This window comes from Miscanthus floridulus, chromosome 19, assembly GCF_019320115.1.
Source record: "Miscanthus floridulus cultivar M001 chromosome 19, ASM1932011v1, whole genome shotgun sequence".
Classification (NCBI taxonomy): Eukaryota; Viridiplantae; Streptophyta; class Magnoliopsida; order Poales; family Poaceae; genus Miscanthus; species Miscanthus floridulus.
Window position 1 is genome coordinate 45,426,758 of NC_089598.1, and position 72,089 is coordinate 45,498,846.

Here is a 72,089-nt window from a genome sequence, read left to right on the forward strand (position 1 = left end):
TGAAATTCTAGTATTAGTGACATGATAAACATTGTCACTAACACGTAGATCTCATTGTAAGGAATCTAGCACAACTTGAACGGGTTAATTCGGAGCTAAAACATAGAAGATATAAAATAAACATGATTTCCTTTACTCACGAATTTTAAAAGTTGAAAACATACTTAACAATAGTATGAATATGTAGATCACATCGATACGAATCTAACACAATTAGAATGACTCGAAATGGACTTAAAATGAATATATGACGATGATATTATGAACTGGTGGTAATTTCGTAATTACCTTGTCTTCATCCTTTGGCCTCCCACACAACCACCACATGGCCATGGCAACAGCAGCTGCATAGGGGTGGGCTTGACTTGTTGTACGAAGGAGAGGATGGCCGGGTTGGGTAGCGCGGCGGCGACGGCGACAACGACGGCGAGAGGAGGAGAAAAATCTAATTTACTACGCAAGGGATTTCCCAAACTAGGGGCTCCCCTTATGGTAGTTTTGGTGTGCTTTGCCCAAGGGGTTGGTACAAATATATAGGGAGAAAAACTCCCCACATCTACATCAACTAGCAATATGGTACTAATTGATGTTACACACTCCACATTTACTAATGGACATAAATAATCATTAAAGCCCATTAGTAAATAAATGCATAGGCCTTTAGGATTTATTAGGATTATTGCACATGGGCTTTGAGCATTGCAAAAAATGAGAGATTTATTATTTTCCAAATTAATTAATTTCATGGATAAAATAATTCCAGAAAAGTCGAGAATTATTATTTAAGCCGTGAAAAATACTCCGAAGCTCTGAAAATTCGGGGAAAATTCCCAGAGACATGATGGAACATGAGGAACCTAAATAAAGTATTTGGAGCCCATGATAACATAATTTGGAGTATCTAAAAATTAAATTATGCTCACAGACAAGTAGGAACAAGTTCAAGAAAAAGCTAGAAAAATTCCCGAGAAGTTTGTAGAGATTGATTGACGGACGAGGAACTGAAAGGAGTGATTTGCGTTACAAAGAAAAGATTTTAGGAAGCTCCCAATGAAAACTTGAGCTGAGAAACAAAGAATTTGATTATAAAAAAAGATAAAGGCATACCGGAGAAGGAAAATCAACCTACTAACGCATTTTAAAGACTTTGCTCACTCTCAACACACAAAGAAGCAACAAGCAAACATCATATCATTCAAACGCCCATCAAAATTAGAAAACTTTGAAAATTCACATTTTTCCTATAACTAAATTTGCGCTAGCTCAAACTAAATTTGGTAAATTTTATCCAAATATTAAAACAATTCATTTTATTTAGTGTTTTCTATGCACACCCAAAATCAGAAATTTTGGGGTGTGATACTCTTAAAATGGAAATGATAAATAGTTGCTCTATTGTAATTTCTTTCAAGTAACTAGTTTTCAGCCTTGAATTCTTCTGAGTATTGGATATACTTGATTTGATATGAGAACTTACTTTGAACTTGATACTCGTAAGTAGCGAATGCTTGATCTAAGTCTAGGTAATTGATAGATATGATATGAGATGGTTTGAGCTGCTATTTATCTAGTTCCAAAGTGAAACTGAGTTTTAGAGTATTTTCTTTTGAAAAATGAAAAATCAATCATGATGAGTTTCTGTATGACAAAGCTAAAATTCCTACCAATGCCATATATATTTAGATTAGGAAAACCTTCCACTTATATGTTGCTTGTATATGTGTTGAATTTTGTCAAACTTTGTTGACCCTTATGAGAAGTCTGTCATGCTTTCAAAATCAAGATCATGTACACTCCACCCACATATGCACTACTCCTACACTGGGAGTAGGCGCAAAAACATGCCTTCCATTTAGATCCATCCAAAAATGTTCTACTCCTACACTAGGGGTGAACATAAAAGCATGCTTGTTAGGGTTTCCACTCCAAATAAATGCTCCAAGTTTTTGTTGATTCTCTCTCAAAGTTTTGTTGCAGAAAAGAGACATGGGGCTATGCAAAAGTTTGAAAAAAGAGAAAAAAATGGACTTAAAGATGTTCGAAGTATTTAAAATAATGGGTACTTAGATGGCCGCCTAAAAAAAGAATATAGATAGCCCCTGTTCTCTTGCAAAAATATTTCCAAATTTCAATAGAGAGATGTTTTCAAGGAGCATAGTAGAATTAGGATTAGCCACCATATATATCCACCATATATTCCACACACATGCACATCTTGATTTGATTGTATGACATTTTTCTCTTTGGATCCATTGCTTGACTTTACAATATATGCATTAGAAGTATGCTCTCTAGTTTTATCCCTACCTATGAACTCCACAAAGGCTTTAGGAAGAAAAGGCAACAACAAGATATGCCTTGGAGAGGATCCACAAATACCATATATAAATAGAGTTTAGAGAGTGAGGATCCAAAAATACTACATATAGAGGGATCTGAGAGTGTCATACAAAGGAATCTCTGAGTTTTATTTGAAAAAAATTATAAAAACTCTGAAACAATGGTGAAACAAAGAACTTGAGACATAGTGCTTGACTTGATCATTCTATCTTTCAATTGCTCAAGACCCAAGTGAAGGCTGAGAAGCCCCATGGTTGAAGGTAATATAGGTAAGTTTGAAAGTCAGATCAGTTTATTCTAATCTGGTGGAGAATTTTTGAATGAACATATGTGTACTTTTGAGGCGTGAAGCATTATAGCAACTCCTAATCCATTGTTAAAGTTTAACTTTGCCCAGGGACTGGCAAAGGGTAAGCTTGGGGGAACTTGTTGATGGTTATTAATGTCAATCATAAACCATCAACATATCCTACATACATATTTAATTCCATCACCAAACATAGGTTTAGGGGTTTAAACTAATGAATTCCATGAGCTTTGGTGAATATGTGAATGCAGGAGCATTTATCTAGAAAACCATCCCTGGGACCACCGTCATACTCTCCAAACAAGCAAACCGACATCAACAAGAGATTCGACTCACAAAACCTACAGAAAACAACTCAAGACAGGGGTCTAGAAGCTTCCACCGGAGGGTGGGGCCCACCTATCATAGGGATAGGATGGCCAGTCCCACCTGTAGGCCGACCAACCTATGGGGTCCACATGTCACCCTCTCCTTTCTACATCGATTTTCCATCGCCTTTGAGAGTCCATCTCCGCCGCTACTCAAGGTCGGTTCTTCCAACGGTGATTAAGGGAGTTGACATGGATTGATGACATGGCAATGCCTTGCCCCCTACTCTATCTTTCCTATATAAGGCACCCCCTACCCCCTCCTAGGAGGGCATCATCTCTCATTGAGATCAAGATGCAGCACAAGAGAGAAATCTCCACAAAGCTTTCAAAATGTAGAAGTAGAATAGCTCTAGTTGAGAGTTAGGGAGAGTTGAGCCATGCTCAGGTTCTGGAGAAATCTTCAAAGGTCGAGGTATATCTTTGTATCTTACCTTTGCAAGACTTATGCTTTAATATAGGTATCTTCTCTATTTACTTTTATGCCTTTCATGTGTATGGTTAGTATAGTTATCATATCTTAGCATGGGATCTCCAGCTCGCATCGAGTGCTTTAGTTATCATATGTGACTAGAGTAGTAATCCATAGTATAGACATGGTGTCTAGACTATAGGTTACCTAAGATTGCACTTAATCGTACGATTAGTTGTGGTAGCCCTAGGGGTGACAGCTCTGTCAGTCTGTTGTAATCCACCACATTAGGATTGATGTTCATAGAGCTTTAGGCAGCCTTCCCCCAACTATGCTTTCTCATCCCCCTCTAGAGATGGAAAGGTACTATTGCTCCAAAGTGTTAATGTGTGTGATCGCTATATCTACCCATGAGTTAGTTATACCCTATAGAATCAAAGTAATAGAGAAGTATTTAGGAACCTTGAACTCACCCGTTGTCATCTCAACTTAGCTAGACTGCTCATTTATTTTACCATGGAATTCTCTTATGTGTGTGTTATTATTCACAACTCCTATCATTATCAACACTTACCCCCCACTTTAGTTTAGTTGGTATACAAGTTAGTAGATACATGATGGTGAACTATCAACTTCTTTAACCATTGTTTCCCTATGGATAAATATGATACTCTAGAATACTCCCGAGTGAAAGCTACAATGGTAACCATGTGCTTGCAGATTTATCTATGTGCGTTTAAAATATACCAATAGTTTGGATGGTTTTGGGGGTCACCGCATTATCCAATGTCCAACCCTTAGGGGCAATAGAGAATGCACTCAGTGCCCCCTGCCTAGGTTCTAACTTTGGTCTATGGACCACCAGATAAGTCTAGTGTAGCTTTGGACCAAGCACTAGAGCATGCAACTAAAAGCCCTAAGTTTGGCTTTGGTAATTGAATGACAACTAGTGGACTAATGCTTTCAATGAGTTGTGATTGAGTTAGGGTCCATATCAAGATGGTGAGCAAGTCTAGGAGATGGTTGTGAGGTTGACCATGCCATATGGAGCAAGCTCACACTTGGAGGTAAAAACAAGCCCAAATGCAAAGGTATATGTTAGGGGTTTCCATTTCACCGATCGAGATGCAATAGAGTGTGTGGTCAGGTTTATGATAGATAGTTGTACTATTAAGAGGAGAAATCTAAAGAAAAGCATGGTTATCTAGTGCCACTAGGTTTTGATTTACTTGCATATGCATTAGACCTAGTGATGTGGCAAGATGCATGAAAAAATGTTTTGAAAGAGACTTTGAAAAATGCTAACTCGGTGCTTCATTATTTGGCAAAACAATTTGGAGTTAGCATACTTGTGAAGTTGGGCTCAAACTACACTTGGTGGCACCGAAGTGCTCTAGCAGTGAACTAACTTAAGGATATTTTTAGCTCATGCACTATGACTTTCGATGTGCACAAAAGGTGGCACCGGAGTGCACACTTTGTTGTCCAGTGCACCACTGGAGGGTGCGCCTAAAGAGTGCAAAAATCTGCACCTTGAGTGCTAACACTCATCGGAGATGTTCGATGCTCTACCAGAGGTGGTGTAACAACCCAAGCTTTTTCCAAGAACCAAAAATCACAACCTAAAAATTTCTCTAACAAAACGCATGTATGGTGAGTGAGCATACTAGGAAACCACAATCATAGCTACACGAGTAGAACCCAAGGTAGAAGATTTAAGCATATGCATTTGACTAACCAACTTGTGAGTTGCTTCTTCTTGATTTTATGTGATGTAATAAAACCAATTAACCTTTAATGAACACGCTTGAGTGTGAGTTGCCAACCATTGGTCTGGATCCTAAAACCCTAGATGACCCCTAGTGGACCCCATAGGGATGTATATGTGTTTGGCAACACATGTATACATGCATAGGAGCTCAAGGTGTAAATAGAATAGGAAATATGAAATAGAAAAGGTTTTAGAATTAAGGATAAAAGGGAAAGGGCCAAAGCGGCCCAATGCCACTAGTCGGCCTAGCCGTGCAACCGTAGTGACCCACTCCGTAGCCCCGCTCCCATGCGCGCCCACGAAGCCACAACGGCCCAGCACCGTGGCCTAGCTACCCGTGCCCATGCCCTCGCATCATGACACGGCCACCGTCGCCTTCCCCACAGCCACTGATGGGTGGACCCCACCTGTCATCCACAACCCCTCACCCTTCCTCTACTTTTGGAAAAGTAGAGCAACCAGCACTAGGGAATCTCATGCTCCCCACGCTGCTAGCAGTCCGCACCCCTAGCCATTGTGCGCCAATGCATAGATGGCCTTCGTGTCCGTAGCTCGACGTGCCCTGCCTTCCCTAGCTCATGCCATGATGAGCATGACATCACACATGGACCCACACCCTTTACATCGCCCATCCTTACCTTGACTGCTGGGCAATTCAAAATTAGGAGTGCCCGGACACTCGCAACCTCGCACCAAGTCCCGAACCCTAAGCCTAGGTGCCGTGATCACCCTACACATGTCCCCTAAGCACCTACTGCCGTCTACCGCCCTACCATGGAACCAGATGCCCTAGCACCCTATTCCACCCCAACACCACCTAGCGACACCGCTATGCCCATGCTAAGCCAGAGAAGAGGAGGAGAGGGAAGGAGAAGGAAGGAGGGGAGCCGAAGCCACCAGAGCACCGCCCATGGTCACCAAAGCAGAGGATGATGCCATTCGTCGTCATCACCATCACGGGTTGGCACTACACTGCTACCTCTTGATACGGCCTTGACTCGCTACCACACCACCATCCTACCTACCCTGCCACAACGGTGAGCCCATACGCTAGTCCCCCATGCTTGCCATCGCGTCGTGCCATGGCTGCCGCCATGTTCTTCCAACTTGGAAGAGACAAAGGCGCCACCTTTCACCACCACTTAGCACCACACACACATGCACGCATGCTAAATGGCTGCAATGTAGTGATCCTGAGCCACCTTGGCTCAAGAATGCCTACGCTGGTGTACCCGCATGCACTCACGCTCGCTGCAGCCATACCCCACCATAGTGAGGCTCTGCACCGACGGTTCTGGGATGGTAGCCATAAAACCACTGCCGCAATGAGCTTTGCTATGCCATGAAATGTGTGTAGCCTAGCCACACTCACCTAGGAAGCCTTAGAGGCGCTGGTCACCTTGCGACGCTGGCGTGGCTGTGTGCTCATGCCGCCGCTATGCTGAGGCCTTCCTGACCGACTCCGACCACCTTATGCAACGAGAACTGGCCGTCGAGCTTCCCCTTGAGCCCACGCACCTTGTTGTGTAGATGGTTGAGCGCAAAGCCCTTGCTTCATCCTAGTTTGCCTGAGTCACAAGCTCACCGGAGCTCCACCACGCACCTTGCCATAGTGCAGACTTCGCCATGTCTTTTGGTCACCACTGTCGAGTCGTTTGCCTTCCCCATGGCCATGAGTGAAGGAAAGGAGCCACCTTTAGATCTAATCGAGGCCATAACCACCTCGCCACAGCCTACCATCATCATCGAGCCACTGCCACTGTGGCTAGCCTTGCTGGAGCCCTTAGAGTCATGCCTAGCACCCTTGCCGCATTCGTCGATCCACAACGAAGTTGTAGGAGTCCCACTGGAGCTATGCCGATGTCTGAAATGCCTTTGTCATCGACCCTGCACCGCCATGAGCCATCAAGTCACCATCACCGGCCACCCAGAGTCCCAAGTCACCTATATTTAGCCCTTCAGTGGAGTTAGACATGACCCCATGGTTCTGTAGACCCCTTGGCTACCAATCGAGCCACCATAGCGTGCTGGCTGCGTGAGCTCGCCGTCGGTGAGAGCTGCCACTACGAGAGGAGAAGGAGCCACCACGCCCCTTGCCTGAACCCATCGTACGCCCGATTCACCGATGAGCCGACGAGAGAAGAGGGAGAGATGAACTGTGGTCCACCATGAGCCTATGCAAGCCATCCACCGACCCAAGCCTAGCTAATCCACCAGTGAACCGCTCCCGTAGGCCATAGCCCAGCTGCATAGCCCAAGTGCAGCCACATGGCCAACCCCAGGCATGCGACATGTGTCTGGCCTAGGTCGACCCAACTCGGCCTAAAATCCTACCCAATCCGAGCCTAGTCAATGTTGACCGATGCCACCTGTCAATGACCAGCAGCCGCCTCACCCAATTGTAGCAGTCCACATGTCCACCCCTGATTTATCCTATCCTTTTTCCTTTTTCAAAATATGATTTAAACTTAGAAAATTCATAGTAAATTCATCCAACCTCAGAAAATATGAAATCAGTGTCCAAATTTTTCTAAAAATGAGCTCTACATCATAGGCTTATGTTTGAGTGCATTTGGACCTTTCAATTTGCCATTGCTTCTTTGTGATTATCAATAGAAGTCGCTTATCAGCGACTATATGTCTCATTTGGTAGAACCAGAGGAGCCACAAACTGAGGAGTATGACCCCGACTACACCGAGGAGCTTGGAGATGACTTGCCCATAGGTGCCACATCCCACCCAACCTCGTAGAATCCTATTAGACATGCTAAAATGTAGATGCTAGTGCTTTACTTTTATGCAAATGATCTATGATAGGTTGCATAGTAGAATTGCTTGTAAGCCATTACCTTAACGCATTCTACACCCTTGCACACCCACTGTTAGGCTAGATGCTTGCTTACTTACTTGCTACTGCTTCTACTATGAATTATATCGGTGATGTGATGCTTGGTGGAAGATTGTTTGAGAGTGGTTAAGGCACTTGGTGCCAATAATGTGGTAACAACCGGGGAGATCTTGGCGTACGTCTTGGGTGTGTGGTGAGGGTTGAGTCGATCAGGCAGGATCTTAGTGATGAGTCATTGGATGAGTCTTCCTAGGGGAGTGCGACCTAGGCTTCCCCACTGAGAGGTACATATGGCGGGTGCATGTGAGATGAGGAGATCCTAGGGTGGAGTGTCTTCAGGGGATGAAGCCCTAGGATGGAGGTGCCATCGACGGCATGGGGTCTTAGTTATCCACGTGTGAAGATATCCTATCTAGGTCCTCCTAAGGACTGGTATGTCTAGAGAACTGGATCATAGGACCCTTCGTACACACCACTCATCCTTGTATGGGTGGGGGATGGATGTTCACCTGCTAGGGCAGTGCCACTACTGTTGGGTTGTTAGTGGATAGTTTAGGGAGGTACGAACATGTGACCCACACCCTCCTATGACAATGTAGTGACCTTTGGGGGCCCAGTACTATGTCTCATAGTCTCATCAGTGCCAGTAGGACTTTGGGTGGCCCAGGGCTGAGTGACTAGGGTGGTATCGCACTAGTTTGGAAGGTAGCCCGGTATCAGCCTAGGCGGTGCACGCTGCCAATGATGGTGATCTTGTGGCATTTCCTAGGTGTACATACTCTATAGAGTTGATCGATCTATATGTATAGCCAGTGTTTGCGGATTATGGACATTCCTATGACCTAAGCTTCCCTTCATTAGTGAGTGGAGTCCTTTCTTCTCTCCCCCCTAGGTTTGGTGTTGGTTTCTTGCTTTGGACGATGAGGTAAGGCATGAGAGGGAGTCATCCTTGTCACCTAGAGAGTGCGAGTGTGGTGAGATGTGTGTGATGGGATGGGTGAACGTGTGGATGAGATTGGTTGAAATTTATTAAAACTTGACATACTCGCATAGGAAAGTATAGGCCATAAATAAATCTTTTGCTCTACCCTTGCATTCTGCTTCCACAAAGCAAATGCAAAGCATAGGGTGGGAGCCAATGGCTAGCACAAATCATATTGATAATTGTTTGGTAGGTTCCGAGTCTGAGTACGACTTCCAAGGGAGATGGTTGGGAGGATTAGAGGTCTTGTTCTATGCTCGAGTTCGGTTCATGAAGTTGATGTGTGCTTTGAGTGATTCTACCAAGTGGCTATGTAATAATGAGTAAACCTTGCTATTGTACTCTCTTTAAGATAGATATTCGATGTATGACTGTGATATCGACTAGTGAATTGATAATGTGATGGAATGATCATCTAGGACTATCATGTTATACTTTGAATATGTGGATTTCCCTTCATGGAAATCAGAATCATTTCAGTTGGTATTAGAGCCATACTTGACCCTAGGATGAGACACATAGGTTTGGACGATAGAATTAGGAGTGGAACTCATTTTATTCGATTATATGTACCGACCTTGCATCTTTTCATGCATGGCTTACCTCTTTTCTAATCTACTGATCCCATTGGATGGACCGATTTGTAGATGGCACCCACAGTTGAGCTTCCCGTTGATAGTTTGAGCTACAGAGGTTTCGCTCAGATACTCTATGACATCCTTGAGGAGCTTGGTGTCCCTACCGAGCGAATTGTTTATGTCTATCATGATGAGCTAGGACCCGATAGACTACATGGCCACATCGTCATCTACCTCAGGATTCCTGCAAGTGAGACCTTGTCGGAGCTGCATGCCTTCCAAGAGATCGAGGAGGAGACCTCCATCAAGGCTTGTGTCTAGTCCATGTCACGTTCAACCCTTCACCATGGTGATGTGTGACACCCTATGAGCACCTCAAGAGAGGACCAGTACCACTTGCTTCCCTAAGCCCTGGACCTCACCTAGATTACCAGGAGGTAGGTGATGGCCATTGAGCAGATTGTCTACACTGAGGAAGGCCCTTGCCTTTAGGTGTCAGGACAATACATCCTCTGCTAGGACAGGTACATCATGGAGGACGAGTCGCAAAACCATTGTTACCGAGGCATGCTGTTCTAGGCCGACGAGGCCTTCCTATAGGAAGAGAAGAAGAAGCAGGTGCTCAAGGAGACCATCCACGTGGAGCGCCAGGACTACTACTACAGGGAGGACCCACCACAAGGAGAAGGTGGACAAGCTGATGGTAGAGATTACAGATCTAAGGGACTTTGGGCTTCGCAACAACTACCTTGACTGTAAGGTGTATGAGCTTGAGGATGCCCTCAAGTGCAAGAAGGTGTCCCTAAGGAGTCACATCAAGAAGGAGAAGATGTATAGCTTCTAGAAACTGATGCTCGAAGAACCACTGCAACATGTTGGAGAGCGACCTAGTACAGATGAGTGTCAACGCTACTCACAACCTGCGTCACCTCATCAAGTACATGAAGTACATGGAATATCAGAAGGACAAGGCCGAAAGGATAAGCCAGGCATGGATAGACTCTGACATTAGGCGTGTCAAGAAGTTCAAGGAGGTGCAGAAGCTCTTACCACCTGAGTCGCATAAGAGGCCACACATGAAGACCTCCTATGTCGAGTCCACCAAGCTCAACCTGAAGGCTTGCCCATTGGAGACCTACTTCAAGGCCCCGAAGACCGAGGAGTTGGAGGAGGCCCTAGCGTATAATCTCGAGGATGCACCGTACCGATGCAGAGCTTTGGGAGATGGATGGTCGTACTTCCCCACCACCTAGTCAGGGTTAGCTTTCTAGATATGCTCTAATAATGTAGTGTTGATGATGAGCCCTGTGTGGCTATGAGACATGACTCACTTTCACTTGTAGAGTAGAATGTCCATCTTTTGGAACCTACCTGCATGTAGTGCGTTTCTCACAAGTCCTCTAGTGTAGCTGCTGGAGACATCGCCGTATAATAAACTAATGTAATGAGTGCTTCGATCTTAATGCTTCTTATGGTTGTTCTTGCTTCTTTGTTTGAGTGTATGGCTAGAATTAAAAACTACTGTAAATCACTTAACCACTTAATAACTTATGACCCAATGTTTGTAGCAAGATATCATGTCGCCGTTCTGAACATCTGAACTGCCGCTCCCCTTCCCCTGTCCTAGTTGCCCATGGCTATGGTCGTGGCCGTGGACATCATGGAGGACGTGTTGCCTCCCCCACCTCCTTCAACCTTGAGGAGGGGGCATTGCCCATGGAGTAGTAGCACCTGGAGGACTCGCCCATCCTAGAGGAGCCAGGCGTAGCCTAGCCTAGGAATGAGGACACTCAACTTGCTGAGGGGAATGCTCTGCCACCACCGCCACTCCTATTGGAGGTGATGGACTGCCAGATGCATCTCATGGAGACACTGGCTGAGGGGCTACTATGCCGCAATGGAGGCCCGCCCAATGACTTCTAGCAAAAGCTAGAGGGTTTCCTCTAGCTAAGGCCCCCTACCTTTGATAGTTTCGACGACGACCCCATCGTCGCCGAGGACTGGCTATGTGAGATGGAAGGAAGTTGGACCTAACCACTTGCTTCGACAAGGAGTGTGTTGGAGTCGCAGCCCACCAGCTCACTGGCTGCCGCACATGCATGGTGGGATAGCTACTGTGACACCCATGCTGACCCTACGCATATCTCATGGGAAGAGTTCGCCGAAAGCATTCTATGACCATCACATGCTTGAGGGCATGATGGATGCCAAGGTAGATGAGTTCCGCAACATTTCCCAAGGGTCCTAGAAGATTCAGGAGTATGCCAACCGCTTCACCAACATGATGCGGTACGCACCTGATGAGACAGACTCCAAGAAAAAGAAAATATACTTCAAGAAGGGTCTGAACACCCGCATCAAGGTGGCCCTCTTGGGTCATACCTACTACACCCTGAGGGGGATGATCAACAAGGCCATGGAGATGGAGAGGGATCGTTTGGAGGTTGACACCCTCTACAAGGAGAAGAAGCGCCGGTCTAAGAGCACGTCTCGTGCCCTGGCTCCTCAGAGGCCACGTGCTCACGTGCCTTTTCTTCCTTGCCCACGTGCTGTCCAGGGAGCCATACCTGCTCTAAGCCATCGAGGTGGTACCTACACTGCCAACTTCCACCACCCCACTCAGAGCCGCTCTACTCATAGCCCTAGCACATGCAAGACCATTGTGCCGACCTCTATAGGTAGTGTGCCTTTCACTTGCTTTGGCTATGGCAAGCCAGGCCACAAGGTCGCTAATTGCCCTATGAAGAATGCTGCACCACCTACTCCTGACCCTAGTGAGATAGGCTTCTATTTAGGGTACACCACACAAGCCCACCATGGGATCCACCCATGGTCAGTCTCACCCACTCGAACCGCTGAGGACATCCTAGGATGCCCCCAACGTGGTGTACGGTATGTTTTTAGTGCATGGATCTAAGGCTTCAGTACTATTTGATTCTGGTGCTACATGTTTATACATATCCACCAAATTTGCATGAGAGCACAACCTACCTATAACTCCACTGAAGAGTGCCCATAGACACTAGTTCACCCTTAGGCAACATCAGATGTAGCAAGAGATGTTAGGGAGTGAGCATCACCATTGAGGGTCACCCTTTTCTTGCCGATCTTACCTTGCTTCCCTCTGATGGACTGGATGTCATACTAGGGATGGATTGGCTAACTCAATACAAGGGAGTCATATCTTGCTCACCAAGATATGTGGAGATAACACACCTAAGTGGGCACATAATCCAATGTGAGCCTAATCACGAGAAGATGGTTTCCATGTTGTGTGCCTTGGAAGCCAAGTCAGTGGAGGAGGTACCCATAGTATGCGAGTATCCTGATGTGTTTGCTGAAGAACTGCTAGGGATGCCACCTGATCAGGATGTGGAGTTCATGATTGACCTTTTGCCTGATACGGGGCCTATTGCTAAGAGGCCCTACATGCATGTCAGTTGATGAGCTAGAGGAGCTCAAGAAGCAGCTTAAGGAGTTGTCTGATAAGGGGTACATTAGGCCTAGTGCTTCACCTTGGGGTTCCCCTGTACTATTTGTGAAGAAGAAGGATGGTTCCATGAGGATTGCATTGACTATCAGAACTTGAATGCCATGACTGTCAAGAACAAGTACCCACTACCAAGGATAGATGACCTACTAGACTAGCTGAGGAATGCCAATTTCTTTTCCAAGATCGATCTCCGATTTGGATACCATCAGATGAAGATCAGAACCGAGGACATCCCCAAGACAACCTTTGTCACTAGGTATGGGCAGCATGAGTTCACCGTTGTGTCCTTTGGACTCACCAATGCCCTAGCCTACTTCATGAACATGATAAACAATGTATTCATGGAAGAGCTGGATAAGTTCATGGTGGTATTCATTGATGATATTCTTGTCTATTCGGCCACCACAGAAGAGCATGAGTAGCATTTGAGAGTGGTGCTAGAGAAGCTGAGGCAGAATCAGCTATATGCCAAGTTCAGCAAGTGCGAGTTCTAGCTTGAAGAAGTAACCTTTCTAGGTCACATTCTCACCACTGCGGGAGTAGCTGTCGATCCCACCAAGATTGAAGCCATGAAAGAATGGGAGTGTTGATGGTCACTAACACCAATTATAAACCATCAACATAACCTACATTTATATTTAATTGCATCACCAAACATAGGTATAGGGGTTTAAACTAATAAATTCTATGAGTTTTGGTGAATCTGTGTTTTCAGTAGGGTTTATCTAGAAACCATCAAGGGGGACCTATTCGTCAAAGCAAATTATGGAATTTCGCTGCATAAACAGTGTGGGAAGATTCTAGAAGACTCCAAGAGGCTCTCCACCAAAGTAGACTCTGAGGGGCTGCCATGTGGGGCCGGCTAGCCCCACCTATAGGCTGCCTGGCCCCTAGGCCCACCTACCAGCCTCTACATCACAATGTTAGTTCTCCATCGCCTCCTAGGTTGCACTATGCCTTTTAAGTTAGTTTGATTCAAGGGCTCATGTTGAACGCTTCGGTCTATATATACCAGCCCCTGCCACCCTCTCTGAGCAGATCCTGAAACCCTAATTCATATCATGAGGATCAGAGCCAGCTATCAAGAGAAGATTAGTCCTCCATAGGATCTAGTCTTATAAATAATAGTGAGATAGAGAGTGAGGGAAGAATTTGGAAGAGGTGCCAGCCCGTCGGTGCTCTCTCTATGGCTTGTACCTTAGTGGATTCAAGTTCTATCTGAGCTTGCGTCTGATATTTCTCTGGTAATCAACTTTTGAATCAAGTAAGCACCTTGTTTATATTGTTCTTCAGGTTCACAACTCTCTTTTGAGTGCTTTATTCTCTTCCTAGGGGCAGTAGAGTATTAATCATAGTGTACGCGTGGTGCTTAGACTTAGGTTAATCGTAGATGCACCCTGCATTCCGGAAGGTGGTAGATCGCGTGAGTGACATAAGTTCAATATAGCCTGCACTATATAGCTTCATTGATCCTTTGTAGTCCACCTCCCATCTATAGGCGCGCGTAGGATGCAGTTGCGAAGGAAAGCATCCTCTACTGGTGTCTTTCCCTAGTAATGTCCCTAGTTGAATAGTAGAAGACATAAGCTTACCCAACTCAGAACTAGAGAACTTTAATTATCCTCTCTACGCTCCTATTTATCCTAACCTTGTTGCTACCTTTAGTTAAGTTAGATGGTAGTTAGTCTCACATGTTTCCCTATGGATACGATACTTTGAATACCTCCTGGTGAAAGCTACAACGGTATCTATGCGCTTGCGGATCTATCTGTGTGCGTTAATAAATACCAACAGGGAGCAACCCTGCAATGCGACTGACATTTAGAGTTTTATTGAGTTGGCAGGATACTATCGCCGTTTCATTGAGAACTTTTCCAAGATAGCCAAGGCAATGACCAACCTTCTGAAGAAGACCAATGAGTTCAAGTGGACGCCTGAGTGCGAGCAAAGCTTCTAGACCTTGAAAAAGAAGCTAACTACCACTCTTGTGCTAGCATTGCCTGACATTTAGCAAGACTTCGTGGTCTATTGTGATGCATCCAGATAGGGACTTGGCTGTGTTCTAATGCAGAATGGGAGAGTCATAGCTTATGCATCCCAATAGTTGAAGGACCATGAACAATGCTACCCTACCCATGACCTTGAGCTTGCAGCTATTGTACATGCCTTGAAGATCCAGAGACACTATCTGATCAGGAACAAATGTGACATCTACACAAATCACAAGAGCCTGAAGTACTTCTTTACCTAGGAGGACCTAAACATGAGACAGTGCCAATGGCTAGAGCTAATTAAGGACTACAACCTAGAGATACATTATCATATGGGGAAAGCTAACATAGTCGTAGATGCCCTAAGCCGCAAGAGCTATTGCCATAGCCTGATGACAGACATGATACCGCTAGAGCTCAGTCAGGAGATGGAGAGGCTACAACTAGAAGTGATACAAAAGGGTCAGCTCAACGAACTATGAGTGCAAAATAACCTCAAAGAGCAGATTCGAAAAGCTCAGCAAGGATGCCCCGAGATCCATCTAATTTGAGAGCTCATGGAGCAAGTCAAGTGTCTTAAATTCAGGGAAGATGAACCTGGAGTGTGCTAGTACAAGGATAGAATCTGTGTGCCCTCTGATGTAGCCCTACAAGAAGAGATCCTAGCTAAAGGACATGACTCCAAGTATTGCATCCACCTAAGAAGTACCAAGATGTATGCAGATCTGAAGAAGCTATTCTGGTGGAAGAACATGAAGAAGGATATTGTAGGACATGTCGCGCATAGCAACATCTATAATAGGATCAAGGACGAGCACCAGAGACCGGTAGGACTGTTGAAGCCCTTGGATGTTTCGATGTGGAAGTGGGAAAGGGTATTAATGGACTTTATAGTGGGTCTACCTCGGACCCCAAAAGGTCATGACTCGATTTGGGTGATTGTTGACAAATTGACCAAAGTAGCTCACTTTATGGCAGTTAGGACTGACTATCGGGTTGAGAAGCTATCCGATCTATATGTGGACAATATTCTCAGACTCCATGGAGCTCCTGTTAGTATAGTGTCCGATCGAGGGACACAATGGGTGTCAAATTCTAGAAGAGTCTACATAAGGCTATCGGGACTCGACTAGATTATAGCACCGCTTACCACCCTCAGATAGATGGACAGACTGAGGAGTGAACTAGATCTTGGAGGACATGCTCAGAGCCTATGTGCAAAAGTATGGATTAGATTGGGAGAAGAGTTTGACTCACACTGAGTTCTCTTACAAGAATAGCCACTAGGTTGTCTCAAGATGTCACCATTCAAGGCCTTGTATGGGAGAAACTGTAGGACCCCACTAATGTGGTCAAAGGTGGGAGAAAGATTGTTCTTTGGCCCCGCAAAGATCAAAGATGCCAAAGGAGTCACCCAAGTGTGAGAGAATCTAAGGATTGCCTAGAGACGACAAAAGAGTTACGCAGATAACAGGTGAAGAGACCTTGAGTTCGAAGTTGGAGACTATGTCTACCTCAAAGTCTCCCCACTCTGACGCACCATCAGATTCCATGTGAAAGTGAAGTTGGCTCCAAGGTACGTAGGACCTTATTGGATTTGCTAGAGGATCACTAAGCTGGCATACAAGTTGGAGCTGCCTGAGGAATTGACCAGAGTGCACCCAGTGTTCCACATGTCACAGCTACGCAAGTGCTTGAAGCTACCAGATGAGCAGGTACCGACAGAGGCATTAAACCTATAGGACACAATAGCGTACAAGGAACACCCAATATAGATACTCGACATAGCTAATAAGGAGACTAGAAGCACCACGATACCCATGTGCAAGGTCTAGTGGAGCAACCAAACTGAATGAGAAGCCACTTGGGAGAAGGAGTTAGAGCTTCGGATGCTTTCCCCCTACCTTTTGGAAAGGTATGTCAGACCTTAAATCTTAGGATGAGATTCTTGTGAGGGGGGAGGACTATAACAACCCAAGCTATTTCCAAGAACCAAAAATCACAACCTAAAAATTTTTCTAACAAAATCCATGTATGATGAGTGAGCATACTAGGAAACCACCATCATAGCTGCACAAGTAGAACCAAAGGTAGAAGATTTGAGCATATGCATTTGACTAACCAACTTGTGAGTTGCTTCTTCTTGATTTTATGTGATGTAATAAAACCAATTAACCTTTAATGAATAAGCTTGAGTGTGAATTGCCAACCATTGGTGTGGATCCTAAAACCCTAGATGACCCCTAGTGGACCCATAGGGATGTATATGTGTTTGGCAACACATGTATACATGCATAGGAGCTCAAGGTGTAAATAGAATAGGAAATAGGAAATAAAAAGGTTTTAGAATTAAGGATAAAAGTGAAGGGCCAAAGCGGCCTAGCACCACCAACTGACCTAGCCGCGCAACCAAAGCGGCCCACACTATAGCCCCGCTCCCGCGTGCGCCCGCGAAGCCACAGCGACCTAGCATCATGGCCTAGCTACCCGTACCCATGCCCTCACGTCGTGACACAGCCATGGTCACCTTCCCCGCAGCAACTGACAGGCGGACCCCACGTATCATCCCCAACCCCTCACCCTTCCTCTGCTTTTGGAAAAGCAAAGCAACTATTGCCAGGGAATCTTGCGATTCCCCACGCCGCTAGCCGTCCACACCCCTGGCCGTTGCATGCCAACACACAGATGGGCACCACATCCGTAGCCCGACACGCCCCGCCTTCCCTAGCTCACGCCGTGATGAGCGTGATGTCACTGTTGGTATTTATTAACTTGTCACTTGTTTAGTAGCCACCTATTATAAACCTATATCTCCTAAGATTACTTTACTAGGTTGTCATCCCTAGTGATGATGCTAGAGATGCTTGTTGGTACTACATAGCATTACTACTAGAATAATACTAAGTAGTTCTTGATTAATTTATGTGACTAGGAAGAATATATAAATATATGAATGAAAAGGATCTACAAGTGCACATATAATTATACCATTGTAGCACTTCACTCGGTTGTATTCCAGCTATCGTTATTTATATTTTTGCCACAGGGAAGGTCTAGCATGGACATGTATTGATAACTTATACTATTGATGGAGAGGTAAACCATAACCAATATTCAACTCATAACAGGGGTAAATCATAGGATAAGGTATATATATGATAAGTATTGATCATCAATAATGATAAATCACTCAAAGTACTCCTTTCTATGGCATTAGCATGGTTAGGTAGAATATTAGAGGAATAATTCCTAAGTCATTCTTAATTACAAGTCAAAGCATACATTGATTAGTGCAATTACACCTAGTAGTCATGGCTAAGGTTATCTTTATTTCTATACATAAGGGATATTACTAAGGAAGATTAAGAACATAGCTTGTTCTTCCTTCATAACCGGACCCTACTTGGACCTATATTCGGGGAGTGGACTACAAAGGACTCAACATGACTATCACATCCGCATCTATCACATGACCCAGAATATAGGGTGTATCCACTGGTAAACAATGTAGAAGCACCATGCTTACACAATGTCGACCACCCACCCCGTGTACTTTAGAGTGAGCGCTATACGAACTTATGCATAAACATAATGATAAACTAGCTATACTAAGTATATAATCAAAGTATACATTGAACATTATAACAAAGAACATGAATAAGATGAATACTAATATTATCATAACAATTGTAACTAGCATATAAAAATAATGGAGGTACAAAAGAGAGGGGGTACAAAGATTATACCAAACCATGCTCTTGACACGATCAGGAATCCAAGCAAAGCCTGCTTGCCTCCCTCTAGACCTAGCCTAACTAGCTATGCCCTAGAATATGGTGGAGCTCTGAGGATGATTAGGGTTTCTATCTTCTCAAATAAATTATGCAATATGCCTTAGGGGGGTGGCAAGGGCTAGTATATATAGGGCAGAGCGTGCAATGTGAGCCCTTGGATCAAACCGACTTAAAGGATGGTATAGTTGCAACCTAGGAGGCGGTGGAGAACCGACATAACAAAGTGGGGCTGCCATGTGGGCCCTAGGGGCTGGCTGGCCTATAGGTGGGGCTGGCCCCACCTGGCGGCATCTCACCCTCTGCTTTGGTGTGGAGTCCTCTCAAGTCTTCTAGAACCTTCTGGTCTCCATTTTGCAGTGCATAAGCGCAATTAAATCTGACATCTTGGTCCACCTTGTCGGTTTTCTGGATAAACCCTACAGAAAATATAGATTCACCAAAACTTGTGGAATTTGTTAGTTTAAACCCCTAGACCTTCATTGGTGATTATATTTATGCCCTTATGCATGTTATATTGATGGTTTATAATGGTTGTTAACTACCATCAATAGTCATGTATGGACCCGCACCCCTGACACCGCCCGTCCTTACCTTGACCGCTGGGGAATTCGAAATCCGAGCGCCCGAATGCCCGCGACCTTGCACCGAGCCCCAAACCCTAGCCTAGGTGTCGTGATCACCCTACACGTGTCCCCTGAGCACCTACCACGGTCTACCACCCTGCCATGGCTGCGCCTGGCTATAAAACCCTAGCCCCCAATGCCCTAGCGCCCTATTCCACCCCACTGCCACCCAGTGGCACCGCTACACCCACGCCATGCTAGAGAAGAGGAGGGGAGGGAAGGAGAAGGAAGAAGGAAGAAGGAGGGGAGCTATTGGTATAAATTAATGCACATAGAATAATCCGCAAGCACACAGATATTATACCGATGTAGCACTTCACTGGGAGTACCCAATTTTATATCAAACTCAAGAAAACATGTGTGAGAATAACCAAATCTAACTTATCCCAACTTCACAATCAAGGCTAGATAATAGGACCGTAGATGAGACTGCTAAGGTCTTCTAGTTCTAACTTTAGTAAGCTTTGTCTTCTATTGTTCAATTCTAGGATATTACTAGACAAAACATAGGCATAGTATGTTTCCAATAGCAACAATGTCCTGCTAGGTCTACTAACGGGAGGTGGACTACAGAGGATTCAACAAGGCTATAAGAGTCACCCTCGCGAGCTATGACCGATCTGGAAAATAGGGTACATCCACGAGTGATCGAGTCTAAGCACCATGCTTACACTATGAATACTACTTTAACCCAAAAGCTACAAGGATTAAAGTACTTAAAAGAGAGTCACCAACTTGAAGAATAATATGAACAAGATGCTTACTTTAATTAGAAGTCGATTACTAGAGAAATCTTAGAAGCAAACTCGAGAAGAACTTGATTCCGCCAGGGTACAAGCCATAGAGAGAGCATCGATAGGCTGGGACTCCTTCAAACTCTTCCCTCTCACTCTATCTCACTATCTCTAATACAAGACTAGATCCTATTGAGGACTAATCTTCTCTTCATTGCTAGCTCTGATCCTATTGGACATATGAATTAGGGTTTCTGGCTTCTTAGCTCTTAGGATCAAATGAGGCATCTACCCTAGAGGGGGGGTGCAGTTAGATATATATAGGCCAGAGCGTCAATCCTAAGCCCTCGGATCAAACCGACTTGAATAAACGGCGGAGATGCAATCCTTAAGGCGGTGGAGAACCGACATAGCAATGGGAGGCTGATGTGGGGGGGGGCACATGTCAGGGGCATGGGCTCCACTTCAGTGATTCACCTTCTAGAGTCTTCCCACGTTGATTACGTGGCACAATTCTATAATTTCCTCTAACGAACAGGTCCTCCTTGGTAGTTTTCTGATTAAATCCTACTGAAAACACAGATTCACCAAAACTCATGTAATTTATCAGTTTAAACCCCTAAGTCTATATTGGTGGTCCATTTTAGCCATTTATACAAGTTATATTGATGGTTTGTGATGAATGTTAACTACCGTCAACAAGCTTCCCCACACTTAGGCTTTTACTCGTACTCGATAAAAGGATGGATTACTTAAGACATAACCTTAGGACGGGGCATCAACATAAAACCATTCCTAGTCATGCATGCACTGCAGGATTCAAAGTGTCTATCATGAAACTTTGGGCCGTTGAAAATGGAACAGCTAAAATAGATCACCATCTTCCTTCAATCAAGTCAATTGGAGAAACATTTTAAGATTTTTTTTAAAACAAAACATAGCTTACCTTCTCCTTTAGTAGTACTCTCAAATCACTCTATATATTTGGTATTTTTTGGATCCTTACCAAGGCATTAATGACTTTTGTCTTCTTTTTGCCTACTTCTAAAAGCTTATGTGGAGCTCAGGTTCGGATGAATATGAGAACATACTTGCATTGCATATATTGTAAAGTCAAAACAAGGATCCGAGAAAAATATCATACTCTTAGATCAAGATGTGCATGTGTGTGGATATATTTGGTGGCTAACCTAATTCTACTATGATCCTTGAAACATATCTTTCTTGTTTGAAACTTGAAAAACTTTTGAAAGAAAACATGGGCTATCTTATTCATCTCTCTCTTTTTTTTGGGTGGGCATCAGAGTACCCATTGTTTTCAATATCTTGGGCGCTTGTCCATTTTTTCAAATCTCTATTTTTTTCTGAATAACTTTTGCATAGCCCATGCCTCTCTTTTTCTGCAATTGAAACCTTTCAAGAGAGACATTTACAAGAACTTGGAGCATTTATCCTATCAAGCATATTTTTGTGTCTATTCCAGTGTAGGAGTAGAACATTTTTAGGTGGATGGAAAACATATTGTTGCGTACTCCTAGTGTAGGAGCAGCAGATATATGTGGAGTGTATGTGATCTTGATCTTGAGAGCATGATAAGTTTCTCAACAAGGGTCACAAGGTTTGACCAAACTCAATACAATGACTAGTATAACACCCTAGTGTTAAGGTTGCACTTTACACTTGCATTTGCATGAGCACAAACATCATCCATTCATTCAGGAGCATGAGCATATGAAATTTCATTTCATTCCTCTTATGTTATCACATGTGATGCTTAATTATACATGTATATGCTTGTGATCAAGGGTAGTTAATGTGAGAAATTGTTGTTTGGTCACTAAAACACCTTAGACACACTTAGGATGGAAAATTAAACTATGTTTGTATTCATGATCTAGCCCAATTGTGCTTCTATGTGTTGGTTTACTTTGAAATGCCTTTTTCATGATGCTAGTTTGACCAAAGTTGAACGATAGCTTAGAGAGCTTTCATGGATATGGGACCTTAATAAAAGTTGTAGCTTATCTTATGTGGAACAAACTTTGTTTAAGGACCAAGAGCTAATTTAGTGCCTAACATGGTCAAATAGGGCTTCCAAAATTCAATTTGATGCTGTTTTGTAACGTCAAAAATTTTCTAAGTGTTAAGCTGGTTTTTGGTTTCAATGAACACTACTTGGAGTATTGCCATTTGCAAACCATTGGGAATTCGACCAAACTTTCTTAAGCAAAGCTGTAGATCTCATATAGCTTTACACTTTGTATTTGAAAGTGCAATCAAGCCCTAATTGTGGGTTTTGGTGATAATGACCACGCAATTAGAGAACTAATGAGATTTATCGAGATGACAAGCAGGGAATTTATATTCGAGGATGCTACACGAAATGGAGGAGCCCCCAATTACAAATGTAGATGGCTTCAAACTTAAAGGAGGTTTAAATTCTTTTATATTTTGAATTTGAGTATAGGAAAAGCAGTACTATAAAGGGGGACACAATGCTTAACCTAATATGTGCTACCAAGTGCTCAAACAACCACATGCATCCTTAGATTCATAGCCAGGACAGTCTAACTTCACTATTACCCTTGCTGTCTTGCGTGGTGCGGCACTGCCGCACTTGAAGAGAGGCACTATGGCACTTGAGTCGCGGCACAAGGAAGTTAGCGCCCATGCTGACTTCCCCAGATGTCTCGAGACGCAGTAAAAGGTCTCGCCCGACCCCAAGGTTGTGGGCTCCGTCTCGCTCGACCTCGAAGCCATGGGCTCCGTCTCGCCCGACCCCTTGGGTGTGGGGTCCATCTCGCCTGACCCCAAAATCATGGGCTTCATCTCACCCGGCATTGAGGCTGTGGGCTAGGGGTATATATACCTTTCCCCTTCCTCCCTAACGACCATCTGCCTCTTCTTCCTCACTTCAGCATGCCCAAAATAGACCAGGAGCTCTCTCTCTCCCTCCATTGTTGACCTCAAGCCCCAAGCAAATCCATTGATTTCCCCATCAATCCTTGAGGGAAAAGGTCCAAAACTCAATTAGAGAGCAGCTCCATTGATTCCCCAACTCTAAAGAGCACTTGGTTCACGTTTTAGCTAGCGGTTATGTTTGTTACTCTTGGAGCTTGGCTCCTAGCCAGCTAGAGCGTCACCTGTGGAGCTTGCCAACTTGTGTGGCAGCCCTAGAAGGTTTGTAACCATCTCTTGAAGTTAGTAAACTCACCCCGCATCTCAAGAGTTAAGTCTCTTGATTTGAGAACGAGGAAGGGTTGGAAAGCCCTAAGCCTTAGTGGCTAACCTCAACAACATGGATGTAGGTAAGCCTTGGTAGTGAGCCGAACCATGGGATAAATTATTGTGTCACTTGTGATTGATTTACATTACTTGCATGACACATTGTGGTTGAGGTGATTTCTAGGGTTTCTAGTCGATCTACTTGTGTGTGGTATTCCTGCCACTTCTAGCTATTGATCAGTGATTGTCATACCTGCAGTCAGCTAGGAAATTTCTTCGATCTAAGTTTTTGTTCATGGATTTTGAACTGTGATTCAAAGTTGTCTGCAGGTGCGGCACTGTTGCTATTCTGGCTCGACAATGCCATAGTCTGGCAGTGCCGCTCTCCTGAGCGGTAGTGCCACTGGGTGAATTTGATCAAAGTTTGAGTGTTTATTTTAATAGGCCTATTCACCCCCTCAAGGCCAACCAGAGATCCTACAAGTGGTATTGGAGCAGGTTAACTCATATACGCTTCATCACGTGAGGTATGGAGCCCGGAGGAGGAACTAGTGGCGTGAAGCCGGTGGATGTCGATCCAGAGCGGGTTGATCTGCACAACACTCACAGCAGCGAGTTGAGCATGTCAACAGCAAGCAACACCACGCTACCACATCTTGAGGCTACTGATGCTGAAAGAGGTCTCAATGATGATGAGAGAAGAAAAAGGAAGGAAGCAAGAAAGCTCAAAAGAGAAGCAAGAGAGAAGAAGAAGAAGGAGCAGCAGCGGTTAGAATACAAGAAGCAAAGAAAAGAAGAAGGATAGCTCAAAAGAGAAGCAAGAAGAAAAAGAAGGGAAGCTAGGAAGTAGAGGGAAGAAGAGAAGGCAACAAATGCATCATCAAGTGACATATCAAGTAGTTCTAAAGATAGAGATGATGATGAGTCCTACCAAGTGTTGAAGGGGGACAAGAAGGAGAAGAAAGGAAAGGGCAAAGCCGACAACAACAAATATGCCACTGTATCCTTTAACTATTCTTCTATGCCTATGACTAACCATGATCGGAGGTCTTTCATCAATGTGCCCATGGGCAAGTTACCTCATTTCGATGGGACTAACTTTGCCAAGTGGAAGCACTTGATGAGAGCCTATCTTATAGGTCTTCACCCCAGCATTTGGGAGATTGTTTACAATGGATTTGAGCCACCGGTTGATCCCAAGAACCAAACACTAGAAGAGATGAGAATCATTCACCTCAATGGTTAAGCCACAAGTGTGTTGCTTAGTGCCTTGGATGGTGATGAGTACAATAGAGTGATTGGAGTTGATGTTGCCAAGCAAATATGGGACACTTTGCACCTAGCACATGAAGGGGTTGACAAAGTGAGAAAGGCAAGAATTGATTTGTTGATGTCAAAGCTCAACCGGTTTGTAATCTTGGATGGAGAGGGGCCACAAGAGATGTTGGATAGGTTGATGACAATGGTGGGCAAGATTAGAGGCTATGGTTGTGATGAGCTAGATGATCACAAAGTTGTCAAGATTATGTTGGAAGCTTATTCACCTAGAAATGAGACCGTAGTCACTCTAATTAGAGACAAGAAGAAGTTTGAGTACTTCACACCAAATGATGTACTTGGAAGGATCTTGACCTTTGACATGCAGAGACAAGAAGCAAATGAGAGGATGAAACTTGGAGAATTGTAAGCAAAGTTAGAGGGCATCAAGATCAAAGATGTAGCTCTCAAGGCTAACGAATCAAGCAAGCATGGCTCTACAAGCAAATCCAAGATCAACCAACAAGCTTCAACTAGCAAGCCCAAAGCAAGCAAGCATGTTCAAGAAAAGAGTAGAGACCACATCATCTTCATGTGAAAGTGAAAATGATGATGATCAATATGAGAAAGTTGATGATGTTGCTCTCTTTATGAAGAGGTATCACAAGGGGCTAAAGAAGCAAGGCTACAAGGTAGTGAAGAGAAGCTTTCCAAACAAGAAAAAGAGGACATGCTACAATTGTGGAAGCACCGATCACTTCATTGCCAAGTGTCCATATGAGATCAAGGACAACAAATACAAGAAGGAAAAAAAGAGGAGAAGGCCGACCGTAGAAAGAGCAAGAAGTACATGGGAGAGGCTCACATTGGGCATGAATGGGACTCAACTAAAGAGAGCACAAGTGAAGAGGATGAGAAGGTTCCAACTATTGCTATTCACAAGTCATCCCCTACACCAAGGCTCTTCAACGACATGTCTGATGATAATTACTACTCCCCTCACATTTGTCTTATGGCAAAGCATGAGAAGGTAAAATCCAAATCAAAGGCCAAATCTCCTCCACCTCCTAGTGATATCTCTAGTAGTGATATTAGTGATAGTTCTAGTGATGATGAATATATTGATGAAGAAATAAACATGATAACTAAAAATTTGGATGGAAAGACCAAATTATTCATCACTAAGCTAATGGAGGATCAAGCCGAGCTAGAATCTAGAGAAGAGACTCTTATCCAAAAAGAGGATCTCTACATTGCTAGCAAAGAAGCTCTTGCATTAGAGAGAAGTGAGGTGGAATCCTTGTGCAAGGCCTTGGCCAAAGAGCAAGAGGACCATGCTATTACAAAGAAAGCAAATAAAGCTCTCAAGAAAAAGTATTGTGACTTGGATGAAAAGCACAAAGAACTTGAGATGTAATATGGCATTCTTTGGGGTAGCAACTCACATCTCCCTAAGGCAAAGGAAACCTCTACTCCCTCCACTAGTCAAGGTTGTGGAAAATGTTTTAATCTTGATTTGAATGCTTATTCCATTAACCTTGCAAACATGGAAGCTATGAGAAAGGAGATTGCTAGGCTCAATGAAGTCATTGGAAAAGGGTGGATAAGTGTGATCCAATCCAATGACAAGAAAGTTGATGAATCAAAAGGGCCACAATTCAAGCAAGGAAGGCATCCCTCAATCAAGCATAGGCTCGGTCACACAAAAAGGATCCAAGACAAATGGAAAAAGGATAGTGAATGGCTATGAGTGTGTGCAGTTTGAGAAGAAGGGCAAAATTGGTACAGATCGGCCTACAGGAACCGTGGTAGTGCACTGTCCCAGAGTGGCAGTGCCACAATGAAGGGCGGCAGTGCTATGCCCCGCAAAAATGGGAAGGCTACCAATTCTGACCCTGATCAAAGTAAGCCTAAGAAGAAGGTGTACCAGGAGAAACAGGTTTTCTAGAAGCCTAAGGAATCAGTGTGGGCCACCAAGAATAAGTATGCCTATCAACCAAAGACTTATGCACCTCGACAAAGCTTGACATCATGCTTTGTTTTGAGGAACAACAGTAGTGGCAAAGTGGTTGCAAAATATGTTGGAAAGGAAACCAACATATATAGGAATACTTCTATTTGGGTTCCTAAGATTCTTGTGACTAACATGTAAGGCCCCAAGTCAAATTAGGGACCTAAATCTAGCAACTAAACTTATTTTGTAGGCATACTCCTCCGGTGGATCAAGTTGGGTGCTTGATAGTGGATGTACAAATCATATGACCGGAGAAAGGAGTATGTTCTCATCATATTCCCCGATGACACACTCAAATGAAAATATTGTCTTTGGAGATAATTCAAAGGGGGATGTGATTGGTCTTAGTAAAGTTGCTATAAACCTTGAGCATTCAATTACAAATGTATTACATGTTGATTCGTTAAGTTACAATTTGTTGTCCGTTTCTCAATTGTGTGAGAAGGGCTACAATCGTCTCTTTTCGGATAAGGGTGTGGAAGTCTTTAGAAGGGAGGATTCCTCTATTGTCTTTATGGGTCAATTAAAGAGCAAGCTTTACTTAGTTGATTTCAACAAAAGTAAAGCTAAGCTTGAGACTTGTTTAGTGGCAAAATCTAGCATGGGTTGGCTTTGGCATCGCCGACTAGCCTATGTTGGGATGAGGAACTTGGCCAAACTTCTAAAAGATAAACACATCCTTAGACTAACAAATGTTCACTTTGAGAAAGATAGGATTTGTAGCGCTTGTCAAGCTGGAAAGCAAGTTGGAGCACCTCACCCACCAAAGAGCATCATGACCACCAAGCAACCATTGGATCTAATACATATGGATCTCTTTGGACCGGTCTCCTACCTAAGTATCAGGGGTAACAAATATGGTCTTGTTATTGTTGATGACTACTCCCGTTTCACTTGGGTATTTTTCTTGCATGACAAGTGCCAAGTTCAAGAGAGGGTGAAGATGTTTGTTAGAAGAGCTCAAAAGGAGTTTGGTCTTCTCATCAAGAAAGTGAGAAGTGACAATAGGACCGAATTCAAGAATATTCTAGTTGAGGAGTTTCTTGATGAAGAGGGCAACAAGCATGAGTTTTGAACTCCATACACCCCTCAACAAAATGGTCTAGTAGAGATGAAGAACCGTACACTCATTGACATGGCAAGAACAATGCTAGATGAGTGCAAGATGCCAGACATCTTTTGGTGTGACGCCGTCAACACCGCTTGCCATGCCATCAACCGCCTCTACCTACACAAGAAGTTGAAGAAAACTTCATATGAGCTTCTAACCAGTAACAAGCCTAAGGTGTCTTACTTTAGAGTGTTTGGGTGCAAATGTTTCATACTTAACAAGAAACCCAAAACCTCTAAGTTTGCACCTAAAGTTGATGAAGGTTTTCTTCTTGGTTACGGATCAAATGAGCATGCCTACCGTGTCTTCAACAAAACCTCCGGGAGAGTTGAGATTGTGGTAGATGTGACATTTGATGAATCTAATGGCTCTCAAGTGGAGTAAGTTGATTCAAGTGTTGTAGGAAAGGAGGATCCACCATGTGAAGTAATCAAGCAATTGGCTATTGGTGATATTAGACCATAAGAAGAAGAAGTCACTGAAGTGGAGGTTCCTCAACTTGTTGCTGCACCTATTTCGGCTGATGTACCTAATGCTACACTGTAGCCAACACCTGCTACAACTCAAGAGCATGGCAGTGCCACACTTGAGGGTGGTAGTGCCACACCTACATAGTCAGCAGCAGCTGATTTGACTCTAGCTCATGGACAAAACCTACAACCCATATTTGAGCAAGATGATGATGAAGATCCAGAAGATGAACAAGAGGCCATTGATCATCCAAGGCTAAGAAAAATAATACAATGGGATCATCCCGTTGATAAACATCCTTGGGAGTCTTCGAAAAGGGGTAACAACTCATTCACATTTAGCAAACTTTTGTCAATATTACTCATTTGTTTCCTTTTTGGAGCCTCTTAAGGTAGAACAAGCACTTGGAGACCCAGATTGGGTGATGGCCATGCAAGAAGAGCTCAATAACTTTGAAAGAAACTAAGTGTGGACTTTGGTGGAACGACCCAATACCAATTTCATTAGCACCAAGTGGGTCTTCCACAACAAGCAAGATGAGAATGGAGTGGTGATAAGGAACAAGGCAAGGTTGGTTGCACAAGGTTGCACTGAAGTGAAGGGCTTGGACTTTGAAGAAACATATGCACTAGTGGCAAGACTTGAAGCAATTCGAATGCTACTAGCCTATGCCACTCATCACAACTTCAAGCTATATCAAATGGATGTGAAGAGTGCATTTCTCAATAGCCCTATTCAAGAACATGTCTATGTTGAGCAACCACCGGGCTTTGAAGATCACAAGTTTCCCAACCATGTCTACAAACTCCAAAAGGTGCTCTATGGGCTTAAGCAAGCACCAAGAGCATGGTATGAATGCCTTCAGGAATTCTTGCTTAAACAAGGCTTTGAAATAGGCAAAGCCAATCCTACCCTTTTTACTCACAAAGTTAGCAAAGATATATTTGTGTGCCAAATATATGTCGATGACATAATATTTGGTAGTACTAATCATTCTTTTTGTGAGGAATTTAGTAGGATCATGACCAAGAGATTTGAGATGTCCATGATGGGTGAATTGAAGTTCTTCCTTGGATTTCAAGTCAAGCACGTGAAGGATGGAACTTTCATTAGCCAAACAAAGTACACCCATGATATGCTCAAGAAGCTTGACTTGGTGAATGCCAAGCCTATCAAAACTCCTATGCCAGCCAATGGACATCTAGATCTCAATGATCAAAGGAAAGCCATGGATACTAAGGTATATCGCTCCATGATCGGCTCTCTACTTTATTTGTGCGCATCTAGGCCCGATATTATGCTTAGTGTGTGCATGTGTGCTAGATTTCAAGCTAATCCTAAGAGCTCTTGGTTTGATCTACTTGGGTATTCAGATTCCGATTACGCCAGTTGCAAAGTAGATCGAAAAAGCACTTCGGGGACATGTCAATTCCTTGGATGGTCCCTAGTGTCTTGGAGTTCTAAAAAACAAAATTGTGTAGCCCTTTCCACCACCGAGGCCGAGTATGTTGCAGCCGGTGCATGTTGTCCTCAACTACTTTGGATGAGGCAAACATTTCAAGATTTTGGATGTCACTTCACTAAAATCCCACTCTTGTGTGACAACGAAAGTGCCATAATGTTAGCCAACAATCCCGTAAGTCACTCAAGAACTAAGAACATAGACATCCGACATCATTTCTTGATAGACCATGAAGCCAAAGGAAATATTGAAAATCGCCATGTGAGCACCAAAAAACAACTAGCCGATATCTTCACTAAGCCTCTTGATGAGTCAAGGTTTTATGCTTTATGTAGTGAGCTAAATATTCTTTATTCTCATAACGAGGTTTGAACTATAGCACACCTTGATTGATGAACTAGCATGGATAGGAGAAATGAATTGCAAAACTTCAAATATTGTGCTTAAAATGTTTATCATAAGAAACAAGAACATTATGATCATTGTTTGTATTGATTATTTGTTGTTGCTCATAGTGTGCTTGAGATATGTGTCCATATCCTATATACATAGAGGTATTTAGTTAGTAGCTAAATTTGTTGTACTGGGGAGTGTGGCAGTACCGCGCCTGCTCTGCAGTAGTGCCATACTTTAAATTTCAACCGGAAATTCAGCCCATATCAGCTGTTACTGTGGGGACCCATCTTTTCTACCTATTTTACCTAGCCCTAGGTAACCCTATCCTCTCCTATCTCCTAGCCATAGCCTCTCTTCTCCTCCACGCGAGCACAGGCGACGCTGCCGCTCTATCTAGCCATGCTGCCACCTTCGGCATTGCCGTAGCCTGCTGCTGCTCTTCTATGTCATCTTCAGCAGTAGCCCTAGCTCGTGGATGGAGCCAATTCATCTCTTTCCTCCTCAATACATGAAAACCAAGATGGCCTCCAGAGGTGATGATGATCGGAGGGGGAAGAGGAAGATGATAGAGCCTCGAGACAAGCAAATGCCTCATCGTGGTCATGGTAGGACCACAGGGGGCAGCAGTAGTGCGGCAGGCAAAGATGTTGCCATAGACAGGGGGAGGAGAGATTAGATGATCCAAGATGAGGAGAACATAGAGAGGGCTAGCTGCGCTATTCCTCCAGGTGCTTGCCTAGATACTCCACCTCATCTTGAGGAGTTTGATAGGAGTTACATCAGAGAGTATTCTAAGGATGTAGTCATGAGGCATCCTATTGACACACGTGCTCATCCCGTGCTCAAGTATGTGGGAAAGCTAAAGATGGTGGAGGAAGAATGTGAGTACAATCCCTATGAGTAGCCAAAGGATTTGGAGATAGACTATAGGTTTTGGAATGAGTTTCATTCCAACTTCTATGCATCCATGAACTTCAACTCCAAGAAATCCAAAGTTGTCAAGATGTAGTATGTTGATTGAGAGGAGATGAAGGCAAAGAATGAGCCAGAATAAAATAAGGTGATCAAGGCTTGTGAGTTGTTTGGCCTCACTGATGTTATGAGTTTCAGATATAATTGGAATGAGAAAGTGCTAGCCGAGTTCCATGCCACTTTTTTCTATAGTATCTACACTAATGAGATTCACTAGATGACTGAGGGACAGTATTATAGAGTTGATTTTGTGACTTTCAGCTGGATCCTTGGTTTTGGAGAGGAGAAATGGGGCTTCACTTATATTCATGATGAGGCTAGAGCTGAGATCCATGATATTACCTATATGTGGATTACAGGGGAAGTGCAGATGGGAAAGTTAGTGGCCTGAAGAGCTATTATTACATTCTGAATAATTTGATCAGGCACACTATCAATCCCACGGATGGAGCAGCCTCTAATCTTAATGGCTATGTCAGCAATGTGCTTGCTAGATTTGTTCCTGGAGGTGATAGGTTTAATGTCCCTCGCTTCATATGGCGTGAGCTGAGGAATGCCATGGAGGATGGGAGAAAGGGGATACCCTATGCCCCCTATCTCATGTTTATGATTGAGAGGGTCACTGGCCACAGATTTGAGAAAGATGGTCTTCACACCATCTACAAAATTGAGAAGACCCAAGGGACAAGTGCTAGCAGGGCAGAGAGACGCTCTCCATTAGTTGAGGACATGCCTGCCTCGTCTTGATCTAGGCCTCGCAAGGAAAAGAAGATGAAAAATTTGGGAAGTGGATCAAGGCCATCTTCACCACATGCACCTATGCAGCAAGGACCACATATTAGGACCAGTTGGATAACCGTGAAGCCAACCAGCAGGCTAGAGAGAATGCAGGGCTGCCACCTCTTTCTCCAGTTCAGTCACCGCCAAAGTTTGATGACCTCCCTAGCCTATCCGACATAGATTTAGAGGATGAGGAGCAGGAGTAGCTAGAGCTTGATCCTCACACTAGTGTGAGGATCACCTTGTAGTCCATGAGGAGGAGCACCAGGCGTGAGCACCAAACTTCGACCACTCATCGCCAAGGGAGGGTGGTGGTGTCTTCTTCTTCCTCCTCCTCCGACGATGACGATGATGATGGTCGAGAGGAGGATGTTGCAGGTGCTAGTGGAGCTGCTGGTGGGGATGATGTTGATTGGGACATGATTCAAGAGGATTGTAACACCCTAAAAATTCATTTATAATCTAGTTATTAAATTTGAGCATTTACTTAATTTTTGATGCATTATAACCTAGGTAAAATAATATTTTTTGGCTAATTAAAATTATCTATAAGGCTTAGAAACATGATTGATTGCATTCATGTTGAAGTACATGATTTTGGTTGAGTGTAGGGCTAAGCTGTTTGGAGTTAAAAATTCAAACTCATTTGAATTTTGGCTTGGATTTGAAAACTAGAAATGGAAAAGGATTTTTCTTTGAAAAACTCTCTCCTTCTCCCTTTCGAGCCCAACCCCAAGCCAACCCAGCCCCACACACCCTTCCTTCCCGCTTCCTCCGTGCACATGGCTCAACAGCATGGCCTACTCGGCGGCCTGCTCCAGCGCCTTCGCACGCACGCGCGTGTGACTGCAGCCTAGCAGCGCGGCCCGCTCCGCAATAGTCCACCTGCACCCTTCCTCCATGTGCGCAGCAATGCGGCCTAGTTCGGTGCCGTTTGGCCTAGGCAGAGGCCTGCTCAGCGCCCACGCCCGCGCGCTCATCTCTCTCTCCCACTACATGTGGGACCCACACGTCAGTCGCCCTCCTTCCCCTTCCTTCTTTGTTCCCAGTGATGGCGTTGCCATCCACGGCAACTCACCCGCCGCGCCCGCGCCAGCCATGGAAGGTACAAAATCCATTGATTTCCATAGCTCCACCACACTGCTTCCCTTTCTACTGCGCTCACTCACCTATAAGACCCACCACCAAGCCCTCCTTCTCTCCCTTTCCCATTCACCGCTCGAGGTCACACCCCTACCGATCCAATTTGCCTGCTCCGGTGCACGTCGGTCCTCGTAGTCATGCCTAGGAGCTCCACCTTACTCCATCAGAACCGTAGGTGCCCTCCACTGCTCGTTTTGGCCTAGGATTGCACGAGATTATGCTCACCGGTGGCCTTCTTTGTCTCAGCTCGCCGCCACACGCCGCCGGTCTCATTGGAGCCCTCCCGAACATCGAGAACCCCATCATCGAGTTTGTGGTATACTCCTCATGCTCTCCACCCATCCTATTTGGAGTTTGGTGCTCTGGAGTGCCATATCAGCAAGTTCTAGTACCCACCGGCCATGATGCCATCGCGGAGCCATCGTCCCGACGAGGATTTCCGCCTTGCTTTGTGTCGTATTGAGTTCGTGTGACCATGCGCAACATTTTGGTGCCCTCATTTTGGAGTGACGTGGCCGGTATCATAGTTGCAGTGTCCGTCGCCGAGCTCGGCTTGCCGACGGCCATGGCGTTGGCTACAGCAGTGTAATAGAACCGACCAAATCATAAGAACGTAAGTACAAAAACAACCACTGAAGCGATCAAATTCCTATACTTAAGCTCCCATAATCCCGGTAGTCCGGAAATCACGAAGGATTTCAACCAACTCTCAACATACAAACCAAGATCATAGTGATTCAACACAACACATCATCCGTTACAACATTTCAATATAAGCATTCGGATTACATCCATTAGAGTTCCAATAACATATTACAAACCAAGTTTGAGTGTGCAGAAGCAACATAGTTTAGTACAAAACATCATAGTTTTCAATTACATTGCCAAGTCTGAGTCATGTCCCACAAAAGCATTATCAGGTATGAGAACTAGTAGAGACCGCGCCCAACGGTCTAGTCTTCATCCCCAGCTGGGAGAAGGCAGTACTTGCAGCAACCAATGTAGAACTGGTCATCTGCAATAGGTGGGAGATAAACCCTGAGTACGAGAAGGTACTCAGCTAGACTTACCCGACAAAACCAGAAATAAAAGACACCAAGGATCATGCAAGGCTTTTCAGGTGGACTAGCTTGACACAGTTGCATAAAAGAGCTTATGAATATAGTAACCAATTTAAACTTAGCATCAAGTTATCATCATTTACCTGTCCACTAGATTAGCACCTGTACTAGAGCACTCACTTATTAGGAGCAAACAATATTAACCATAGCAGGTATAATAAGGCTGTCATCATCATATCATCATTTCCGAACCATTAAGTTATTTAGTGTATCTACATTGGAGATAAGCCCGTCAAGTTCTCACTAACCGGGAGAGACGGCGACTCGAATCGAATTACAACTTAGCTGAGGGGGTATTCCTAACTCTCACCCTGGCATACTTAGCAAGGGTAGCCGTGGGTTACCTTTGGGACAACTCAGGAACCAAATTCGTGGGTTCGATCAGCGCCAGCACTCTCAGGGATTACCCTTCTACCAGGACGATCAGGACTTTTAAATCACCTGCCCTTAGACTCACGCCTACGGCTCCCTTCCGAGGCGCACTTTATACTTATCGACTCCCGGCCTGAGGTGAGCTACTCGGCTTCGCGGTCGGTCTTCAGACACGGCCAACTAAGAGAGAGGCATGCGTTCAACATGAACAGGAAAGGCTCCAAGAATCAGTCCTTAAGCGACACAGACGGAGTCACTGCAAACCAGCAAGCCTCCGTCCGGTCTTCATTTCAAATTAAGACTAGTTCTTTTCCACGATAGCAAATATAGCCAACCGTGCCACATGTATCTTCCTATATCTCGCAGGTGACAGGAAATCACCTGACTTCTACCGTGTTTAAGCAGGGCTAAGCACTACACGAGCCTGAGCTACATAGGATTTAGGGTAACAATATCTAGACAAGGATTGGGTAACCAATGCAGCAAGTGTTTGCATCCAACACCTAAACTTAATGCAACAATATATGTATATATATATATAACAATAATACTGTAACTGCATTTCGGAAATTAGGAGGCTTAATATGCTCCGGGGCTTGCCTTTCACAAAGTTGCAAGGACGGTGATCCGGGCACTCAACGGCGACCTCGTCTGGCACTTCTCCTGAAGGCTGCTCCTCCTGAATCTTCGGTGTCGGCTGCTGCTGCTCGCTCGGTTCCTCGAATTCCAGCAGGGTCACTCCTTCCGGTACACCTATTGCATGCCGATGCACAAGATAAATATCATGAATGCATAAGGAATGACATGATGCTCAATGATGAATGAATTACAGTAAGTGTTTACCGAAAACATCACTGGACACTCGTTTACCGAGTAAATAGCTCTATTCAAATCACTTTAAGCATGTATCTAACTTAACTTAAAGAACAAGATCAACTTACCTAACTTGCATAACCTAAGATAAAGATGGTCATCTTTAGTTAAAGGCCTAACACCTAGGAACATTACCACAAATTTAGAAATAGTAAAGGTATACATAATTTAACATTTAAAGTTTCATATGCATACAAGTAGTCCCTTAATTCAATCACAACCAGAGTTCTACAATTCCAAATGACTTGTATGAGGACATTCTAGAAAGCTTATGAAATTCTCTACAAATCATTTGTAAACATCAAAGCATGATTATTAAGTTAATCAAATCGAATTCCAGTAAACCTAGAATCTGTCCAGAAAGGACAGGGTTACTAGCTTAATTATTTAATGATGATGCAAAAGCATAATTTGACCAAGCCAAGTTAACCAACTGATTGCACCTACCATAGGAACACTAGAAAGCATAGTGCCAACTTCTAAATAAATTATTTAATATCCTTTTCAAATTTATTTAGTTAATTAAGTGATTAAAGCAATATATAGCAAAACTATTCATAAAAATCTACAAAAATTACAGTAGCTATCTCATGCTTAACATAGACTACCATAAAATTTTCAAAGCCATTGAGCAAGCAGAACTTGCTGTATCCAAAATAACAAGTGGCATGTCCATTTTTAGCATAATTAGGAAACCCTAATGAAAAGTGTCAAGCAATAGATTTCATATTTTTCCTAGCATCATTCTAGCATAAGAACCTTACTCACCAAATTTTTACCTATACTGGATCTATAGAAAAATTATGAAAATTCAAACAAGATCCATCCATTGATAAAAAGAAATTCTATAACTCAAAAACTATACATGCACTAGCTCTGAAATTTTAACCAGAGCTTCTACTAAGCAATAATAGATTACCCACAAAATTTCATAATTTTTGGACCAAAGAAACTCAAGATAAAATTCAAACAAGTTTGCATGCATCTAAAAACACATTTTAAAGTCCTATTTCATTCATCCAAAATTTCTAAAACATGTGCTCATATAATATTTTTATTAAATACTAGACATTACTAGGAACTCAACAAAATTGGAACCATAGCATTTGGAGCTACCAATTAGGAGATGCACATTTTTGAATCATGCACACAATTCTGTGAAAAACAAAATAAACAAAACCAAAAAGGAAAACCTAACTCTACTGCTGGGCCAGCCCGAAGGTCACGGCGGCCCACAACTCACGCTGGCACGGCCCAACACTCAGCGTGGCCCAGGCTGGCTACCTCCTCAGCAGCGGCGACTGACAAAGGGGACCCACGTGTCAGTGAGAGAAACAGGGGAGGAAGAACGGCCGATGGCGTAGTTCGTCGCCGGTGACTTCTCTGGCGAAGGCAACGGTGCCAACGTGTTCGCCTCACCCAAGCGCACCTAGGGGAACCCTTTATTGCAGCTAACGACTCAGCTAGAGGGGGTGATGACTAGCACGGCGGCGCAAGGCCACGGTAGGGCCGGCTCCGGCGAGCTGACGGCGTCGCAGCCCCTAACGGTGACCCTACGGGCTTCCTCAGTGCTCCTAGGACCTAGTGCGAGGCAGAGGAGGGGATGGGAGGGTCACGGTGGTGGTTGTTCGCGTGGAGCAACAATGCCGGCGAGGTCAGCCATGGCGGCGGTGGAAGAACAGCGACGATTCGCCCTTACCGAGGCTCGATTGGACCGACGGTGAGGTGGAGAAGGTAGAGAAGACTACGGCGAGGCTATAGGCGGACTAGGCAATGCGTTTTTGCGGTGGCGAGCACGCACGACGACTGCGACACACGGTTAGCAATGGTGGACTACTTGAGCTCGCTTGTAGCGCATGGTGGAGGCGAAGAAACGAGAACTAGAGCGGGCGAGTGCGTTGGGCAGGCGCGCGGGGTGCTCAAGACGCGGCCAGCAGTGCTAGGATGCCCATGGCGCGTGGCCTGCGCGAGCAGAAGGCCGATGATGGGTGGCGCCACGTGGCCAGCGAACTCTGAACCGGTCGGCCACGACGTTACTGAACGTTTTCTGAAAAAAACACGATTCAGTGATCCTATTAAGCCTGACCGAGCAACTTCGATGCGATAAAACGGCTAACTCGTTGATCCATTGCAAAAATAGTGTACATGAAAATTGTAGGTCTACCATCCATCTACAATTTCTTTTCAAGGACCATCATCTAATTCACCATGGATCAGAAGTTACATCAAGCCCAAGTTGGCTTGATCCAACTGAAAATGTGTTTATGACTTAGACAAATTTTTCAGTGTGAAATCAGTATGTAATTCTGACTTGTGGGCCATGTTTGAGCATGTTCCACACATTTTCATGAGTTGGTCATAAAACAACTTTTGTTCCTTGATAAATTAGCTACAACTTTGGTAAAGAGTGCACAGCCATGCAAGGTTTCTAAGTTGGTCTTTTGAATCAGTCAAACAGTGACACTCCAAGGGTCAATTCAAGTCAAACCTCCACTTGAGGGCATTTTGGTCATTTTGATCTACATGAACAATGTCCCAACAAGTAACCTAAGTGTAGTTAAGGTGTAATAGCCCATGATCAACCATTTTACAAAATTGTTATACCACCTCTAATGATCACATGTGATAAAGCAATTAAAACAAGCAATTCATTCATATGTTTCAATTCCATGTTTCACATGTTTCATGACCTTGTGGTTATTTTATACTTGTCATATTACTACCATGTTGCCATGTTTCAAGGTATGAGAACTTCATGTTACATTCACATGTTGCACTACTACCATTCTAAGCAATCAAGCATGAAACACACACAATTGAAAATGTTGCATATGCATGTTTCAGTAACAATGACATGCTGAGATAGATGATGCACATGTTTATGAAATGAAATGCAATTAGTGGAAGCCAAACACCTAGGGTGTTACAGCCTTCCCCCCTTAGAAAAAATCTCGTCCCGAGATTTGGAAAGCGTACCATTTAATATAGAAAGCTGGATAGTTTTCCTTTAGATAATCTTCCCGCTCCCAGGTTGCATCCCGTTCACTATGATTACTCCAAACTACCTTGTATAATTTAACTACTCGCATACGAGTCACTCTTTCTTGAGTATCCAAAACTTGTACGGGCTTTTCCTCATAAGAAAGATCAGATTTCAAGTTGACTTTCCTTGTTGCTATTCTTTCCTCGGGAATACGAAGACACTTCTTCAGCTGGGACACATGGAATACCGGGAATATAGCTCCCATTTCACGTGGTAGATCGAGTTTATAGGCTACTCTTCCACTTTTCTCGATAATGCGGTAAGGTCCAACATATCGAGGCTCAAGCTTCCTTTTAATTCCAAAACGCTTGACTCCTTTCATAGGGGATACCTTCAGATAAACATGATCACCTACTTCAAACTCAATAGGTTTTCTTCTCTTGTCAGCATAGCTCTTTTGCCTAGCCTGTGCGGCAGTCATATTCTTCTGTATAGTTCAAACTTGCTCTTCGGCTTCTTTTACAAAGTCAATACCATAGAATCTTCTTTCCCTAGGTTCTACCCAGTTCAAAGGAGTTCTACACTTGCGGCCATAAAGAGCTTCAAAAGGAGCCATTTTGATACTCTCTTGATAACTGTTGTTATAAGAGAATTCAGTGAGAGGTAACCAGTCCTCCCAAGAGCCTTTGCAAGAGATAAGACAAGCTCTAAGCATGTCTTCAAGAATTTGATTAACACGCTCAGTCTGTCCTGATGTCTGCGGATGATAGGCAGAACTGCGGATTAAATGAGTGCCAAGATTCTGATGTAAGCACTCCCAAAAGCGAGCCGTGAATTGTGGTCCTCTATCAGAAACAATGGATTTGGGTACACCATGGAGACGTACCACTTGTTGAAAATAAATCTCAGCATAATTGTGTGGGTGATAGGTAGACTTGACCAGAATAAAGTGAGCGAATTTAGTTAGACGATCTACGATAACCCAGATGGAATCACAACCCTTTTTGGTAGTGGGTAACCCAACAATAAAATCCATGCTAATTTCTTCCCACTTCCAGCTAGGAATAGAGAGTGGCTACAATAATTCGGGCCTTATGTGAATAGCCTTGACTCTGCAATAGTTATCACACCTTGCCACGTAAGCTGCGATTTCTTTCTTCATCTTGGTCCACCAATAATATAGCTTGAGATCTTGATACATTTTACTGCTACCAGGATGGATGGACAATTTAGAAGAATGGGCTTTAGCCATAATTTGATTTCTAAGTTCTTTGTCTTTGGGTACCACAAGCCAATCATTAAACCAGAGAATTCCCTTGTCATCGACCCTAAAGTGCTTGGTCTCTTTCTCTTTCATCTTCCGCTTGATGTGAAACACGCCCACATCAGTCTTCTGGAGTTCGATAATTCGACTTCGAAGAGAGCAATCCACAGTGATATTGTGGAGTACCACAGGATGAAGGAGGTGTGCCAAATGAAAGTCTTCACTAACTAAGGAATTGCAATGGGCCTTTCTGCTTAAGGCATCAGCAACCACATTTGCTTTACCAGGATGGTAGTGCACTTGAAGGTTGTAGTCTTTGATTAATTCTAACCATCGGCGTTGACGCATGTTCAACTCAGGTTGAGTAAAGATGTACTTGAGGCTTTTATGGTCAGTATAGATGTTGCACACATTACCCAGCAAGTAATGTCTCCAAATTTTCAGGGCATGAACAACTGCGGCTAGCTCTAAGTCATGGGTAGGATAGTTCACTTCATGCTTTCGAAGCTAGCGCGAAGCATAAGCAATTACTCGGCCCTCCTGCATAAGAACACACCCCAAACTAGTGCCACATGCGTCACAGTAGACATCAAAAGGCTTCTTGATGTCAGGTTGTGCCAATACAGGAGCAGAGGTTAGTAAGGTCCGCAAAGTGTGGAAAGCCTCTTCACACTTCGGAGTCCACACAAACTTCTCATCTTTTCGAAGCAGTCAAGTCATGGGCTTGGCGATTTTTGAGAAATCCGGGATAAAGTGACGATAATAGCCAGCCAAACCCAGGAAACTTTAGACTTCTGTGACCGTAGTAGGTGCCTTCCACTCAAGGACTTCTTGCACCTTAGTAGGGTCAACCGAAATTCCATCACCAGATAACACATGACCTAGAAAAGGTATCTTGTTCAACCAGAATTCGCACTTGCTAAACTTAGCATAAAGCTGGTTGTCACGCAACCGAGTTAAAACAATTCTTAGATGTTCAGCATGCTCTTCTTCATTCTGAGAATATACAAGGATATCATCAATGAACACGACGATAAACTTGTCCAATTCTGGCATGAATACAGAATTCATCAAGTACATAAAGTGTGCCAGAGCATTGGTCAATCCAAAGGACATGACGAGGTATTCGAACAAGCCATAACGAGTAGAGAAAGCTATCTTAGGTATATCTTCAGGACGAATTTTGATCTGATGGTAGCCAGACCTCAAATCGATCTTGGAGAATACCTTAGCTTTGGAGAGCTGATCAAACAGAATATCGATGCAAGGAAGAGGGTATTTGTTCTTGATAGTAACAGCATTAAGGGGGCGATAATCCACGCACATGCGCAACGATTTGTCCTTCTTCTTCACAAAAATGGCCGGACAACCCCAAGGAGAAGAACTAGGCTGAATCAAACCTTTCTTCAATAGCTCATTCAACTGACTCTTCAGCTCAGCCAACTCATTGGGCGACATTCTATAGGGCCTTCGAGAAATAGGAGCCGTACCCGGAATGAGTTCTATCTTGAATTCTACATCACGGTCCGGAGGTAATCTAGGCAAGTCATCAGGGAAGACATCTAGAAACTCACAGACAACTGGTAGATCCTCAATGGCTTTGGCTAGGGTAGCATTGGCCGTATTATGGATAGAGATATCACGAGGTAACTGCACTAGAAAACCCTTCTTATCCACAGGATCCCTCAACATTACCATACGGGTTGAGGTATCGATCAACACTCCATTCCCATTCATCCACTTCATTCCTAGGATTACATCGATTCCTACCCCCGGTAGAACTACAAGATCCGTAAGGAACTCTCGATCCCCAATCTCAATCTTTACATCTTTCACTACTTGGTTAGTCAGGATATTATTTCCAGCAGCACTAATACAATAACCACCCTTGACAATTGTAATCACATTTATATTATGCTCAGATGCGAAAGTAGAACTCATAAAGGAGTGCGAAGCACCCGAATCAAAGAGCACAACTACAGGGTGATCATTAACAAGGAACTTACCAGCAGTGACCACTTCACCAGTAGGAATTTCCTCCACAGTGGTGTAGTGAACACGCCCCTGATGGATGTTTCCTTGAGCATTCTGCTTGGAAGGATAGGGACACTTATTGGCCCAATGACCTGGCTGGTTACAGTTCCAGCACGGCCTATTGGCTGGTGGGGCATTGGAGCTGCCCTGCCCAGAGGTATTCTTTGGCAAGGAAATTATGTACCCTTTGTGGAAACCAGTTTTAGATTGATTCTTTTTCTGAGGTGGGCGGTACCAGACATTAGCATTGGGTGGATGGTACTGGGTCTTGGATACCATTGGAGCCTTAGACTGAGAAGCACCAGCCTCAAAGTTTCTTTTACGGTTCTTGGAAGCAGCATATATCTTGTCATTATTCTCCTGAGTCAGGGTGTCACTGATAAACTCATTGAATGTGACACACTTGCAGTTGCCCATAGACTTCATCAGTTTAGGGGAAAGTGCCCTCTTGAAGCTAGCTATTCTCTTGGCGTCAGTATCCACAAACTCAGGAGCATACCTTGCCAGGTTGTTGAATGCCTAGAGGTATTCATTAAGACTCTTGTTGCCTTGGGTTAGCTTCATAAACTCAGTATGCTTAATGGCCATGAGACCAGGAGGGATAAAGTGTCCCCTAAAGGCTGCCTGGAACTGGTTCCAAACTATCTCAACATTAGCAGGGAAGGTGGTCCTGTGATGGGTCCACCAGATGCCTACAGGGCCTTGGAGCTGGTGTCCTGCATACGAAGCCTTCATGCCTTCTGTCAAACGAAGCAATCCAAACCTTTGCTCTATCGTGCTCAACCATTCATCAGCTTGTAATGGTTCCTCTGCCTCACGAAAGATAGGAGGCTTTGTGTCCATGAAGTCCTTAAAGCTGCTGTACTGGTTCGGCTCGGGTCCCTAGCAGACGTGCTGATCATCACGGTTAGCCATATGGTGCATAGCCTCAGCTAGCATGCGCTGACTTTCCACGACTGTCTACATTAGCTCAGCTGGTGTGGGCGGTGGAGGAGGTGGTTGTTCCTCATCTCCCATGCTACAACCGCGACAAAGGTTATAAGCCATCTGCAAAATGTATAGCCAATGAGCACTGACGATGTGGAAACTTTTGTAGATGAATTGTATAATTATGCCAAACTGAGTCCGTTGGAGAGAATACATTTATATAATCAACAGAGGCACAATCATTCATCACAATCACACAACTCATCAAGCGCGTCAATTGACACATAAATGTGATGAATTTAACCAACAATCGAGATCCATAGACCGTAAAGACGAATTTCATCAAAAGCTCACATACGTGGAACATAATACGTTCGATAGGTTACATCCTAGCCATAGTGGTTCCAAACCTACATCAAGGGTAACATAGGGTTCGATATTACATCCAACGATTAACTTGATACAAAGCTACTCATTCATGCATGAGGATCAACAAAAGACTAGCTCTAGCGCATTAGCTAAGTAGTAAGCTAAACTACGCATCATCCTCGGAGTCAGTGTCGAAGATCTCTGCTCCATCTTCATCACTAGTAGGCTCTAACTCCTCATCTTCCTCCTCATCAGGTGGGACGTCCTTGGGTCCATTGACCTCCATGTCATCATCACCTTCAGCCATGATGACACCAGAACCCATCTCAACCTCATCATCAGGTGGAAGGAGAGGGTGAAGTTGATTGTGTAACAGGTGAACCTCCTCATGGAGATGGTCATTGTACTCTTCAGCAACTACCACTTGCTGCTCTAACTCCACCTGTCGTGCTCTCAACACATTCTCTTCGTGCTAGGCTTCATTTCGTTGGTTCATCACGTGAATCAACATGCGTTCATAGTTGCGGTGAGCAACTGTCAACCTCTGAACCTCAAGGGTCTCTTGGTCCCTTTCCTATGTTACTTGCTCCAAACAGTGCTAAGCCGCATTCCTCTCAGCAGTCACCCAGGCCAGCTCTGCCCTCAGCCTTTCCGCCTCAGTAGGCTTAGGACGGGGCTCACGAGGAGCTAACCGGTGATGAGGCGCCCTGCCTCCAGCGGACTTGCGAGCAGTGAGTTTCATGCGTGCCATCTGTAGCAAAAAGTTGCAACGTAAGGGGAGAATCATTTAAGGGATACGAAATTTAATTAGTCGGGACAATCAAATTTTAAGGGAGGGAATAATGCAAGAAATGCCATGTATGCTTGAACATGATGCATGCACGATCCGTACGTCCTCACAAACCTAGAAAAATTTAAAGGCTAGCGAAATGTACGGTGGCATACATACGTTCTCTTGTATACGGTAGCTAGTTGATCTACAACGATACGTTGTTAGTGTACCTGCAGAAAATTTTATTTCAGCCTAATAATTTCCCAAAAAGCATAGAAAACAAGCAGTAACTAAATACTTTCATACATGCATCCCCTGATGCATATACTTTAGTATCACAGCTACCTGTCAGAGATACCCACATTTAAGTACTCTCATAGATACATGATCGAACATGTAAGTATGCGAGCAACCACAACTACTCTCCCCTAGACCGACGGTTGGACGGTCATGCTCTCCCAACTCCCACTTACCAGAGCGTAGAGGTATTTTGATCCATACATTACCACTCAAATGAATGGCATCCATACAATAGCACGCCGTATGGACAACAAAACAGAAACAAGCAGGAACCCCCAAGTTAGTACTTTAATAAGCCACCTAAGAGTCCTTATTTGGGCATACGGGATATGACCACTGGCAATACTTAGTATTTAATTTAGGATTTTTTACAAATACTTTTGTTTTAAATACACAAATGACATGTTTAGTGTCAAATCTTGCTCTGATGCCAGCTGTAACAGAACCGACCAAATCATAAGAACGTAAGTACAAAAACAACCACCGAAGCGATCAAATTCCTGTACTTAAGCTCCCATAATCCCGGTAGTCCAGAAATCACGAAGGATTTCAACCAACTCTCGACATACAAACCAAGATCATAGTGATTCAACACAACACATCATCTGTTACAACATTTCAATATAAGCATTCGGATTACATCCATCAGAGTTCCAATAACATACTACAAACCAAGTTTGAGTGTGCGGAAGCAACATAGTTTAGTACAAAACATCATAGTTTTCAATTACATTGCCAAGTCTGAGTCATGTCCCACAAAAGCATTATCAGGTACGAGAACTAGTAGAGACCGCGCCCAACGGTCTAGTCTTCATCCCCAGCTAGGAGAAGGCAGTACTTGCAGCAACCAAAGTAGAACTGGTCATCTACAACAGGTGGGAGATAAACCCTGAGTATGAGAAGGTACTCAGCTAGACTTACCCGACAAAACCAGAAATAAAAGACACCAAGGATCATGCAAGGCTTTTCAGGTGGACTAGCTTGACACAGTTGCATAAAAGAGCTTATGAATATAGTAACCAATTTAAACTTAGCATCAAGTTATCATCATTTACCTGTCCACTAGATTAGCACCTGTACTAGAGCACTCACTTATTAGGAGCAAACAATATTAACCATAGCAGGTATAATAAGGCTATCATCATCATATCATCATTTCCGAACCATTAAGTTATTTAGTGTATCTACATTAGAGATAAGCCCATCAAGTTCTCACTAACCGGGAGAGACGGCGACTCGAATCGAATTACAACTCAGCTGAGGGGGTATTCCTAACTCTCACCCTGGCATACTTAGCAAGGGTAGCCATGGGTTACCTTTGGGACAACTCAGGAACCAAATTCGCGGGTTTGATCAGTGCCAGCACTCTCAGGGATTACCCTTCTGCCAGGACAATCAGGACTTTTAAATCACCTGCCCTTGGACTCACGCCTACGGCTCCCTAGAGCGGGCGAGTGTGTCGGGCAGGCGCGCAGGGTGCTCAAGACGCGGCCAGCAGTGCCAGGATGCCCGTGGCGCATGGCCTGTGCGAGAAGAAGGCCAGCGACGGGTGGCGCCACGTGGCCAGCGAACTCTGAACCGGTCGGCCACGACGTTACTGATCGTTTTCTGAAAAAAAAACACGATTCAGTGATCCTATTAAGCCTGACCGAGCAACTTCGATGCGATAAAACGGCTAACTCGTTGATCCATTGCAAAAATAGTGTACATGAAAATTGTAGGTCCACCATCCGTCTATAATTTCTTTTCAAGGACCATCATCTAATTCACCATGGATCAGAAGTTACATGAAGCCCAAGTTGGCTTGATCCAACTGAAAATGTGTTTATGACTTAGACAAATTTTTCAGTGTGAAATCAGTATGTAATTCTGACTTGTGGGCCATGTTTGAGCATGTTCCACACATTTTCATGAGTTGGTCATAAAACAACTTTTGTTCCTTGATAAATTAGCTACAACTTTGGTAAAGAGTGCACAGCCATGCAAGGTTTCTAAGTTGATCTTTTGAATCAGTCAAACAGTGACACTCCAAGGGTCAATTCAAGTCAAACCTCCACTTGAGGGCATTTTGGTCATTTTGATCTACATGAACAATGTCCCAACAAGTAACCTAAGTGTAGTTAAGGTGTAATAGCCCGTGATCAACCATTTTACAAAATTGTTATACCACCTCTAATGATCACATGTGATAAAGCAATTAAAACAAGCAATTCATTCATATGTTTCAATTCCATGTTTCACATGTTTCATGACCTTGTGGTTATTTTATACTTGTCATATTACTACCATGTTGCCATGTTTCAAGGTATGAGAACTTCATGTTACATTCACATGTTGCACTACTACCATTCTAAGCAATCAAGCATGAAACACACACAATTGAAAATGTTGCATATGCATGTTTCAGTAACAATGACATGCTGAGATAGATGATGCACATGTTTATGAAATGAAATGCACTTAGTGGAAGCCAAACACCTAGGGTGTTATAAGCAGGTTATCCCCTGGTGGCCCGTGCTTCCTGGATGCACCAGAACCGTCCATTTTTGAATAGATGGCCGAGATTAGATACCCCTTCGGGTTACATAACCGGTCCCCCGCAAGAGCCATGGGCTCGGTCCACACCCTCACCCGCACCAGTCCACGTGCACATGGTGCACCGCACCAATCCCGTGCAGCCACATGGCACTCGGTCAGCAGCGACTCGATCAACAGCCGACCGGTCATGCCTGTTTTTTCAGAAAAAACCTTCCACTTTCCAGAAATCAATGCGCGCTCCATTTCTATTCAAAATAGTTTCTTTTTAACCCTATTTTTATTCGCTTTAGCCCCTGCAGTTTTAGAAAATAGTGCACACCATCCATAATTCATTTAAATTCAGATTTTATTAGTTTAAATTCAAATTTGAGTTCAGTTTATTTACTGAAATACCATTGAAACTTATTTCATGCATAACTTTTGCGTTTTAAGTCCGATTTGAGTGATTCTTTCGCTCATGTGTTCGTAGCAGTACGTAGATTAGTTTTATAAGCTTTTTAGTCTATGTTTCTACTGTTTGGTGTACTGTTCTAATAGAAGTATCTTTGTATGCATGTAATGACTAGAACGGATGCTTGATTGGTGAATTGGAACACGTTTAGAGGGTGATCAGTTCGAGGTTACTGAGGACCAGTTGGTAGACTAGCAGTACCAGGAGGAAAACTTTGAGAAAGGCAAGTGTAGCAAAGGCCCCTTGTACCTATGAACTCTACAATTCATATACATGCATGTGTTTAAATTTGAATTACCTTTAAGGACTTTACCTAGATTACTATTTGTACCACATATCCTTGATACCTATGGTTTGTGATGCATTTTGGATAGATGCTGCAGTGCTCAACATAAAATAATTGTTAAACATGACTAAAGGTATTATGCAATATGTTAAAATGGAGCTTTCTAGTAGCAAATAGGGGGCTAGAGTACTGGGTTGAGTGCTCTAGTGCCTCTCCATATGGACTTAATCCTGAAGCGGCCACCCAGGAGGTTTAGTACAACCCTGAGTGTCATATGGCTCTGACTTTAACCTATTAACTAGATTGTACTAGTTCGTCTATAGCTTTCCGTAAGGGCAAGAGGGGGGCACTAGTTGGTATGTTGATTGAGAGGAGATGAAGGCAAAGAATGAGCCAGAATTAAATAAGGTGATCAAGGCTTGTGAGTTGTTTGGCCTCACTGATATTATGAGTTTCAGATATAATTGGAATGAGGAAGTGCTAGCCTAGTTCCATGCCACTTTCTTCTATAGTATCTACACTAATGAGATTCACTAGATGACTGAGGGACAACATTATAGAGTTGATTTTGTGACTTTCAGCTGGATCCTTGGTTTTGGAGAGGAGAAGCGAGGCTTCACTTATATTCATGATGAGGCTAGAGCTGAGATCCATGATATTACCTATATGTGGATTGCAGGGGAAGTGCAGATGGGAAAGTCAGTGGCCTAAAGAGCTATTATTAGATTCTGAATAATTTGATCAGGCACACTATCAATCCCAAGGATGGAGCAGCCTCTAATCTTAATGGCTATATCAGCAATGTGCTTGCTAGATTTGTTCCTAGAGGTGATAGGTTTAATGTCCCTCGCTTCATATGGCATGAACTGAGGAATGCCATGGAGGATGGGAGAAAGGGGATACCCTATGCCCCTATCTCATGTTTATGATTGAGAGGGTCACTGGCCACAGATTTGAGAAAGATGGTCTTCACACCGTCTACAAAATTGAGAAGACTCGAGGGACAGGTGCTACCAGGGCAGAGAGACGCTCTCCATTAGTTGAGGACATGCCTGCCTCGTCTTGATCTAGGCCTCACAAGGAAAAGAAGATGAAAAAATTTGGGAAGTGGATCAAGGCCATCTTCACCACATGCACCTATGCAGCAAGGACCGCATATCTGGACCGGTTGGAGAACCATGAAGCCAACCAGGAGGCTAGAGAGCATGCAGGGCTGCCACCTCTTTCTCTAGTTCAGTCACCGCCGAAGTTTGATGACCTCCCTAGCCTATCCGACATAGATTTAGAGGATGAGGAGGAGCAGGAGTAGCTAGAGCTTGATCCTCACACTAGTATGAGGACCACCTTGTAGTCCATGAGGAGGAGCATCAGGCGTGAGTGCCAAACTTTGACCACTCATTGCCAAGGGAGGGTGGTGGTGTCTTCTTCTTCCTCCTCCTCCTCCGACGACGATGCTAATGGTGGAGAGGAGGATGTTGTAGGTGCTAGTGGAGCTGCTGGTGGGGATGATGTTGATTGGGACATGATTCAAGAGGAATGTAACACCCTAAAAATTCATTTATAATCGAGTTATTAAATTTGAGCATTTACTTAATTTTTGATGCATTATAACCTAGGTAAAATAATATTTTTTGGCTAATTAAAATTATCTATAAGGCTTAGAAACATGATTGATTGCATTCATGTTGAAGTACATGATTTTGGTTGAGTGTAGGGCTAAGCTGTTTGGAGTTAAAAATTCAAACTCATTTGAATTTTGGCTTGGATTTGAAAACTAGAAATGGAAAAGGATTTTTCTTTGAAAAACTCTCTCCTTCTCCCTTTCGAGCCCAACCCCAAGCCAACCCAGCCCCACACACCCTTCCTTCCCTCTTCCTCCATGCACATGACTCAGCAGCATGGCCTGCTCGGTGGCCCGCTCCAGCGCCTTCGCACGCACGCGTGCCCGCGCCTGCAGCCTAGCAGCATGGCCCGCTCCGCAATAGTCCACCTGCCCCCTTCCTCCATGTGCGCGGCAACGTGGCCCAGTTCGGTGCCGTTTGGCCTAGGCGGAGGCCTGCTCAGTGCCCACGCCCGCACGCTCGTCTCTCTCTCCCACTACATGTGGGACCCACACATTAGTCGCCCTTCCTTCCCCTTCCTTCTTCGTTCCTGGTGATGGTGTTGCCATCCATGGCAACTCACCCGCCGCGCCCGCGCCAGCCATGGAAGGTACAAAATCCATTGATTTCCATAGCTCCACCACACCGCTTCCCTTTCTACTGCGCTCACTCGCCTATAAGACCCACCACCGAGCCCTCCCTCTCTCCCTTTCTCATTCACCGCTCGAGCTCGCACCCCTACTAATCCAATTCGCCCGCTCTGGTGCACGTCGGTCCTCGCAGTCGCGCCTAGGAGCTCCGCCTTACTCCATCGGAACCGTAGGTGCCCTCCACTCCTCGTTTTGGCCTAGGATTGCACGAGATTATGCTCACCGGTGGCCTTCTTTGTCTCAGCTCACCGCCACACGCCGCCGGTCTCATTGGAGCCCTCCCTGACATCGAGGACCCCATCATCGAGTTTGCAGTATACTCCTCATGCTCCCCACCCATCCTATTTGGAGTTTGGTGTTCTGGAGTGCCATATTAGCAAGTTCTAGTGCCCACTAGCCATGACGCCATCGTGGAGCCATCGTCCCGACGAGGATTTCCGCCTTGCTTTGTGTCATATTGAGTTCGTGTGACCATGCGCAACATTTTGGTGCCCTCATTTTGGAGTGACGTGGCCGGTATCGTCGTTGCGGTGTCCGTCACCGAGCTTGGCTTGCCGGTGGCCATGGCGTTGGCTGCAACAGCTTATCCCCCGGTGGCCCATGCTTCCCGAATGCACCAGAACCGTCCATTTTTGAATAGATGGCCGAGATTAGATACCCCTTCGGGTTACGTAACCGGTCCACCGCAAGAGCCGTGGGCTCGGTCCACACCCTCACCCGCACCAGTCCACGTGCACGTGGTGCACCGCACCAATCCCGTGCAGCCATGTGGCGCCCGGTCAGCAGCGACTCGATCAACAGCCGACCGGTCATGCCTGTTTTTTCAGAAAAAACCTTCCACTTTCCAGAAATCAACGCACGCTCCATTTCTATTCAAAATAGTTTCTTTTTAACCCTATTTTTATTCGCTTTAGCCCCTATAGTTTTAGAAAATAGTGCGCGCCGTCCATAATTCATTTAAATTCAGATTTTATTAGTTTAAATTCAAATTTGAGTTCAGTTTATTTACATAAATGCCATTGAAACTTATTTCATGCATAACTTTCGCGTTTTAAGTTCGATTTGAGTGATTCTTTTGCTCATGTATTCGTAGCAGTACATAGATTAGTTTTATAAGCTTTTTAGTCTATGTTTCTACTGTTTGGTGTACTGTTCTAATAGAAGTATCTTTGTATGCATGTAATGACTAGAACGGATGCTTGATTGGTGAATTGGAACACGTTTAGAGGGTGATCAGTTCGAGGTTACTGAGGACCAGTTGGTAGACTAGCAGTACCAGGAGGAAAACTTTGAGAAAGGCAAGTGTAGCAAAGGCCCCTTGTACCTATGAACTCTACAATTCATATACATGCATGTGTTTAAATTTGAATTACCTTTAAGGACTTTACCTAGATTACTATTTGTACCACATATCCTTGATACCTATGGTTTGTGATGCATTTTGGATAGATGCTGCAGCGCTCAACATAAAATAATTGTTAAACATGACTAAAGGTATTATGCAATATGTTAAAATGGAGCTTTCTAGTAGCAAATAGGGGGCTAGAGTACTGGGTTGAGTGCTCTAGTGCCTCTCCATATGGACTTAATCCTGAAGCGGCCACCCAGGAGGTTTCGTACAACCCCGAGTGTCATATGGCTCTGACTTTAACCTATTAACTAGATTGTACTAGTTCGTCTGTAGCTTTCTGTAAGGGCAATAGGGGGGCACTAGTTGGTATGTTGATTGAGAGGAGATGAAGGCAAAGAATGAGCCAGAATTAAATAAGGTGATCAAGGCTTGTGAGTTGTTTGGCCTCACTGATATTATGAGTTTCAGATATAATTGGAATGAGGAAGTGCTAGCCTAGTTCCATGCCACTTTCTTCTATAGTATCTACACTAATGAGATTCACTAGATGACTGAGGGACAGCATTATAGAGTTGATTTTGTGACTTTCAGCTGGATCCTTGGTTTTGGAGAGGAGAAGCGGGGCTTCACTTATATTCATGATGAGGCTAGAGCTGAGATCCATGATATTACCTATATGTGGATTGCAGGGGAAGTGCAGATGGGAAAGTCAGTGGCCTAAAGAGCTATTATTAGATTCTAAATAATTTGATCAGGCACACTATCAATCCCAAGGATGGAGCAGCCTCTAATCTTAATGGCTATATCAGTAATGTGCTTGCTAGATTTGTTCCTAGAGGTGATAGGTTTAATGTCCCTCGCTTCATATGGCGTGAACTGAGGAATGCCATGGAGGATGGGAGAAAGGGGATACCCTATGCCCCTATCTCATGTTTATGATTGAGAGGGTCACTGGCCACAGATTTGAGAAAGATGGTCTTCACACCATCTACAAAATTGAGAAGACCCGAGGGACAGGTGCTAGCAGGGCAGAGAGACGCTCTCCATTAGTTGAGGACATGCCTGCCTCGTCTTGATCTAGGCCTCACAAGGAAAAGAAGATGAAAAAATTTGGGAAGTGGATCAAGGCCATCTTCACCACATGCACCTATGCAGCAAGGACCGCATATCAGGACTGGTTGGAGAACCGTGAAGCCAACTAGGAGGCTAGAGAGCATGCAGGGCTGCCACCTCTTTCTCCAGTTCAGTCACCGCCGAAGTTTGATGACCTCCCTAGCCTATCCGACATAGATTTAGAGGATGAGGAGGAGCAGGAGTAGCTAGAGCTTGATCCTCACACTAGTATGAGGACCACCTTGTAGTCCATGAGGAGGAGCACTAGGCGTGAGTGCCAAACTTTGACCACTCATCGCCAAGGGAGGGTGGTGGTGTCTTCTTCTTCCTCCTCCTCCGACGACGACGATGCTGATGGTGGAGAGGAGGATGTTGTAGGTGCTAGTGGAGCAGCTGGTGGGGATGATGTTGATTGGGACACGATTCAAGAGGATTGTAACACCCTAAAAATTCATTTATAATCTAGTTATTAAATTTGAGCATTTACTTAATTTTTGATGCATTATAACCTAGGTAAAATAATATTTTTTGGCTAATTAAAATTATCTATAAGGCTTAGAAACATGATTGATTGCATTCATGTTGAAGTACATGATTTTGGTTGAGTGTAGGGCTAAGCTGTTTGGAGTTAAAAATTCAAACTCATTTGAATTTTGGCTTGGATTTGAAAACTAGAAATGGAAAAGGATTTTTCTTTGAAAAACTCTCTCCTTCTCCCTTTCGAGCCCAACCCCAAGCTGACCCAGCCCCACACACCCTTCCTTCCCTCTTCCTCCATGCACAAGGCTCAGCAGCATGGCCTGCTCGGTGGCCCGCTCCAGCGCCTTCGCACGCACGCGTGCGCGCGCCTGTAGCCTAGCAGCGCAGCCCGCTCCGCAATAGTCCACCTGCCCCCTTCCTCCATGTGCGCGGCAACACGGCCCAGTTCGGTGCCGTTTGGCCTAGGCGGAGGCCTGCTCAGTGCCCACGCCCGCACGCTCGTCTCTCTCTCCCACTACATGTGGGACCCACACATTAGTCGCCCTTCCTTCCCCTTCCTTCTTCGTTCCTGGTGATGGTGTTGCCATCCACGGCAACTCACCCACTGCGCCCGCGCTAGCCATGGAAGGTACAAAATCCATTGATTTCTCTAGCTCCACCACACCGCTTCCCTTTCTACTGCGCTCACTCGCCTATAAGACCCACCACCGAGCCCTCCCTCTCTCCCTTTCTCATTCACCGCTCGAGCTCGCACCCCTACTAATCCAATTCGCCCGCTCTGGTGCACGTCGATCCTCGCAGTCGCGCCTAGGAGCTCCGCCTTACTCCATCGGAACCGTAGGTGCCCTCCACTCCTCGTTTTGGCCTAGGATTGCACGACATTATGCTCACCGGTGGCCTTCTTTGTCTCAGCTCACCGCCACACGCCGCCGGTCTCATTGGAGCCCTCCCTGACATCGAGGACCCCATCATCGAGTTTGCAGTATACTCCTCATGCTCCCCACCCATCCTATTTGGAGTTTGGTGTTCTGGAGTGCCATATTAGCAAGTTCTAGTGCCCACTGGCCATGACGCCATCGTGGAGCCATCGTCCCGACGAGGATTTCCGCCTTGCTTTGTGTCATATTGAGTTCGTGTGACCATGCGCAACATTTTGGTGCCCTCATTTTGGAGTGACGTGGCCGGTATCGTCGTTGCGGTGTCCGTCACCGAGCTTGGCTTGCTGGTGGCCATGGCGTTGGCTGCAGCAGCTTATCTCCCGATGGCCCATGCTTCCCGGATGCACCAGAACCGTCCATTTTTGAATAGATGGCCGAGATTAGATACCCCTTCGGGTTACGTAACCGGTCCACCGCAAGAGCCGTGGGCTCGGTCCACACCCTCACCCGCACCAGTCCACGTGCATGTGGTGCACCGCACCAATCCCGTGCAGCCATGTGGCGCCCGGTCTGCAGCGACTCGATCAACAGCCGACCGGTCATGCCTGTTTTTTCAGAAAAAAAAACCTTCCACTTTCCAGAAATCAACGCACGCTCCATTTCTATTCAAAATAGTTTCTTTTTAACCCTATTTTTATTCGCTTTAGCCCCTATAGTTTTAGAAAATAGTGCGCGCCATCCATAATTCATTTAAATTCAGATTTTATTAGTTTAAATTCAAATTTGAGTTCAGTTTATTTACATAAATGCCATTGAAACTTATTTCATGCATAACTTTTGCGTTTTAAGTTCGATTTGAGTGATTCTTTCGCTCATGTATTCGTAGCAGTACGTAGATTAGTTTTATAAGCTTTTTAGTCTATGTTTCTACTGTTTGGTGTACTGTTCTAATAGAAGTATCTTTGTATGCATGTAATGACTGGAACGGATGCTTGATTGGTGAATTGGAACACGTTTAGAGGGTGATCAGTTCGAGGTTACTGAGGACTAGTTGGTAGACTAGCAGTACCAGGAGGAAAACTTTGAGAAAGGCAAGTGTAGCAAAGGCCCCTTGTACCTATGAACTCTACAATTCATATACATGCATGTGTTTAAATTTGAATTACCTTTAAGGACTTTACCTAGATTACTATTTGTACCACATATCCTTGATACCTATGGTTTGTGATGCATTTTGGATAGATGCTACAGTGCTCAACATAAAATAATTGTTAAACATGACTAAAGGTATTATGCAATATGTTAAAATGGAGCTTTCTAGTAGCAAATAGGGGGCTAGAGTACTGGGTTGAGTGCTCTAGTGCCTCTCCATATGGACTTAATCCTGAAGCGGCCACCCAGGAGGTTTCGTACAACCCCGAGTGTCATATGGCTCTGACTTTAACCTATTAACTAGATTGTACTAGTTCGTCTGTAGCTTTCCGTAAGGGCAAGAGGGGGGCACTAGTTGGTATGTTGATTGAGAGGAGATGAAGGCAAAGAATGAGCCAGAATTAAATAAGGTGATCAAGGCTTGTGAGTTGTTTGGCCTCACTGATATTATGAGTTTCAGATATAATTGGAATGAGGAAGTGCTAGCCTAGTTCCATGCCACTTTCTTCTATAGTATCTACACTAATGAGATTCACTAGATGACTGAGGGACAGCATTATAGAGTTGATTTTGTGACTTTCAGCTGGATCCTTGGTTTTGGAGAGGAGAATCGGGGCTTCACTTATATTCATGATGAGGCTAGAGCTGAGATCCATGATATTACCTATATGTGGATTGCAGGGGAACTGCAGATGGGAAAGTCAGTGGCCTAAAGAGCTATTATTACATTCTGAATAATTTGATCAGGCACACTATCAATCCCAAGGATGGAGCAGCCTCTAATCTTAATGCCTATATCAGCAATGTGCTTGCTAGATTTGTTCCTAGAGGTGATAGGTTTAATGTCCCTCGCTTCATATGGCGTGAACTGGGGAATGCCATGGAGGATGGGAGAAAGGGGATACCCTATGCCCCTATCTCATATTTATGATTGAGAGGGTCACTGGCCATAGATTTGAGAAAGATGGTGTTCACACCATCTACAAAATTGAGAAGACCCGAGGGACAGGTGCTAGCAGGACAGAGAGACGCTCTCCATTAGTTGAGGACATGCCTGCCTCGTCTTGATCTAGGCCTCACAAGGAAAAGAAGATGAAAAAATTTGGGAAGTGGATCAAGGCCATCTTCACCACATGCACCTATGCAGCAAGGACCGCATATCAGGACCGGTTGGAGAACCATGAAGCCAACCAGCAGGCTAGAGAGCATGTAGGGCTGCCACCTCTTTCTCCAGTTCAGTCACCACCAAAGTTTGATGACCTCCCTAGCCTATCCGACATAGATTTAGAGGATGAGGAGGAGTAGGAGTAGCTAGAGCTTGATCCTCACACTAGTATGAGGACCACCTTGTAGTCCATGAGGAGGAGCACCAGGCGTGAGTGCCAAACTTTGACCACTCATCGCCAAGGGAGGGTGGTGGTGTCTTCTTCCTCCTCCTCCGACGACGACGATGCTGATGGTGGAGAGGAGGATGTTGCAGGTGCTAGTGGAGCTGCTGGTGGGGATGATGTTGATTGGGACACGATTCAAGAGGATTGTAACACCCTAAAAATTCATTTATAATCTAGTTATTAAATTTGAGCATTTACTTAATTTTTGATGCATTATAACCTAGGTAAAATAATATTTTTTGGCTAATTAAAATTATCTATAAGGCTTAGAAACATGATTGATTGCATTCATGTTCAAGTACATGATTTTGGTTGAGTGTAGGGCTAAGCTGTTTGGAGTTAAAAATTCAAACTCATTTGAATTTTGGCTTGGATTTGAAAACTAGAAATGGAAAAGGATTTTTCTTTGAAAAACTCTCTCCTTCTCCCTTTTGAGCCCAACCCCAAGCCGACCCAGCCCCACACACCCTTCCTTCCCGCTTCCTCCGTGCACATGGCTCAACAGCATGGCCTGCTCGGCGGCCCACTCCAGCGCCTTCGCACGCACGCGCGCGCGACTGTAGCCTAGCAGTGTGGCCCGCTCCGCAACAGTCCACCTGCACCCTTCCTCCATGTGCACAGCAATGCGACCTAGTTCGGTGCCGTTTGGCCTAGGCGGAGGCCTGCTCAGTGCCCACGCCCGCACGCTCGTCTCTCTCTCTCCCATTACATGTGGGACCCACACATTAGTCGCCCTTCCTTCCCCTTCCTTCTTCGTTCCTGGTGATGGTGTTGCCATCCATGGCAACTCACCCGGCACGCCCGCGCCAACCATGGAAGGTACAAAATCCATTGATTTCTGTAGCTCCACCACACCGCTTCCCTTTCTACTGTGCTCACTCGCCTATAAGACCCACCACCGAGCCCTCCCTCTCTCCCTTTCTCATTCACCGCTCGAGCTCGCACCCCTACTAATCCAATTCGCCCGCTCTGGTGCACATCAGTCCTCGCAGTCGCGCCTAGGAGCTCCGCCTTACTCCATCAGAACCGTAGGTGCCCTCCACTCCTCATTTTGGCCTAGGATTGCACGAGATTATGCTCACCGGTGGCCTTCTTTGTCTCAGCTTACCGCCACACGCCACCGGTCTCATTGGAGCCCTCCCTGACATCGAGGACCCCATCATTGAGTTTGCGGTATACTCCTCATGCTGCCCACCCATCCTATTTGGAGTTTGGTGTTCTGGAGTGCCATATTAGCAAGTTCTAGTTCCCACTGGCCATGACGCCATCGCGGAGCCATTGTCCCGACGAGGATTTCTACCTTGCTTTATGTCGTATTGAGTTCGTGTGACCATGCGCAACATTTTGGTGCCCTCATTTTGGAGTCACGCGGCCAGTATCGTCGTTGCGGTGTCCGTCACCGAGCTTGGCTTGCCGGCGGCCATGGCGTTGGCTGTAGCAGCTTATCCCCCGGTGGCCCATGCTTCCCGGATGCACCAGAACCATCCATTTTTGAATAGATGGCCAAGATTAGATACCCCTTCGGGTTACGTAACCGGTCCACCGCAAGAGCTGTGGGCTCGGTCCACACCCTCACCCGCACTAGTCCACGTGCACGTGGTGCACCGCACCAATCCCGTGCAGCCATGTGGCGCCCGGTCAGCAGCGACTCGATCAACAGCCGACCGGTCATGCCTATTCTTTCAGAAAAAAACCTTCCACTTTCCAGAAATCAACGCACGCTCCATTTCTATTCAAAATAGTTTCTTTTTAACCCTATTTTTATTCGCTTTAGCCCCTATAGTTTTAGAAAATAGTGCGCGCCGTCCATAATTCATTTAAATTCAGATTTTATTAGTTTAAATTCAAATTTGAGTTCAGTTTATTTACATAAATGCCATTGAAACTTATTTCATGCATAACTTTCGCATTTTAAGTTCGATTTGAGTGATTCTTTCGCTCATGTATTCATAGCAGTACGTAGATTAGTTTTATAAGCTTTTTAGTCTATGTTTCTACTGTTTGGTGTACTGTTCTAATAGAAGTATCTTTGTATGCATGTAATGACTGGAACGGATGCTTGATTGGTGAATTGGAACACGTTTAGAGGGTGATCAGTTCAAGGTTACTGAGGACCAGTTGGTAGACTAGCAGTACCAGGAGGAAAACTTTGAGAAAGGCAAGTGTAGCAAAGGCCCCTTGTACCTATGAACTCTATAATTCATATACATGCATGTGTTTAAATTTGAATTACCTTTAAGGACTTTACCTAGATTACTATTTGTACCACATATCCTTGATACCTATGGTTTGGGATGCATTTTGGATAGATGCTGCAGCGCTCAACATAAAATAATTGTTAAACATGACTAAAGGTATTATGCAATATGCTAAAATGGAGCTTTCTAGCAGCAAATTGGGGGCTAGAGTACTAGGTTGAGTGCTCTAGTGCCTCTCTATAAGGACTTAATCCTGAAGCAGCCACCCAGGAGATTTCATACAACCCCGAGTGTCATATGGCTCCGACTTTAACCTATTAACTAGATTGTACTAGTTTGTCTGTAGCTTTCCATAAGGGCAAGACGAGGGCACTAGTTGGTATGTTTCTTTTCCTGCTAGGGTGTGTACCGTGCCACGACCATGAGTGCCACTCCTAGAGGAGGGCCACATACGGCTAGACAGCTAAAATTTTAGCAGCTATGACCTGTTAGTGCGACTAGCAAAGGGTTATATAGTGAAACCCTACCACACTTCCTAGGTAGAGGTGATGTGGGCTTTGCAAACCCTGGCATTGGGAATCACGACTTGGTGGGTAAAGTTGTACAATTTCTATAGAAATTTTTGACCTATTATAACAGCCGTGCTCACGGATATGAGCGATCTAGATCCTTCATGATTAGTGGTTACTATGGATGGTTGGAAAATTGATATAATCTTGATTATTCACTATTATCACTTGGGTTGGGTTTACTCACTAAAGTAGTGATTCAGGATGCTAAAACTTGACCAACTAAAATTGTTAACCATAGTCAAACTGTGTCTAGCCTTTGAGCCTCATAGATCCCTTTGATATACTTGCTAAGCATGGTGAGCTTACACTTGTTTTACATTCAATGAAAATCACAAATGGGTAACAGATAATACATATGAAGAGTTTCCAGAGGATGTCTAGGACTACTAGGAAGGTGTCCCCCAGTTGGAGTCCCTATGGCATATTGGGCTTAATTATCTACTCTATGTAATAATATTGCTGACGAGCAAGACATGTGACAATTATGTGATGAGATTATGTGATGTAATAAAGTATTTTATTTTGATATTATTGCAATTTGAGATTATATGTGTGTTTGGACATCCTGGGTGCACATATATGAGCACTTGGTTTTGTTATGAAAAATTGGGTGCGGCAAGGATGAGGAGTGAGTGTTGGTCTTTCTTCTTTTCTTCTCTTTTTGGTGCTTTATGCCAAAGGGGGAGAAAATGAGAGGGGTCAACAACTTTTTTGACGCCATGGAGGTTGCTGCAGCTAGAGTCATGTTCGTATCCATTTAGAGTAGTCTTTGTTAGGTGAGAGTTTGAGAGTCCATTAGAAACTCTATTTATGTAATAATGCTACTTAAGTACTTTATATGTGCGGGATATGGACATATATTAATTTATGCTGTCGCTTGTGATACAATTGTGCTAGAATGTATATCTTTATATGTATCACATGATGTGTGGTGTCTGTTCTGATCTGTGCTGTTACAGCAAGTGCGGTAGTGCCACACTCTGGTGCGGCAGTGCCTCACCCAGCTGCAACAACAAACCATGTTGTGCATAAACTATCATTTTCATCACGTTTTACATACCTAACACAGTATGCAGCACCAAATAGGACCATGGATGTAGGGGGAGCACCATCACTTTCACTAAAATATGAATCTTGGCTTCTTATGCCAATTTGAGAATTCAATTCTCTATTCACATACTTAGGGGAAAGCTCTACACCCATGGCTCGAAAATCTTAGTATTTATTTCATATCTTTTGTAAGCTCTAATTGGATTGTCATCAATCACCAAAAAGGGGGAGATTGAAAGTGCAATCAAGCCCTAATTGTGATTTTTGGTGATAATGACCACGCAATTAGAGAACTAATGAGATTTATCGAGATGACAAGCAGGGAATTTATATTCGAGGATGCTACATGAAACGGAGGAGCCCCCAATTACAAATGTAGATGGCTTCAAACTCAAAGGATATTTAAATTCTTTTATATTTTCAATTTGAGTATAGGAAAAGCCGTACTATAAAGGGGGACACAATGCTTAAGCTAATATGTGCTACCAAGTGCTCAAAAAACCACGTGCATCCTCAGATTCATAGCCAACATAGTCTACACTTCACTATTACCCTTGTTGTCTTGCGTGATGCGGCACTGCCGCACTTGAGTCACGGCACAAGAAAGTTAGTGCCCACGCTGACTTCCCTGGATGGCTCAAGACGCATTAAAAGGTCTCGCCCGACCCTAATGTCGCGGGCTCCGTCTCGACCGACCTTGAGGTCGCGGGCTCTGTCTCACCCGACCCTTGGGTGTGGGGTCCGTCTTGCCCAACCCTAAAGTTGCGGGCTTCATCTCACCCGACCTCAAGGCTACGGGCTCCGTCTCACCCAACCCCTTGGGTGCGGTGATCGTTGGGGGCTGGGGTGTATATACCTTTCCCCTTCCTCCCCAACAGCCATCTTCCTCTTCTTCCTCACTTCAGCACGCTCAAAATAGAGCAGGAGCTCTCTCTCCCTCCATTGTTGACCTTAAGCCCCAAACAAATCCATTGATTTCCCCATCAATCCTTGAGGGAAAAGGGTCCAAAACTCTATTAGAGAGCAGCTCCATTGATTCCCCCAACTCTAAAGAGCACTTCATTCACGTTTTAGCCGGTGGTTGTGTTTGTTACTCTTGGAGCTTGGCTCCTAGCTGGCTAGAGCGTCGCCCGTGGAGCTTGCCAACTTGTGTGGCAACCCTAGGAGGTTTGTAACCATCTCTTGAAGTTAGTAAACTCACCCCTCATCTCAATAGTTAAGTCTCTTGATTTGAGAACGAGGAAGGGTTGGAAAGCCCTAAGCCTTAGTGGCTAACCTCAATGACATCGAGGTAGGCAAGCCTTGGTGGCGAGCCAAACCATGAGATAAATCATTGTGTCACTTGTGCTTGATTTACATTACTTTCATGACATATTGTGGTTGAGATGATTTCTAGGGTTTCTAGTCGATCTACTTGTGTGTGGTGTTCCTACCACTTCAAGCTCTTGATCAGTGATTGTCATACCTGCAGTAAGCTAGGAAATTTCTCTGATCTAACTTTTCATTCATGGATTTTGAACTGTGATTCAAAGTTGTCTGCAGGTGCGGCACTACCGCTTTGGAGAGATCCTATAGTATTAATGAAGTTTAAACAAACTCGCCATGGTTTAGGTGATCTAGAGGCTCAAAGATCGCTGTTTCAGTCGACTGAATTGGCACTTAGCCGGTTTCAATGACGGCCATCATAGCTGACTGGCGCTAGAGCTCAACCGCTGGGTGGCCTCACGCATGCTGCTGTGTCCCCGTGTTGCCATGCCAAAAGCCCGAGGTTGGGTGCTCACTCTCTCTCTCGCACTCATTTGCTCTCTCTCTCTCTCTCTCGCCCGTGCTTGCCAAAGCAGAGTGCCACGACGCTGCCGCGCCCTTGCTAGCCGAGCACGCCACCACCACAGCACCACCACCCAATCTGTCTGCATGTAGCTCCATCGTGACCTACACCACCTTACCGAGCAGGTAGCACCACCATTCGAGCTCAAGTAAGGCCACATTGCGCCGCCACCATCGCCGCCATGGTCGCTGTGCACCGCCGCACTTGAGTTCGCCCATGGCTGGCCCCAACCAATGTCTCTCTAACCTCCCTCACCATTGCTTTGTCTTTGCCATAGGTCCTAGAAGCTAGTGTCATAGCCCATTGAATCGCTACCACCTTGTCGGTGCTAGAACATGCGTCCGCACCATGCGTGTCCGCCATGGCCGCGAGCACAAGCTCACTATGACCAAACCCAACCAGTCCCCCTTCTCTCCCTCTTGTGCTCATTTCCGCACCGCCTTGAGCTCTAGTACCATAGCCTAGGATGAATTCATGTTGCTGGTAGTCACCTCGTTGGAACGATGAGTGCCGCCGCCATGCACTGAGTGATGCCTAGTTCAACGCATGTGACCGAACCTCACCGCCGCTCCACCATGGCTCGATCTGAACCCTCGCTCTCCGCTAGAGTCCCCTAGAGCCATAGACGAGCTTAGGTGATCCCGCCATTGCTGGAGACAGCAATGCTACCACCATGCCGTGCCACCGCCCGCCATGGCCACCGTTGAGCTAGCTCCGGTTAGCCTCTGAGCCAACCGCGGGTACCAGTCAATGTGGGACAGCGAGTAGAGTCTGACGGTGAAGATGCTACCATGGTGACCTCGCCATTGGTGAGCTTTCGCTGATCAAATCCACCTCTGTTTTGGTACCTATGACATGTGGGCCCGTTGACCCATGGGTCCCGGCAGTCAGCGTCGCACGGTGTATACACCAGTGCACTTAGCTGTAGACCGAGTTTAGGATCTTATTTATCTCTTTTCCAGATTTGAATGCAAACTTCAAAAATTCATATCTAGAGCAAGGAGTGTCCAAATTGAGTGAACTAAATTTTGTTGGATTCATCTTGATGAGTAATATCTGTTAAAAATATGAAACTTTGTATGTGCTACAGTTTTATACCCTATTTAAATTATTTTGTTTATTCTTAGAAAACTTAAAAATCCATAGCTTGAGTTTGGTATATGCTAAAAATGTGATTTCTAATTTTGCTAGTCTTGTTTTGACATGTTAGAGCTATGAAAAATGTTACACCTACTATTAGCATGATTGGAATATGATTTCTTATTTTGGTTTAATAAAATGGTAGTTCTTGTGAAATTAATTGTGGCAAATATAGGTAACCTATGCACATGAATTAATTTTCATAGTATACTGGTATTATGAGGAATGTAAGAAAAATAGTAAATCTGTTGCTTGACACTTTTCACTATACTAAGTATATTTAAGTGGAATTATGCCATGTAACTTGTTATTTTTGTAGAGGATGCTATACATATCGAAATGACTTGAAACTTTAATAGTGGTCTCTTGAGAGCATGCATGAACTACTATAATTTTTCTAGAATTTATTGAGCATCAGAAGTAGCAGTTCCAATTTTAACCTAGCTACGCTTAGCAATTAAATAAATGCTTTTAAGAAATTGTTAGGGCCTAACCATGGCACTGTTTGACATATTGATTATGGGTAAAACCTGTTGATATGCTTGGTTGTATCCAGAATTAAATGTTTATATGCATCTAGTTAATTCGTGCACTATAATTCACTTTTACCTAGTTTCATGACTTGGTTGCCTTGTAGTACATTGAGGCTTGTTAAATAGAGGTTTAGGCTCATTAGAACAAGTTGTTAACTGCAGATGTTAGGCCTCCTAATGATGATGAACAACTTTATCTTAGGTTGCTAGCAAATGGTGAGTGTATGTTACTTAACTAGAAAAGAGATATGCACCTGTTTACACCAAAATTTGGGGAGAAGAACGCGGGAACTCGAAGCTTCCAAGATTATGTCATCAAGGAATCGATTGCATAAGGATCGATATCAGCTGATTCAGATGCTGTACTAGAATTGGCTCCCTTTAGATGACGTCAGCAGATAACGACAATAAACTATGGTTGGCATCGAGAAAGACATGTCGGACTCTACAAAAAGAGAAATATTAGGCTCTAAGTTATCTTAAATTAGGAATGTTTTCTTTTATATACCAAAGATTGTAATGAGTCGTACTTGAGTAGGATTCATGCTTAGGCCCTAGGTATAAATATTGGATCCTGGCTATTGTAAAAAAGGACAACCAATCAATCAATACAAGTTACTTTTTTGGCTTTACGCCAACCCTTAGGAGTAGGAGTAGTGTAGATCTCAACAAGTTCTTCAACAAGCAGGGCTGCATCGGTCTGGCCAACCTTCGGCTTGTCTATAAGTATCGTCATGGCTTATACTTTTGTTTATACAGCTGCATCGATTAAGTTTGACCTCCACTGTGAACTCTAGTATAAGCTAGTTATCGACTCTTATCTAGTTCAAGTACGGCTGCATCGGTTAAGTTCGACCTCCACTGCTCGAATTAGATTAAGGTCTAGTTATCGGCTCTACCTAAGGGTGGCATCCTTCGGGTAGATTCATTAAGTTACTGATCTTGCTGATGTTCTTATTGTTATTAGTTTTTAGCAACATCAACCTGCCCCGTCGAGATTGATCTAGATCGGCCTCATATCCTTTTAGTCCGTCGTTTGCTTTGTTATAATACGATGTTTCTTACTTTGAGCGATGGGTTATGTTTCATCGGCTGTTCTACTTTGATCTTGATCGTGCATAGTATGCGGTTAAGGCATGTCTGATCTTTAGGAGGTTTACTGGCTAGTTAAATCTAGTCTATAGTTCGCTATTATGGCTGTAACGATCCAGTGGATCCCCACTGATGGCACTTTAAATCGGAGGATGCTAGTTGGTAGATTTGCTTTCGATCAGGTGTGACCTTGACTGTTTGGTATGCCTGCATCAGCTAAATAGCCGATCGTCTGCACTTTAACACCTACAGTGTGTTTCCATGATTCTATTAAATGTGAATAGATATGTTTACTTTGAAGGTTTGATTTGTTGTCTTTATCACGGCTGCCATTGATCCGGTGGAACCCCACTGTTAGAGATAGCAGGTTAAGTCTGATGAGTTCATAGATTTGTCCATGTTAAATAGTCGATTGTTCACATGCTGTTGTCCCTTTTCATCTGAATCGGCTGTTTCAGCCGATTCGCTCGAGCTTTCACACATATAACATGTTTTTCGGAAAGCCTGTCAATGTATAGATGGTTTTACGGATTCTACATTTTTAGTTTGCTATTATCATCATAGCTACCATCAATCCGGTCGAACCTCACTGTTGATGGTAACATATTAGATTCAGAATGTTTGTAGATCCATTTGTACTAGATAGTCGATTTGTTCGCATGTTATATCCTTTCTTGTTAGATTCATCGGCTCAATGCTTTACACTGGTAATATCTACCTAGCTAATGATTTTACTTACATCTGTATGCATTGTACTTGTCAATGTAAAAATCAATCGCTACCCATAAGCTTTACAGTCCGTAGCAACTGATTTCTGCGCGTATCGGCTATTTAGTCGATTTTTTCGTCTGGCTGCTCCTGAAGCGGCACACTTGAAACTGTCTAGGCAAAACCGGCATGTTCCACCTTAAATTACTAATAAACTTTCTCTTCTTATCAATTTCAGGTCAAATTGACTGGCACGCCTTGGGAGGAATTCATAGGATCGGCTAGCCCTGCGTTGAAGCCAAGCGGATCTCTAGCCTTTCTCCATCAAGCAGATCCTTCTGGCTTGCTGTGTGCTAGGTGCATTGACATGTTTTTGCACCGACACACATTGTGGCACACCTGGTGGGACACCACAATCGTCATGGTGACTTACAACAACAGTGGCATTCTTATGGTGCCTTATGAAGACCTAGCTGATGAGGATAAAGATGTCATTAGCAAAGCTATAGAAGAATTTCAGAACAAGTGTTTGTTGTCCTACACCAAGACACATGACAATAAAGTTATTCAGAAATATCCACTACCAAGAGTTTTGTTGCATGGGCAGTTAGATGCAGACGAAGCTGAGGATAAGCGTTTCTTGGTGGAGGCTATAAACAAATTTGTTCATGATGCTATATTGAACCATAATGCAGTTTTCTTGAACACATTCCACAACACCATGAAAGATGTGCTTCATGGATATCCGATTGATCAGGTTGGACCAGTTTACTACAATATTCTACATCCGTTGATTCAGGGGACTAATCAAGTTGGTACTAGCCATCAAGAAGTAGCACCAGCTGGTAATGATGATGTCCAAACAGTTCAAAGTTCATCTGAGCAAGTTTAAGGTGCTATTGCTAATCAGATATAGTATAATCCTAGATCGTTAGTACAGCATGTGCAACAGCCAATGGGGCAAGTTTAGAATCAAATGGTTAATTTTGGCACATTAGTCCAAATACCATCGTTGGCTCAAAAAATAGCACCATCAGTCCAACGGATTCGTAGAGATATAGATCCCAGCATCTACAACTAGAGACTTCAAGAGGCAAACCAGCAAAGGACCCAACAGATAGAGATTCCAAAAGGATATCATTATGGCATAGATTACAATACCCTTCATATGATTCCAAATCTAGAGTATCAAGGTACTAGAAATTTTAATCCGTAGATAGGTCAACAATTGCAGAGAAATCTAGATTCAAGTGCTGATGATTTGCTGCTTAGAGTGACCGAGATGATGAAGAATCAGTTCAGTTTAAAGCCAAAAGAGTAGACCTTCTCGTACAAATGCCTATATCCAGAGTGGTATGATTTGGTCGCTCTTCCTTCAAAGTATAGGCTCCCGGAGTTTGCTAAGTTCATAGGCCAAGATGGTACAAGCACAATAGAACATGTCAGTCGGTATCTTACACAGCTGGATGAAGCATCCATTGAAGAGGCCCATCGAATTCGTTTCTTCTCCTTATCCCTATCAGGACTAGCCTTCACTTGGTTTTCATCGCTGCCAGTTAATTCCATTACTAATTGGGCTGACCTAGAGAAGAAATTTCACACATATTTTTACACTAGGACGGGAGAAAAGAAAATTACCGATTTGAAGACTATAAGGCAGAGAACTAATGAATCGGGCATCGAGTTTCTTCAGAGATTCTGAGAGACCAGGAATTTGTGCTTCTCATTGAACTTGATCGATGATCAGCTAGCTGCTTTGGACGTTTAAGGAATGTTGCCAATGTGGAGAGACAAACTACTCGGGCAAGAATTTGACAATTTAGGTCAGTTGGCTCAATGAGTGGTAGCGCTCAATAGTCAATTTCAGAATATGCGCAAAGATACCTAATTCTAGAAGAGTGCCGCAATTGCCAAAACATATAATCCATATTCAGTCGATGATGGCTATGAAGACGATGAAGAAGAAGAGGTTGCCGTAGCTGAATGGAATTGGGTAAGAAGACAGTAATGGTACCAAATCCTTAGGGAAAAGGAGTTGAAGAGAGCTATGATTTTGATGTCACAAAATTGGACAAGCTCTTTGATTTCTTGCTTGAGAAGGGGCAGATCAAGTTGCCCGACAATCATGTTATGTTGCCTCCCAATCAGTTGAAGAATAAGAAGTTTTACAAATTTCACAACGCCACTTCTCATTCTACCAATGAGTGCAGTGTTCTCTAGCAACATATATAGAGGGCTATTCAGCAAGGAAGGCTCAAATTTGATACACCTTGAAAGATGAAAGTTGATGATAATCCTTTCCCAAGAGATCAGAACATGGTCGATGCTAGGCTACTCAAAGGAAAGACTAAGGTCCTGACATCAACCAGAGCAAAAGAAACTAGAATAGTCGATCCCGAGATGCAAATATCGACTGATGAATATAGGGGGATTAGAAGGCACCAACAAAAGAGCCGACGCCAATGGGGAGAGACATCAAGGGATGAGGCAATAAGGCCGCATGTTACATCTCAAATTTGGTTGAATAAATGATAGCGACAAAAGGAAAAGAATTATCAGCGTTGGTTAAAGGAGAAAGAATACCAGCATCAATAAGAAGAAGATAGGTGTGAAAGAAAGCAAGCTGAATCACAATGGAATTGTCCTTTCTTCAGACATTGTTGGAATGAAGGTTTGAAATTACCTACTAGAAATAATTGCCCAGAGTGCAGTGAACAATATTGGGAGTTTAGGCAATCTCAAGCCAACCGCTGGTCTATCCATGCTCGAGATGAGTATCATCATAATATGGATCGGCGCTTAAAAAATAGAAGTGTTCATGATTGGCTTGGAAAGCGAGTTGTTGACCAAAATTAGGCTGATTATGAAGAAGAAAGTAATGAGGAGGAGTATGTTTGGCAGGAAGGGCAATGGTGTCCAGGAGGTTTGACAAGAAGCTAGAAAAGAAGGGTACAATGCCTAAGGAACAGAGAGCTAGAATAGGCTCAGACATCTTGTATACCTCAAGTGTGGCGTGCTAAACAAACAGCCGATAGGGATAACCATCGGCTAATATTCAGATGACTTTTCTATTGCCATCAGAATTTAGAGCTCCAACAGATCAAGAAGTCTATTCGGATTTTGATGAATTGGAGTATGAAGAAATAGTTGCCAAGTTGACAGTGATACAACAGGCTATATTCGATAAGCCAGTCAAGCATCAGCACTTAAAGGCTTTATATGTAAAAGGTTTTGTTGATAGGAAGTCGATGAGCAAGATGTTGGTGGATGGAGGTACTTCTGTCAATCTTATGTCTTACACTACTTTTCGTAAACTTGGCAAGGGACCAGGAGATTTGATTGAGACTGACATGATGCTTAAGGATTTTGGGGGTAATGCATCCAAGACCAGGGGGGCAATGAACATCGAATTGACAATCAGAAGTAAGACTTTCCTCACCGCATTCTTCGTCATTGATGAAAAAGGTTCATACAATCTACTCCTTGGTCATGACTAGATTCATGCAAATTGTTTTGTACCATCAACCATGCATCAATGTTTGATTTAGTGGCATGGAAATGATATTGAGCTAGTTCACGCTGATGAATCTGTGAGTATCACAACAGCTGATCTAGTATATTGGGAGCTAGAAGACTTCGAGTGTTTTTCTGGTAAGCTGTGGGAAGGAGGCTTCATTAAGATCAGTAATGAAAGCCAACAGCCGATCCAGGCAATCGGCTATGAGAGTTTGTTTTAATGGATAATCTAATAGATGGCACAAGTGGTAAGTTAGGGCATGGCTTCGCGTTGGCCAGTGGACTAAAGGAAATAGACATTGGTCCTGGAGATAGGCCTAGGCCGACATATGTGAGTGCTAAGTCGAATCCTGAATACAAGCCAGAGCTGACAGATTTATTAAAGTAAATTTAAAGATTGTTCTGCTTAATGAGATGCTTGGCCTAGATCGGTCAATTGTTTAAACTTTGGTCTAAAGAGTTCTGGTGCAACTTGCCAAGAAGCGATTAATGAAAAATATTTGAAGGAATATTATCCTTGTGTTTGGATCAACACTTGATAGCCGATTTGTTCAGTCATCGGCCCTAATAGCCAGTACCAGAAGGGTATTGCCTTTAATTCAAAATCAACCCAAATGGGAGAAAAGCCGATACGAGATGTATCACCTATAGAGCAAAAACAAACACAGGAAAAATCATGACACTACAGAAAGTACACAGATACAATCATAGAAAGGCGGAAGATTTCATTCATTGATCAGTTTGCCCTAAATGCAAACTCATAGAAGACATTATTTATCACATCCTGAGAGGATATGATGTCCATGATGGCCTCCGCTGCATCGACAAACTCCTCGATCAAGTCCTCGTGCTCCTCAGGGCTATCGCCCATTGGGAAACCTATCTCCATGGTATGGAGCTCGTACCCGGTCTGGACCTACGCCATGGCCAGCGCCACTGATGCACCATGGTGAACACCATGAAGGGTGATCTCCTGGATGCGGGCTAGAACATCGTGGAGGCGGGCATTGATGAGGGGGCCCTAGGCATTGACAACCGCCGTAGCCTCGTTCGCCGCCAGTTGGAGGGACAACAACTGCATCGTTAGGGCTGGTGATAATAGAAACAAAGGAACTATCAAGATAAAGACAGTAAAAATCAAAGTAAAGATGTTCTCGGAGTCCATCTTACCATGGCGTCAGATTCGGCCAGCTGCACCCGAGCAGCGTTGGCCTCTTCCTCGACGGCGTGAAGAGCGGCTTGAGAGACCTCGAGGTGGATCTCAAGCTGACCATTTTCTTGAGTTGCCTCAGAATAATGGTCCTAGGCTGCCCTCCACTCCCGAAGGAAATGCTGAGCGTCGTCGCCGTTATAGGAATCGGAGGAGTCCAACGACGAATCCAGCGCAGAGGTAGCATCAGATACGGCATTGGAGGACTCATCGGCCCTAGGAAGAGGATGGAGGGTGTCATTCAAAATGAACCTATAAACAAGTTAGAAGAGTTCATCGCCATGAGTAGAAGATATCAATCTCACCTCATAAGATGAAGGCGCTGGCTCACCGGCATGTCCTCCTCCAGGACCTCCTCCGCCGCACATTTGCCTCGGTTGTCCTCGCCGGCCATAGGGTTGATTGAATCTACAAGAAAGGGGAAGAAAGCCACTATAGAGTTTGCAAGGGCGGAGAAGTGCAAAGGAACAGGAGTAGTTGCGAGTATAGATGTGTTCGAGGTCGGAGCCCTCGGCCGATATTTGTGGCCATAAAGCGAGGTGGCAGATATCTCGAGACGTGCAAAGAGAATGTGGTGTTGATAACTGAGGACAGAAGGCTGAGGAGTTTTTCTTAATAAAGGTCATGTTTTCAGACTTAATCGAATTAAGGTTAGAAGTCTAGAATCGGCTATTTTCAAATCGGCTCTTTAGCCAAAACAAGAAATACAATAAGGTGACAGAAAATATGGTTATCATTGATTCTACACAAGATACATGTTGATATACAGATTACAAGTCTACAACATCCTGGATTGTTTTCAATGCTTCTAGCCAGATAGCTTCGACCTCTACAATTTGTTGCTTGTCTTCTTTGGCCGATCTAGGAATGTCCTCAAGGTTGCTGCAGATGGCCCTGCCTTCTCTAACTTTGGCTAGCAGTTATTGTTTCTTCTACTTAATGGCATTGGGTATTTGAGCCTAATTAGACTTATGGCGATCGATGGCAGCATTCATATTCTCTAGTTCCTTCTCAAGTCCTGCACGCCTGGCTTCCAGTTGGGTCAGCTCTGGATCAATCCTGAGAGGGGAGTTCTTCAAATCATCGATCAGCTGTGTCAACTCTTTGGCCTCTTGCCTGTTAGGGTTCTTCTTGGCCAGTAAAGCTTCACGGTTAGACAATCTCCTCTAAGCCTTTTTCACCTTTGGAGCTTGATCTTCAAGGATGGACAAAGATGACAAGACCTTGGTGAGAACCGGGGATGAAATATCCTTAAAGGCCAAGAAGACTCTTTGCATTAAATCTGCAACTTGGACCAAATCGGCTATATTCTTCTCAAGCATTGGCAATATATCCCTTAGACGATTTTTGGTCTCTTCTGATAAAGCTTCTTTAGAAGAGGTGGCTGATGAGCTGATTTCATCTTCATCTAGATACTCTTTAAGATTGAAAGAGTAGCTCAGAGCTGGAAGATTAAGTACCTATATATAAGAAAATCTTGTTAAGAGGATTGAATCAGTTGATAATAAGATAAATGGTGAAGCAAGTACGGTACCTTTTCTAGGATAGCTTCTATCTGAGAAGAAGGAACGACTGATAATGCACCAATGGTATCTGGTTGAATTGGCTCTAAACTCTCAACATTGGTATCTGCAAGCATTAAGGAAGATTTTTAGTTCATATTTGTTGCAGAGAGATAAACTAAGCATATGACTTCCTTACCATCAGTTGTGTGTTGAACTAGACAATCGACAGTCTGAGTGTCAACAGCAATAGGATCATTCTCAACGCCAACAGGATCATTGTCAATAGGTGGACTGTCAGACTCCTGCTCTTGCATGGGTGTTTCCTCAGAGAGTATCTGGCATGATAAATAGTCAGATGAAGGGTGAGAATTGAATAAGAATCAAGAACTTTAAGTAGATACCTTGGCAACATTAGGGATTCAAGTGGAAAGGTTCTCATCTTCTGCAGTCTTAGAGGCATCAGTTGGTTCAACCAAAATTGGCTCCTCTTGGGGATTGGCCGATGAAGGTTTAGCTGATGCTGAATTAAATGCATGGGACAACAGTTCCGCACCAAGAGCTGATTGGGATGCAATGGTTGATAACTGTGAAGAAAGAGGATTAGAAGTTGAATATCATTTTGAAGAAAAGATGAATTGTTTACCTAGGCAGCTGATGGTCTCGTTCTACGAAGTCTTTTCCTAGTAATGGTTTTTTGGGTTGTTCCTTAGGCTGCCTTGTGCTTTGAAGATTGATACGTTACAATGGTTGAGGCAGCTT